General features: G+C 54.8%; 1 protein-coding gene across 1 annotated transcript; it reads left to right on the top strand.

The window, feature by feature from the left end:
- The first annotated feature begins 40275 nt into the window (after positions 1-40275).
- Positions 40276-66599, top strand: CSPG4 (chondroitin sulfate proteoglycan 4). The gene is made up of 10 exons (XM_041489753.1): positions 40276-40626; positions 52941-53104; positions 54107-57685; positions 57984-58463; positions 58842-59018; positions 61895-62093; positions 62252-62386; positions 62539-62693; positions 63510-63693; positions 63893-66599. Exons 1-10 carry the CDS (start codon positions 40536-40538, stop codon positions 65794-65796), a joined length of 7068 nt encoding a protein of 2355 aa, XP_041345687.1. The 5' UTR covers positions 40276-40535; the 3' UTR covers positions 65797-66599.
- The last annotated feature ends 3502 nt before the right edge of the window (positions 66600-70101 follow it).

The following is a 70101-nucleotide window of genomic DNA, read 5'->3' as shown; positions in this document are numbered from 1 at the left end:
GCCCAGATGCCAGGATTGGGTCTAGAATTATGAGATGAGTGAGATAGGAAAGCACACCTGGTAGGAGGATTGTAAAATAATTAATGCATAATGTTAATAATGATTGTCTTATTCCAGCTCTGCTTATTACCACAAGCTTCGCTTGAGTCCACCATGATGTGCTGCATAAAGCAGATATCTCCTGAATCTGATTTCCTGTTTTGAGATGATCTCTAGCTGAGAAATTACCTGCTCTCAAAACTGATTAGAGTCCTCATCAACAGATTCTTCAACCATCCTTTAGGCAGGCCCTAGAATATACAGGGAATTGAGAATAATTTCAAGCAGGAGGTAAAATCTGGAGTTGGTGGCTCAGCTGTGTGCCATTTCCAGTGAAAATCCAGACCAACCAGTGATGGCAGCAGATTCCCAGCCCTAATTCAGGTGCCCTGAGCTGCCCTGCTCCAATCAGTGAAGGTTTTGCTCTGTGGCATCTTCCAAGCTGGTAGACACCATTTGCTGCCTGTCATTCATTACCGCTTCCACCCTGAGCACTTTGGGGGCTGTCCCAAGTGCCAGGTGCTTGCCAGCCCCTGAACAGAGGCAGACCAGTGTCAGCAGGCCCTGCCTGCAGGACCAGTGTTCCCTGCCGTGGGACACTGGGACCTCTGAAGTTGCCAGCTGTGCACCATGCACCCAGTCACTCTGGATGGAGCCTGGCATGCCAGGACCCCGCTGGCTCCCCACCCTAGATCCCTGCAGTTGCAGGCAGCTGGCTTTCTGCTCCCTTCACATGGTGGTCCAGCTCCATTTGGAAAAGCAATGAGGTATTTTTCCTCCTCTGCTTCCCATGGTTAAAAACTGTCTCCTAATTTCCAGTCTACATTAGCCAGTTTAAGCCTATTTGTTCTTGCGCCACAACAGTCTTTTCACTTAAATGGTTCCTTTCTGTACCTGGTGTTTACAGGCTTGATATATTTATGGATAGTAATCATATTCCTGTTTTGCCTTTCTTTGCTGGGCTAAACAAGCTAAGTGCTTTCAGCTTCATCTTACAAGACAGGCTCTCCATACTGCCCCATGCTAATAGCCCTTCTCTGCACCACTCTCAGCATGAATTCATCTCGCTGCAAGATGGGCCATCATGGCTGTGTGCACCTCCCAGTGCTTGGCACAGCCACCAGTGCCCACCCTGCCTACACTGGTGCCACCCCAAAGCAGGCAACCACAGTTCCAGACATGGTGGTGCTGCATATCTGCTGGCCTTGCCCCACCAGACTGTCACCTGGATGAGGTGACAGTGGCAGGAGACACTGCCTTCTGCCTCAGGCTGGCAGCAGAAAGGCCAGGTGTTCCTGCACACTGAGGAGAGCTGGTTTCTCCCCTCTCTGCCACACTGCATTGGTGCACGAGTGGAGCTCTCCCACAGGGGGTTATAAACTTCCATAGCCTTAAATGAAACTCACAGAGGACGCACAGACTCATCCCACTAAACGTGAGAGAGAGATGGTATCACCATGCTCTGATGGTCACTAATAACTTTACCTCTCCTGTGCTATTCTCAGCAGAGATAAACTTCCAGTGTCTGATGAGCCAGAACAGAAATATCCAATGGCTTTCTGTTCTTTTCTATTTTTGCTGCAAGCTGGTTAACCCTGAAATCCAATTACTGCTCATTATTCAGTGGAACTTGCCTCTTATCAAATGGACACACTGCAGGGCTGCTATGCTGACTCCCAGTGCTAATGGAGCCACAAATTACTCCTGCCACGCTCGTGGACCCATAGGTGTGAGCCCAGGGGTACAGCGTCAGCACTCCACACACATCCAGAGCTCCAGGATGCTCACTCCTGCATCCCTTCCTGGGGCAGGCAGCCCATTGCTGCTGAGCACACCGGCCGTGGGATAATGCAACCACACACTCCCCAGAGCTGCACTTTGCTCCCAAGGTTGGTGAGGCATAGTCTTGCTGGAGTCACCCTGCCCAGCCACCCATGGGTGCCAATGGCCAGTCCCGATCCCCAGCACAGCTGAGCAGGCAGCAAGCAGCCTTTAAGCTCCAGGGGTTACAAGCACAGTGTGAAATGCCAGAGGCTGATCCAGGCACGCCTGCCTCGGATTAGCCTGGGAGGCTCAGAGTGCGGGAGTCTGGCTCCCTGCATTAGCACGGGAAGCGGGCGCGCAGCCAAGCCCAAACGCCGCCTAATTCGCATTCGGTGCTGAATTCAGCAGGTGGGGAAAGGGAAAAAAAAAAAAAGGCTTTGCAGTTTTCTTTGCTGATTAAAGTCATGGCACAGCAAGTTTCACCTACGTTCGTTATCAAGCGGGGAGGGAAGGGGATGTTCCCAGTAGCAGCTGCTGTGGTGCTCCCCATGCTCCCCCAGCACGGAAGAGGCAGCAGGCATAGATCAAACCTCCTGCCTGTGACCTGTGCTCCCTGGGCTGGATGCAGCCCCAGGGCCTGCATCAGTCTTCCTCTCTCTGGCATGGTCTCAGGACAGTTTTTCTGGTCAGCCTATCTTAAATAGGCTCCACAGTAGTCTCTTTTTCTTTCAGATGGTTGGTCAGTCCTAAAAGACAGTTTAAGCAGAGACTGGTGATGAGAATGGCTGGGGATACTCCCACTGAGGCATCCTGATGCCAGCCACACTTTCTGGCACTCGCAGCTGCATCACTGGGTTGCTGGTGAGCCCTTACAAGCCTTGCCTGCTGCTCCCTCTCTCCCCACTTCTCCCTGCCTGCAATATCCACCCTCAAGTTTCTCTTCGACCGGACCAGTGAGCAATCCGGTGGGGATCCAGACCAGCCATGGGCACAGAGCAGCATCACAGCCTCATTACAGTGACACAAAGCCCTGGACCAGCGGTCACTTGTTCATTCTCACCGCAGAGCTGCTGCTGTCGGCTCTTCCCTGCCTTCCCTGGCTGCAGCAGTCTTTTCTTCATTGTGCTGGCCTCCCATGCCCTTCAGAGAGGTGCTCATGTGAAGTGCCATCCACTCACACCCAAGGTTTTGTGGCTGCTGGAGGATGGGAGGAGGGTGATGGATCCTTGGGCAGGATCATCCCCAGCCAAATTTCATTCCTCCACCCAGTCCTCTGCTTCCACTTCCTGTTGCCTTGTCAGCTCCAATTGTCCTTATTACAGCTGATTAATTCCCTGCACCACCCTCCCAGTTGGTTAAAGGAATTAGCACCCTGGGAATGATACCAGGGATACCCAGCAGTGGTCTCCCCTCCATTGAAGGGAACTCATCCACACCTGCTGAGCATCCACAAAAACAAAAGCCTTCAAGGTGGCAATCTGAGCTCCTGTGGGACACAGCAGCTCCTCTTGGTCTGTGTCTGGTTCACACTCTCCAGCCCTGGCTTAGCTTCCTTTTGCTCCAGCCGAAGGCAGAGCATCCCAGGGATCTGCTGGAGGCGGAAGGAGACAAAGAAACCAATGCAACCCAGTAAGTGAAAGATTAAACATAATGCCAAGTAAATTAATATACAAGAATTGAAGGCAGGTTTTAAATTAACTCATTATACAGCCTGGTTTTCCAGCCCATTTATTTATCCCATAGGTCCTGCAGCTTCATATGGAAAATGGCTTCTGCTTGACTGCTATCAGAGCCCAAACGCAGCACGATGTGGCTGCGCAGCGGCCGCCCGAGGCTGGCAGGCGACACCTGAGCGTGCCCACAGAGATGTGCGGGGACGGGTAATTGCACATGCAAAACGTTCAGCTGTGACAGCAAACAGGACAATTGAGCAGAGAAATGGGAATCCATTTCCATGCACAATTACCTGGGGAAGGCTAAACCATGGCTCCGGGAGGCAACAGAGATAGGACCCCCCCCCTTCTCCCCCTCCCAGAGCCACCTCCTCTCGGTGCCTGCCTGTTTCCCTGGGGAGCAGGGCACTTCCATCCTCCCAGGAACCGGGGGACGCTGTGCCGAGCTGGATGAGCCCGGTGCTTATTACTGGGTTAGTCTGATTCTGGAGCAGACGGCTTACTGAACAAGCGGTTCTTTGGGGTGGATTTTCTGGGAAAAGGGGCAGGGAAGGAAGTGAATAGTCTGAGCCCCTTTGTTTGGAAAGTGGCTGCGATCAGGCAAGGCTTTTCTACAGTGTCTCTCTTATTCAGGAATTGCTGTTCCCAGGTCTTACTGATGAGCTGGAGCTGACTCTTAATAGGGGAGAATAAATAAAAGGGCAAGGGGAAAAAAGAAAAAGCCCAGACCTCATTCTCTTCCCAGTGACTCCTCTTGAGCTGGCAAACAAAAGCCAAGCTGCGTGGCAGGATGCTCAGATCTCTGGAGATGGTTGGTGCTGGAGGCAGATGCAGGTTTCCTGGGGCCTCTGTGGGCCAGGGGCAAGGTCTGGTGCTGGCTCTGCCACGGGGAACAGCAGGGGCCAGGCCAGCAGCCAGCTGGCAGCCTAGCTTTGTGCCCACTCCTGCCTGCTGGCTTTACTGCACTACAATTCCCAGCAGCCTGCAGGAATTGTATGCCTTTGCCTTGGAAAGCAGCATCTGAGCAGGTCACGATAATGCACTTGAGGGGCAGCAGGCTCAGCGCTGACTGACGGAGGTGGATGCAGGCAGTGGCACAACACCAGGGGTTTTTAAGGGCAGGAACAGGGCTTGGGGACACAGTTCTTTCCCAGCAGCACTGCAGTGGGCAGGGCAGGACAGAGGGCAGGGTGACAGGATCACCCCTTGCACACTCCCACCTCCTCCCAGGATGAGAGTGATGCTTTGTTTCACCCTCCAGCAAGAAGGACATGCTGCTCTACTGCCTGGACAGGGAGAGGAGATGGTCCCAGATGACCCAGAAAAGGTTTATTCTGGTCCACTCTGGGGGGCCACCTCTGTGTCCAGGCTGAAGCAAACCCATCTCTCCAAGCACTCTGAGAGCTTTTGAGTCCTGGATTCACATGGGAAATCCTGGAAGGAGGCAGCCCCCAAGCCCCCTCTGCACGTGCCTCTAATTATCACACCTTCAGCTCCAGGAGCACCAGTCCTACTTTCCCCCATTCATAATTCAGCCTGACACAGCCCAGCAAAAATCAATTCACTCTTATAAGAAAGTGCCAAGGCAAATTATTTCCCAAAGCCTTCGACAGGGCTTTCTTCTCTCCCAACAACTGTATCTTTGGTGTTGAGTCCTAAATTACAGATTAACCCTTTAAGCTCTTCCAGTTTGCCAGGGAGCACAGCCAGTCAGGTAACTAATGAAGCCCTCAGCAAGAGCACCTTGTCACCTTGTTGGCCCATCCATTAGAGGATGGGCCCATCTAGCTGTTAGCCCATCCATTTGTCCTTCCCTAATTCATCCCTCCAGACATGCTATCAGCTGTACAACCCTTGCCATATGACCTTGGCAGGGAAGCAAGTGAAGCAAGGACTACTTCAATTCCTAGAGAGGCTGTTCAGGCACATGGGTTTCTGGAGATCCCTGTCTGGCCTTCCCCACGGCAGTTTGTGGCCATCAGAATTTTTTTTTTCCTTTTCACAATGTCCTGGTAAAGTCACCATAAGGGAAAACCCAGCTTGGCACCCCCACTGCCTTGAAAGCCACATGCCAGTGGCAGAGTCCTGTCCTGATGTGCCCTGCAGCACCCCAGGTGACATCCCTGGGAGTACCCACTAGCTCCTGAGCAGACATGGCAAGAAAATACCAGAATGCTAAAAAGCCTTCAAATCTGCTCAATGAAAAGGCTTTCCCCAGCCTTGGACCACAAAGGTTAGAAATCAGAGGGAGACCATGAAAGAGCAAATCTAATAAAGGGAGTTTGTTAATCAGAGCCAAGAGAAAGGGGTGAGAGAATGGATCAGAGTTGTAAACTGGCTGAAAATCAGTCCCTTCGTTATCACAAACACATCATTGGAACTTAATAGTATTTGACATCTCATTAATTTAAACCAGGAGTCTGGGGAATAGAAAGAGAAAAAGAAAGAACATTATTAATTTTAAAGACCTCCTCCTGTAAGGGCTCACATTGAAAAAGAAAAGAAAAATGTCAGAGGAAAATTGTTTCTTTATGTTTTTCCTCACTTTCCTGCCCTGTATTTTTTCCTACAGCTTGGAAGAGGTTGATAGGCATGGAGAACTCTGGTCGAGGCTTCCCATGCCTTCCCCAGCCCCAAGGGGGTAAGGTGCAAAGGCCAGCTCAGCTCTGGGCTACCATGGAGTGGGATATAGGGTGCACGTGGCATAGCCAGGTGTCCCTAGAGTCACCTGGCTACAAACCAGCAAGAGCCATGTGCTGTGAGTAATTCATGGACAGGCTCACACAGCCTCGGGATGCTGCCCAACAGCGTCCGTCTGTCCTGCATCCTCATCCTCTCCTCTGCTGGGAGAGGAGATGGCTATGACTGAAATAGCCATCCCCAAATCCAACAGCATCCTCAGAGGCTGCGGTGAGGGGGATATCTGCTCCAAGCTCCCCTGCCAACCAGGAGCGGAAGGCAGAGCTGCCAAAAATAAAACGATTCAGGACACTGTCTCTATTGTAAGGGCAGATGGAAGGCACTGGGGCTGCGCTTGAAAAGGCAGATCTAAAAGGATGGAATTAAAGAGACTTTGGAGAAAGAGAGGCTTTCTGCTAAAGCCGATGTGCTGCTCTGCAGATAAGGCTCCACAGGTGGAGTGGCAGGAACTCTTTGGATCTAATTGGGAGAGGGAAAAACCAACCTCAACTGTCCCCAGATGCCTTTGGCAGCAGGAAGGTGGCTTCCCTTGCTCTTCCAGCTCCCACTGCCAACTTTTTAAAAAGCACTTCTGCATCTTGCCCTGGTATTTCAAGAGAATTCAATAATCTTAGGCAATTATTTCAAAGGATTTTTGGAATTGTCCTATTTTTTCCCCTTTCAGTGTGGCTGCACATCACAATGCCCGAGAAGGCCCGGCTGCCTGCGGGGTGGCCAATTTAGCTCCATGGATTTTGACTGCTTTCTCAAGTCCCACTATTGATTTTCTGCTGGGTCCAACTGAGAATTCAGCTTATTATAAAAATCACAACTGGGGCAGAGCAATGTAGCCGGTGCTGCCTCTAGATGAGGCTTCCACCTTCCCTGAGAGTGGGTCCTGCTGCCCTGCGGGTCCTGTGCTTGTAGGGCTGATGGGGTGATGTGGCCTGTTGATAAAGGAGAGACATTTCCCTGCCTTCCCCAGCGATGCCCAGGGTTTGCTCTGTGCTGACAAATACCTGTTTCCTGTCTCATGCCCTGTTTAACAGCATTCACTCTCGCCTGTTTCCTGCACAGACAGTTTTAAGTCCTCAATTTTTCTCTTCAGCCGAGGACTTCATTTGCTGCCAATGAAGCTGGTGGTTTCAAGAGCTGGGCCAGGTGACTTGCCTTAAGGCAGATGTTCAGTGTTACTCAGCCAGCCGAAAATGGGGAAATAATAGGAAAAACAATGACTTCCATGCTGAGCTGCTTGTACTGGCTCCCAACCTCACCATCTCATGCCCAGAGGACGCCCTTGTGCCACCATCTCCCCCCAGCTAACTGAGTTTTACTCCTCATTGCTATTCAACATGCCCTGGAAGGGGTAAGGAGGCATCAGAAATGCTGAAGTCACCCCACAATGGCTTTGGCTTTTGTTCCCTGTTATTGCTGCCTCATGACAGAGGAGGACAGGAACACAGAGGGGATATTTATGGGCCCTACCAGCAGTGGGCTTGGCTCTGGGCTGTGTTTAAAGCATCTCTGTGTTTTCCCAGCTTTAACCACCTCCCAGATATTTACAGCATTTGACAGCTGGAGACAGAGTCAGGCTAAAGTACTCATCTGCTTCCATGAACGGCCTTGCACCTCAGGGGAAAATTGCTAGGGGATACTGGAGGAGAGGGGAGGGCAGCTCCTGGATGGAAACATGGACATTTCTCTACCACAGCAGGTCTCCCTCCCCAAATTCCCCAGGTGAGCATGGCCAGGAGGAGCTGGAGAGGGACGTATTATACCAGTGTGAGGGACCCCCTGGTCCCTCACTTCATGCACAGGGGCTAGGCTGGCTGGGGTTTAGCAGGTTCCCTCTTGCCTTCCCTCTGCTTCCCATCCCAGCTACAGATCTGCCTCATTTTTCTCTCCCACACCCCCTTTATCTCCTGTTTATTTTTCTTCACTGCTTTTGCATCCTATTCATCTGCCGTTCTTTCCATCTCATCTCCCCCATCCTGAAAGGCTTGTCAGGAGAAGAAAGAGCAAGCCCAGCTTCTTCCAGCTCTATTTGCCAAATAAGGCCTAGAGTCAGGTTTTATTTAACAAAAGGAAAATGAACTGAATGCAAGTAGGCCAGAAGAAGTGCCTGTGGATAAAAAGGATGACGGCAAAGAGAAGGATGAACGCAGCAGAGGCAGAGCATCCCCTTGGGGTTCTGGACACAAGCTTATTGCCAGAGCCCAGGTCCAGTGCTGGGGCAGCTGCCGGCCACTGCCTCGGCTGTTGTGCTCGTTAGTGGTGCTAAAACTGCATGACAAATACAGGAGTGTCACAGGAGGTTGAGGAGCCAGTCAGGTGGCTAATGAGCTGGGTTAGGGCGTCGTTATTTGAAGCCAAAGCAGTGTTTTCTTTCCCCCCATTGGCTATAATGCAATTAGAGAGGCAGCAGCTATTGGGAGCAGCAGCAGCAGATGTGGGGGAGCGAGGAGGGGGAGAAAAGCTGTGGAAACCCCTCCTCCTCCACGCCATGGTGAGGGAAGCACAGCCTTAAAAGAAACTGCAAGTCGAGCTAGAGGATGTCTTATCAGGCTCCCAAGGACATGGAGCATCAAAGCCCCCAATCAACCTGAGGACAAATTCAGCTCAGCCCTGACCTGCAGCGCATCTGTCCAGACTCTGTCCCTAAATCTCATCTCTCCTGGTGCTTCCCTTCCCAGCCAGGGGCGTCTCTTGGTGCTGGGGATCCATCTGCCCTCAGGCAGCACTGGGCACGGAGGAAGCTTTGCCTTGCCTGATGGCAAACCCTTCTCCATGCCCTGCGGGCTGCAAGGCATCCCCCACCTCCCTCCAGCCTTCCTCGGTGATGCTGGAAGAGGGCAGGGCTGGGGGCCCTTACAGCACTCATGGGGCTCCTTCAAGGGATCCAGGGGGGATATAAGGCCATGTCCTCTCAGTCTGCACCCCCTCCTTCAAGCCCAGGCTTTCAGGGTTCTTTCTGCACACAATTCACTCAAGCAGGCTCAAGGCAGCTGAATCAAAAGCAACTCAAAATACATTTTTGCAGCCTTTCTGGAAAAATAGCCTTTAAAGAGGGGCCTGGCCCCGTGCCCAGGGAAGTTAACTTCAATTGACTCGGCTGCATTTCGCTCCAGGCCCTCTCTGATTTTTCTGGAGCGCCTTGTAATATCAAAGTGCTACTGTGAAGAAATTAAATCCACTGCACTTAGCACCAGTGTAAGCTCTTTCCTCCATGCCACACTCTTATACAAGCACCAGAGTATCTTTACCGTCACCTACCTCAGTCTGCATCCCTGCAAACACACATCCCACAGCATCTGCAGGATCAGGTACACAGCTCTCCTTCCAGGAATTTGCTGGTTATTCACACCCACGGCTCCTGGCTGCACATCACTCGCCAGCCTTGCTCCCGAGATGGCAGGAAAAGAGACCCACAGCAGAAACACTACTGCATAGAGCTTGTTGGTGGGGTTTAGGGTTTTCCTTGTGTGTGTTTCTCTCCTGGAATTTTGTCCCATCAGTCACTAAGAAACCAAAAACGACCAGTTTTAAGAGAGACAAAAGAAGGACCCTTCACCATCTGCTGGGGTGCCTCAGGGGCTCCCGGCTCTGCATTCCCGCTCCGCTGCTCCTGGCTCTGCATTCCCGCTCTGCTGCTCCCGGCGCTGCTGCCGCTGCTCCCGGCTCTGCATTCCCGCTCCGCTGCTCCCGGCGCTGCTGCTGCTCCCGGCTCTGCATTCCAGCTCTGCTGCTCCCGGCGCTGCTGCTGCTCCCGGCGCTGCTGCCGCTGCTCCCGGCTCTGCATTCCCACTCTGCCGCTCCCGGCTCTGCATTCCCGCTCCGCTGCTCCTGGCGCTGCTGCCGCTCCCGGCTCTGCGTTCCAGCTCCGCTGCTCCCGGCACTGCTGCTCCCAGCTCTGCTGCTCCCGGCTCTGCATTCCAGCTTCCCCATTCCTAAAGCCAGCTCGGCCCAAAACCCCCTTCGATTCCAAGTTATAATAATTCAGAGGGAGGGGGGTCATATTCTCTATTCTAAGGGAGGCTCCCACCTGTCTTTCAAACCAAGACACTTGTACATTATATATTTTATATTTAGTCCCCATGTGTATCATACTGCAATGGGAGCCTTTGCACTTCCTTTAACTTAAACCCTAATTTACCCAAATTAGCAGGACTTGGATGCAGAGGCTGCTGAATTCCTGTGGCTTGTTGCCATTCCCACTCTTATTTGCTGTTCCTGGCCATTGCCAACTAACTGGCCCCTTTGGCTTGATTTTCTGGGGGAAAATACAAGCCCAGACACCTCATAAGAAGACTGATGCAGCTTTCAGATAGTTGGAGCAGTGGGGCTGGGGGATGTCCCTGGCTGGGGGGTCTGGGATGCTCTTGGGGAGTGGATACTGACCCACTGGAGGCGCAGCGCCCAAAGCCTCCCATCAAGGAAGGGGCTGCATGACCAACAGCCTGTGCTCCCAGGGGAACATGGTGTTTCCTTTTCCACAGCTGGAGAAGCTGCCTGGCCAACTCTCTGCCTTGCCTGAAATGTAGCACTTCTTAAAACAAAGGCATTTGGCCTTAAATCCCCTTTTACGTCTCCTCGAGACCAGCTTTGCTCTGGGAGCTGGGTGTGCTCAGCAGCAAACCCACGTACAAGGAAAGCACATCAGCTCCTGGTGGGAAAGTGAATTATTGAAGCCAAGGGAAGCTATGACGAAGCAATCAGGGTGGACTGCCGTATGCTCCCAGTGAATTATTCAAAGCCTGGTTTAAAGCAATTCCTGAAATAAAGATGACAGAGGAATGGGGGTGAAGAAAAAAGACACTGTAAAGGGCCACTGTGGTGCCTCCCTAGGTGTGGGGACCGGGCCGTCCCCTCCACTGGGTGCTGCTGCCTGATAGAGATGGGCACACACACAAAAATACACCCTGGATGTATCTTTTAATGCTCTTTTATCCTAAAGTCAGACAATTTAGTCTGGATGGGCTGGTTTAACCCCACTGGCAGGAGAGCCAGGCAAAGAAAAGTCCCTGCTTCAGAGGACATCCTGTGAATTTATTTGATTTCAACAGACCTGAAAGCAGAAGAGCTAGAAGAGACGTGCGGTGCAGGGAATGGGGAAAACCAGGCTGAACTGCCTCGAAGGCTCCTAAAGAAAGCCAAACCACAAAGGAAAACAAGAAGGAAAGAGAAAATACTTTATTACATCTGTTTGAAGTGAGGAAGATACAGGAATGAGCAAACACTGAACTGTTTTGCTTGTGCTCACAAATGAACACACCACTGAGCCTAATGGGAGTTTAGATTAAAAGTTTTAACAAAAAATAACAACCACCTCCACAAATAGACTTTTATAAGGTCAATAATAGATGCAGGGGAGTAAAAACCACTGCCAGTGTTTCACCTCCTTCTGCAGGGATCCTTCTCCCAGCCTGAGCCCCTGTCTTCAGGTGTCCTCCTCTAATTCCTGCCTTTATTCTCTCAGTGATTGTGTTTCTTGCTGAGGATGGCTGGGGAATAATCCTCTGGCATCCTGTTTTGGCTGCCTTTACTAGGCAGGGCTTTACAAGTAGTTTGGCTCCCATGAGCCAAGGCCACCTTTGGGGAGCAGCAGGGCTGGGGACAGGGAGCAGAGACAGCCTGGGTGACAATAGCATGCTCCACAGGGAAAGGCACTTTCCCATGGGGTTTCCCATCACTCTTGTGGTTTCTCCAGCAATGCAGGGCTGCAGTCTGCCTTGGCATTGGCCAGGGGATCGCTCCCCAACACCCTGGAGGGTTCTGATACGCACTGACACCCCCTTTGCTAGTAGGAAAACGTCCGTTCCACATGCAGCCTGGCGCTTTACCCACCTATTTCTGCTGGCCATCAGATGCACATGCCCCATGACTCATTTTTGGAGGTGTCAGGTACTTTCAGCAACAACCAGCTTCAAGGACATTGGGGATTTGCAGCACCCTTGAAAAATTAGGCAACTTCTGCACGCCTAAATAGATGCTTAATGACAGACACTTGTGGGTGAGCTGTTGGCAGCAGCCCAGGGCCGCGGTGAATCAGACAGCGCCAGGATGGGTGATGGGTTTATCCCTGGAAGCTCTTCCCGCTGCGCCCTGCATGGGACAGTGTGTCCCAGCATGACAGGTTCTGCAGTTGAGACGACCCTGATGTAGTAGAAAGTCTTTTTTTTTCCCAGCCCTGCAACCAAAGGAGAAGTTGAGATCCATCGGTTCTGCTTTTCAAGGTTGTTTATTTTTCCTTATCCAAAGCATTCTTTCCCAGTGCAGCTGAGGTCTGTCCAGGCCAGGTTGCGCCACACTGCCCATCCTTGGGGGGGGGGGGGGGGTTAATTTTTTTTTTACAGGTATCACCTATGTTAGACAGTCTGTCTCTACTCTAAACCAATCCAAAAGTGTCGCATCACAGCAGAAAATGGAGGACAAGAAGAAGGAGACGAAGGACAGAACACACCCAAATCCCTCCATCTTGCCTCTTTAACCCCCATTCTAAAATCCCAAAATTCTACTTTTTTACCCTGTGACAAAATAAGTATTACTTTGTTCAAGCATCTTCATACAAAGCTGGTAATTTTTTCCATGGGTTAAAATGGAAAGCAGAGGTGTCTTTGACTCCGTGCCAAGTTCTCTGAGCCCCTTGCCAGAGCCTCGAGCCATCCAGGGCAGCCAGAGGAATGTCCTGGGTTCCGACACTGGCACCAGCCCCTCCGCACCCCACCTGTCCCAGCAGCGAGGAGGGGCTCTTCCAGACCACATCCCACGCTCCCCAGAGTGGGATCACACAAAGAGTGGGATCACACAGCGCCATCCTGCCGAGGGGTGCTCAGGTGGAGCGGCGGACCCGCTCCCCAGCCCGAGGAGCGGTGCTGGCCGCCCCGTGGGTCGTGCCGGGGAGCGGATCCTCTCCAGCGGCAGACCCGGGCCACCGGGTGACTGAGAAACATCGTTGGCCTCTCCAGTGCTCTCAGTCCCCCTTCTTCCCCGCTGATTGCAATCAACACCTCATTCATACGCTTCTGTTTACCAATTTTCCGGGAGGTATCATGCTAATGAAGGGAGCCAGGCAATCAAGCAGCCTCCCAGAAGTGGGGAAAAGAAGGAGGAAGAAAGAAAGGGCTGCTGCCGGGAAAAAAGAGGGGAATGGGCCAGGCAAGGCTGGGAGAAGGGAGGGGAGAACCAAATGGGGTTCAGTCTGCCCCACTACCAGCCCTGCATCCCCTCCTGGTGCAGCTGTGAGGACAGAGATGCCGTTACCTGTGGGGCAACATCTGCAGCATCCTCAGCAGAGGTGCTGAGGTAGCTGGGTACCACACTGAGGAAGATGAGGATGCTGGCCACAGCTCTGCAAGGAAAGTTTACAGCTTCTGGAAAGTTCAGCTCAACCTCTGGAGTGCACATGCTGAGCCCGGGCTCACGGGCTGTGCTCTGCAATAATATTTGCCCCAGGAATTACAGAAGTGCTGTACAAACAAGGGCTCCATGCAGGTAATAGAGTTCAAATTGAGTGCCAGGTCCTTCAGGACACCCTCTTGGCTGCCTGGAGGTGGCATCACCAATGCCTGTGCTGGGTTTACCACTCCTGCTTACCTGGTAAAATGGTGAGATAGGTAGGACAGTTAGCTCCCTTCTCTTTAAGATGCAGAATAAGGGGTATGATCCTCTGCCCAAAAATCCTACTCTGGCAGTGAGCCTGAAACCCCCTCGACCAAGGGGGTGCCCAGGCTGCATCTTCATCCAGCACAGAGGCTGGAGACCAGGAGATCCATGCAGGCACAGCTGGCAGCAGCAGGATGGTTTGGGGCTGGATAGAGAGGCCAGAGGAGTGACAGGCAGGGCTGTGTCCCCTCCATGTCCCCATGCCTTCAGCTGTCTGATTCATGCAGGCCAGGCGTGACAGCCGTGCCAGACACAGCAGCTCTGAGCTGGCAGCACCTGGAGCCCTTTCCCCACTCCCAGTGTGCTCACCCATCAGTCAGCAGGGAGGACAGGCACAGGCAGGGCAGGACTGGCCCCCCCAGAGCCACCCAGAAGCAGGGTGTCCCTGTCCCACGAGGTTCGATGCTGAGAGGGGCTGGGAGGTGTTGAGATTACCCTCAGGGTGTCTCACCACAACAACACAGCAGCCATAAAGGATTGTCCAGCAGGGTTTGCAGACCCCAAACTGCCCATAGCATGCTCTTTACAGCCTGGTCTTGTCCCTTGGCGAGGCTGACTGCCCTGGGGCGGGGTCCAGCCCCGGCCTCGCCGCAGATGGGGACAGCCTCTCCATCACCTCCCACTGCTTGCTGGAGCGAAGCTGCCACGCTTCAGCTGCCCATTCCCTGCCTGCTGGCTCCCTTCTGCCAGGACTACACGTTTAGGGAGGATTTTTGAAGCAAGGTCCTATTTTTCAGAGCAGAGAGCTCCTTGGGGCAGGATTTCCAGCAGTGGTGGACTGGGATCCCACGTGGGGAAGAGGGACCCGAGAGCGGTGCGGAGGCCGTGCAGCTGAGGACATCGTGCCAGGAAGCCAAGCAGAAAGGATGGCTTACAGGTGGCAATCGGGCAACAAATAACACCGTGGAAGACAGACGTGATTCCAGCCAGATGGAGAAACAGCAACAAACAATCTGTCTCCAGCAGAGGGGCCCCGACAGCCCCAGCCACCACAGAGAGGGGAGCACCCTTGAGGGTTTGAGCACGGGCTTTGCCTGGCACCCAGCTGGGTTTGGAGCCCACCAGGACTTGGACACGTCCCCTCCCTGCTCTAAATCCCGGGGCACCACCCCTTTTCCCGCAGGAGCTGGGGTGTGAGGCGTTGGGAGCTGCCTGTACCCCCCCTTGCCTGCTGAGCCCCAGGCGCAGCTGATTGATGAATGGGCTCTCGACATGATTGATCTCATTGACAGTGTGAAACATGGTGATTACCTGGTGCTGGCAGATTTTCCTAAGTGTAGCTCACGCAGGTACAGGACGTTTGTGCCATTATCATTATTAACTCCATTGTTAATGACTAATCTGTGCAAAGATTTGGCCTGGCCTCTTTGAAACACAGGAGGCGGCTGCTGTGTTCATGCTGGAGAGGGACCCTCCAAGAGGAAAGGGGATTTTTATCCATTTAATATTATTTTTAATGGTTTTTTTTTTCTTTTCAGAGTCTATTTATGGAGGTGAGCATCCCCCAGGCATTCCTCCTTGCTCCCTTGTCCCTTCAGCCCTGGGGGCTCAACATTTCTAGGTGGTGATGACAAGGTGTTTCAGGAGCTCTCCCCATCCATTCCCATTAAAATCCACCGCAGGTCTCAGCTTTCCCTGAGAGAAAAAAAAGTCCAAACCTCTTTTTAAAATGTTTTCTTCCCAAATATCTACCATTTGCCAAACCTAAATTTCAGCCCAGAAACTTAACCACAATAAATGAGCCTTTTGCTTGCAGACCCCCCTGGAGCACAGTCGGCATTTCCTCCTTTGAAGGCAGCAGTCAGCTGAGACCTAATCAACGTCTTTCCAAAGAGGGAAGAAAAAAATATAAATAAACCCTGCACCAGGGCGTTGTAGCTGATGCTCAAGTCAGGGGATCATTTAGGGGATGATTTATTGAATAGCAAACAGGTAAAAAGGGAGATTGGGCTAAGGGGGGACAAGCACAACAAAACAGGAGGGATTTAGCAACAAGGTAAAAATAGCCTAAAAATACGGCAAATGAGGAAATAGCGACAGTTGCCATCCCCACAAGGATGAGTTAAAATCCTGGCTGGTGTAACTCAGCAGAGAGCCCGGGAAGCCAATGGAGCTGCAGTAATTTACAATAACTGCTAGTTTGGCTCAATTTAAATAGCTCCACTTTATGAATACCAGGAATACGTGTGCGAAAGAGGAGAGGAGAGTTGGGAAGGTTTTATTTACACTGCAGCTTAGAAGCTGCTTAAACTGATTTGGAAGCAGGTGAATAATTAATTGCATCTTTAAGGAATCGAGCTGTTAATAATACTCCCCACAGTGGCAGTTTATAAATGTTCCTGTCAGGGTAGAACATGGAGCATCGCAGAGGGAAGGTGGTGAGGGGAGGAAAAGCCTCGAGGAAACTCTTCCCCCCACTCCCCTGCCTGCAAAATGAATTAAAGTTGCCATTTTTTCTGCCATCCAGCTGTTTCTGACACCTGGATGTCAAATCAATATTATAATGACAGCACCACAGCCAAAAAATATTTTTTAAAAAGGAAATTTTTTAAAAAGTCCTATTACTACATGGAAAATATTTGTATTGCCTCCCACTCTCCAGGGTACAGCCTGTTAATTGGGCACAAAGGGTAGGATCTGCCTGGAGCCTGCAGAACCCATTAGGGAAGCATGTGGTAATGTTATGAAGGAATTGGGTAAACAGGTTCTGCGAGGGGAAGAGGGTCCTGAGCAGTGCAGGGGTTGGTCCCTCCTGCTTCTGGACAGCCCAGGACCTCCTGTTGCATCCTTCCCTCCCTCCTGTTCATCCATCCATCCATCCATCCATCCATCCATCCATCCATCCCTGTCACCAGGAGGTGCTTGCAGAAGGAGGATGGATGAGCAAACAGGTGCCTTCACACCACTTTGCCCCGTTATTCTCCCCCAGCCAAGAGAATCCAAAGCTGGACCAACCAGCACAGCCAGAGCTACAGGGATTAAATGAGCAAAAACCTCCAAAGCCAGGAGTTCTAGGAGGAATCTAAATGCTTATGCTTCAGCACAGGAATAAACCTGCATTAAGGAGTTGGGAAGGAAAAACTGGGAGAAAAGTTGTTTCCCTCAGGGAATCTTAGGCTGGGAGAAGGATTTGGCAATGAAAAATGGTGCAAGCAGCCACAGCAGGGCAGGTGCTGGACAGGGACATCACCAACCATCAGCAGCCCCTCCATTCCCACCCAGGATGGGAGCAAGAATACAGAAGGTTTTGCTCCTGCTCTCTTTTGGTGTTTTCTTGCCTCTTTATTCCAGCTAGGGACAAACCCATCACTCACCTCTCCAATCGTTCCAGCCACATCCCAGGACCTGTGGGCAGGGTAGGGGGTAGCAAGGGAGCTCCCTTGCTGATGCTCCCAGCCCACCTCTGAGGTGGAAAATCAGCACCTGCAGAGCCCTGCCTCATTTTCCATGATTAATCAGTTTGCTTGAGAGCAGCAGGACTCCCACCCTCATCCATCCCCCCCGACAGCCACGTGTGAAGCCTGACGTTAATCAGATAAATTCCTTTGCAGTAGCACCAACCATTTTTCTAAAGCACAGTCTCCCTGGAGCTACTAATAATTACTCCAGATCCAGACATTAAAGCACCACCAAAAAAAATGTTTTTAATTAAAAAATTAATTTTTCTGACAGACCCACTGATGCTAAACTTGGAACGGCACAGTATCCATCAGGAGGGAAAGGAGAGGGATGGCAATGACCTGCTCACAAGGCTCTGCTGGGAAAGGGCAAGGGAGAAGAGTTGCATCCCTCGGGGCTTTGGAGAAGCTATCCCATCTCCAAACGCCCTGTGATGTCCCTGCTCTGCACAAGACATCTCAAATGGGGCAGAGTTAAGGTGATGCCCAGCTCAGTGATTGCAATCCCCGTTGCATCTTTCCCACAAAACACCTCTGTGCTGCTGGCAGGAGGAGCCAGGAAAGAACTGCATTTCCAAGTGCCGTCTCCCCAAGCCTCTGGGAATGACATCCCACTGGCAGGACACCCTCAGCTTCACCAGGGTACAGGAAGAGCCCTACAGAATCATCTCCTTCCCTGAATGCACCTGAGCCAGGCTGGATTCGTTATCCCTGGGCTGGGAGGGGAAAGGAGGCGAGAGAATGAAAATAAAACATGTCATCCATGGAAAAAACATCCACTACCTCAAAGGGTTTTTGATAGGGAGAAAAAGGTTCAGATCCCCTCAGGCCCAGTTTGGGAAGCCAAACTAAGATGCAGCCACAGTAATACAATGCTAAAAAAATGCTGGGATGATGCTCCAGCAAGATTCATCCCAATTCCTGGGGTTACAGCCCCAAATTTTTCTGACTAACCACAGGAATGCTGGAGCTCTCCTTCCCTCTGGCTGCCTCTCATCCAGGGGGCTGAGGCTCAGACTGTAATGAACATCTTTCCTTGCCCTTCCCAGCACCAAGGTTTGCAGAAGAGGGTCATGAACGTGCCTGTCCTGCAGGGTCTGGGCTCTTTCACACCAGCCTGGCAGCGCAACGCGGCCAGCAGCGCGCCACTAACAAAAGAGGCTTTGTTGCAGCAGGATGAAAGGCAGGATGGATCGAGGCAGGGGCTGGATTAATTGGATATGGCAAAATACCTAAATATATACATGGAGGGAGAAGCAGCAAGGTGCTCCTGCAGGACTGAGTTCAGGAAAAGCCAAACTGATGCGCTTAGATAAAGCCGCTGAGAGCGGATTCCTCAGCTGCAAGTGGTGCTGCCAACCTTCTGCAAAAGAGATAAGGGCAAAGAAGTCCCCAAAACTGCTTAAAATATCCCCTGTACCTTCGCAAAGGACCCCTAGGCATCATGGCAGGGGAAGAATACCTCCAGGGATGAGCCTGGGCTCAGGCAGGGCCTTCCCTCCTCCTGGCCTAAGAACCCTCTAATGAATTCAATGAAGTCAGTGCAGGAGATCTGGGGAACACAAAAGGTTGAATGAATTTGAGTTGCTTAACCCAGAGAAGAGAGTGTCAAGGGCAAAACTGAGTCTGCAAATGTAGTTGGCTGCAAAGTGGGAGAGAGAAAGCTGTTCCCTGCATTCAATGTGAGAAGCAGAGGAAGGGACAGGTTAGATGTTAGCAATTCTCTTTCCAGCAGTACTGGGGAGGATCTGGGCAGCCCAGGTCCCATCAAAGGGCAGTTTTTATGGAGGAAAGCTGCAATTTTTGCAGCTCCCAAGGCAGGTGGATTGCTGGTATGTTGTGGGTAATTACACCAGTACATCTTCCCACAGCATCCCACACCCAAACACAGCAGCTTGGCCTCTGTCAGAGCAGGGACTGGAAGAGGAATATGATTTGATTTCCCATCAGCTCACCAAACAGGTGAGAAAATAACCTGCAGAGCCACTGCCCTTCACATACAGCGAGCAGAGATTAACAGGGATTTATCTCAGCACTCCCCCTGATGAGCAGCCCTCTCTCTGGGCTGGAGGGATGCTGGGTGCAAGGGAAAAGGGAGGAAGGCAAACACCTGTGGGACCTTGAGAACCTGTTTTTCACCTCTCACTGAGGATAATTCAGTCGCTAGAGCTCTTTTGGAGATCTCAAACCCATCTCTGCCTTCCTATGTCTCACTTCTGCCTTATTATGGTGCATTTTCCTCTTTTTCCCTCAAAAAAAAAAAAAAGCAAAAAAAAAAAACCACCCCAACCAGCTTTTCTGTGACGAAGCAAGAATGTTTCTGCTCACCTGAAAGCCTTCCAAATCAATCCATAACTTACCTGTAATAATCCCACACTTCAGAAAATGGCTTCAAATCACATCTATTTGGGGGAGACAGTAATTTAGGCTGGCTTCCCCCAGGAATTTCTCCTCTGGAGGCACATGGCTCAGTCCTGGGAGTAGCAGGTTGATGGAGCAGGTACATAAACACCCCTGGATAGAAGCCTGGCCCTGTGTCTTACCCACCTCACAGCTGCCTCTGCCTCTCCTGGCTGCAGCCCTTCTGATTTCCAGACCTCCATCACTTCTCAACACATTTTTTTTTCCCCTGGATTCTTGAAATTAAATGCTGCTAATTTATTTTGCAGAAAACTCTGCAACCTGCTGGTACGTCTCTGCCAGCTGTGACCTCACCCCTCCCCAGTGATTGGATTTTGGAGTTAATTAATAGAACCAGTTCATTAATTAATTGCAACTAACTTGTGCGGTGAACTGGACCCATCTCTCATGTTCCCAGGCTGCCCAGGAACCGCTCCAGATTCCAGCTCAGGAAGCACTTACTATGTTTTCATTTCAGCTGAGTGCTTTGGATGATCACTTCCCGCTGTTCCAGCTGTTAGCAAACAGCAAACCTTAAATTGCCCCCTGCTCAGCTCCTGCATCCCGCCCCCCAAAACAAAGGGGGAGCCCTGAAAACAGCATCCCCAAAGCTTCTACAGCCAAGGATAACACTGAACATCTACATCCTATTGTAGACAGGAGCTGGCAGCAAGTGAATGCTCCAGCGAAATCTCTAAATGCTGCACATATATTTTGGGTTTATTTGCTGGGCTTACCACTGAATCTTATTTGCTGGCGTGGTTTGGGTTGTTTTTTTTTTTTTCCCTTTCCTTCTTTCTCCCTGGGAGAACTTAATAAATCTTTGAAATCATCAAAAAGAAATGCAGCTTCAACACTTAGAGAGCACGGTTAAGTTACTTCCTGGCAATATAAACTAAGGCTGTAAAGTCAAATATTTCCATGCCATAACACAAGGTAAAAATGAGGGTTTGGGAACAGAAGGAGCAGGAACAGCCCAACCTCAGTTCTGCCCTCACCCAGGGCTGGACAAACCTGGAAGGCTCACAGCTGGCTGGAGGTGGTGACAGGGATGCCACTGTCCCCCCCCAGCTTTTGCCATCGTTCCCCTCCTGCCACATGCAGAATTTCAGCTGTTCTCCTTTTGGGAGCTGCTTTTGCACGACCCCACTGCAAGGAGGGGCTGCTGTGACCAATCTCACCTGCAGCAGGGACAGAGTGAGTGACCCTGGGGTGCCACCTCCTCCCCCTCTCTCTCTCGTTGCACCTCTCAACAATGCTTTGTGCTGGCAGAGATGGGAGAACCCCTCTGGAGCCCAAGGGAGGAGCCTGGTGGCACTCACCAGCTGCAGGACCAGGATGGAGACAGGCAGGACCAGGGATGGATGCAGGCAGCATTTCCATGGCAACACAACAAAAAAGCAGCACGGCCGCAGCTCCAAGAGGAGAAGGGGGTCAGGAGAAACTTTGTTGTCATGGAGGGCACAGGGACACAAGCACTCTGGCACCCGGGAGGAGCTGACATTCCCACTCCAGGATGTGTCACCCAGCAGCACCTCGGGGTGCTGTGGGGACCCCAGCTGCAGGCCCTGCTGCTGGGGTTCCTCACCCTTTCCTGGTGCCAGGGAGCTGGGGGTAATTGTGATGCAGAGAGCTGAGGCTGTACCGTGCCCTTGATTTACTCTCTCCAGCCTCCTGCTTTCTAAATCTCTCTTTATTAGTATCACCACACAGCAGAGTGCAATTAGCAGTATATTAGCAATAAAAAAGCAGCCAGAGCCAGAAGTACTGCAGGTTATGGCTTTAAATCCTGCCTCTGACGGGGTGGCTGTGGACATGCACCCTCCCTGTGACCCCAGCCTGGGCTGCCCTGCCACCCGTACCCCCAGAGCAGGGGAACCCCAGCACCCTCTGACAGCTCATCCCCCCTCTCCAGAGCTTTTACGGGTGCTGCAGCAGAGCTGACACTAAGCCTGGCCACATTTAACCATTTATATTGATTACCCTGTCAGCTCATTTGAATAATTAAAACCAGATGGAGTCCTTTTAAGCATTTAAGGGAACAGCACCGGGAGCACCCCCAGAGCTGTGTGGTTTTGGCAGATGGGTGCAGGGGGAACTGGGCGGCTTTTGCTGTCAAACCTTCCTCTGGGTGACATCTGCCACCCTGTGTGGTACCTCCCGTGCCCCTGCTGTCAGGGATGGGGTGGTGGAATCGGCACAGTTCCCACCCCCAGGCAGATTGGTGGGAATAATTGCTCTTGTACACTGCTACCGTTCCTTATATAAACAGCATTAAAGCTGCCAGCCAGCCACAAGCCTGATTAACAGCAGCAAATAAATGAAGCCAGTGCCAACAGCCCAACGTTCCAGCGTGTGTAGGGAAGAGGGGCCCAGCATCCAGCCCCACCTTGGCATCCTGACCCCCAGCTCCTGTTCCAAACCTCACCCACCTGCAAAGCTCTTACACCAGGCCTCTTGCCAGGGACCTCTGGCTTCTTAAAATGGATGGGTGATGCCAGCTCAACTCTGGTTACTTGTTATTCCATCGTCTTTTCAAAGGGAGTAAAATATTCCTGGCGTGGTGCTGGTTATGCACTCCTGCCATCATGCAGGGATGAGTTATCTTTACAGAAAGAAGCATGGATTAATACGTCAAATGAAAATGAACTATCGGCAGAATGAGATGAAAATGCAATGGCCAGTGACAGGGAGAAAAAGAAGAGAAAAAAGAAAGCCAGGCTTCTTGGGAGGACAGGAACATTAAAGGCTGAGGAATTGATCAGCATTGGTGAAGTTGGATGGAGCTCAAACACCCTGCACAGGGCAGGGACCTTTTCCTGCTGCCCAGAGCAGAGCTCCACAGCCTCACCGTGCCTGGGGTTCGTCCTGGAGACCTGGCCCCACCATCCCCACCTCTGCCCCGAGGTAAAGGGCATTTCCCAGGGGCAGGAGAGCAGCTCTCCTCTTGCAGCACACCACCCCGACCCTGGATCTGCTCAAAGCCTCATGCTCCAGGCTGCTTTGAAGCTTCTGGAGCAGCTGCAGAAGGTGACCCTGTCCGTGGGTGTCCGTCCCACCATCAGACACGTGTCCCCTCTTCCCCAGAACTGCCCGTGCCCTGCTCCCTGCTCTTGGCTGCCCCTCTGCCCCTCGCTGCACCATCCAGCCCTGCCATGATTTCCCAACCACCAGAGATAAATACCACTCCAAAATATTTATCCAAGTAGGAATGGGTGTGCTCCAGGAGTACGTCACAGACACCTCACAATTTACAGGTGTTTATTGTCCGGGATGAGCAGTTGAGCCGAGCTGGTTTTATTTAGACATACTTCCAGTACCTGGAAATAGCTATTTATATGTCCCAGTGTTTTGACATGGTTAGGTGCCTGGATTTTGATGGATCAAACCATGAGCAGCAGGCTGGCAGGTCTCTGTTTCCTTTCCTCCCTGCAGATTCCCATGCTCAGGCATCAGGGTGGGAATGGGGAGCCCCTCTGCTGGGCAAAGTCCAGCAGCCTCCCTTACTCTCCAGCTCCTCAGCATGGAGAAGAGGCCAGAAAGATCCCTCTTCCTGCCTGCTGCTTGCTGCCTCTGTCAGAGATAAGAATTAATTACATTTCCCTGCCTTTGTAACTGCCTGGGGAATTTTTCAGCTCCCTCCACCACGAGGTCCACCTGATTTAAGGGGGGAACAGGGATATACTCGGTTTCACATGTGCTAATATTGCAGATGGGATATCACCCCTGAGCACTGAACACACTGCAACAGGAATATTTGCAGAGCTGCTTCTCCATTCCTCAATCCCTGGGGTGCCACAGCCCCCTCCAGCAGCACTGACCATAAATCCCACAGGCCTCCACCACCTCAGTCAGGCTCGTGGCCAGGCAGGAGCTTGCACAGCAGAATAAGGGATGGTTCCCTCCAAAAGCCCATCAGTAATTTGGCTTCCCCTGCTCTCTGGGACTTCCAGAGCTGATGGGACCCTTCCAGAGCCACAGAGGTTGGGTCACCCGCACCACAAGGCCAGCAAAAAGAAAGAGAGGCTGCTGCCAGCCAGAGGAAGAGGACCAGACTGTCCCATCCCCATGGGACAGCTGATGCCACTCAGGGCCACCCTGCTCAAGGGCTTCAGCCCTGGAGACCCGGCGTGCCTGGGCAGGCAGCATCCCCCGGCTCGGCACAGGCCACCCGTGCCCTCGGCCCTGTCCTTGCCTGCCCAGGGGTGGCAGGGCTGTAAATGCTTTTGGTGGAGGGGCCTGCCATGAATCACTCTGGATTTACAGCTGAGCTGCAGGAAAGGGAATTATATAACTCTCAGGAGACAGGCTGGTGTGGAATGAACATCCATCAAGCACAAATTCCGGGTTATTTACCACTGCTGGATGTTGCCAAGAGAAACACCCCCTGGGCTGGAGAGCCTGTGGATGGATTCAGCCATGGGGGACTGCTCAGCAGATGGAAAGTTTCTGTCCTCCTTGTCAGAGGAAACTGGGATGTTTAGTGCCCCCTCTGCCCGTGGGATAAGCCCAGTGCCCGGCAGAGGATGGGTTTCAGCTCAGCACAGCCCCATCTAGATCAAGGATCCTGGAGCCAGAAGAGTCTGGCAGCAGTGCCAAGCAACCCTTTTTATGAGCAGCACTTAATTATTCACCCTTTTAAAACGTTTTGCATCATAAACCTGGAATGGAGCAGAGGAAGGTGATTACTGTGCCACTCGCTCTCCCCTGCTGGAGCCAGGGCTGTGTGCTGGGAACGGTGCCACAGCCTGGGGATCCCACCTGAGCCAGCACCCAGCCGTGGTGACACCTGCAGGGTCATTTTCACTGAATTAAGACCCGTACAGGGAGATTTAGGGAGGTGAGATGTACCTCAGGGAGGTGTCACAGATCATCAAATCCTTGTGTCCTCAACACCAACAGCCTTAAATCAAAGCAAGGTAAGGGGGCAGGAGATACTCCCCAAAGCACAGCCTGGGTGGCCACAGGGGTCCCTGTGATATACAGAAGCCATCTTTGCAGACACAGGCTGTATTTTGTTCTCCCTAGGTCCTGGCCATGCCAGGCTGTTGATCCCACCTTTTGGGAACATCGCTTTTCTGCTTGGCTGGTTTAGGAGCAGAGCAGTGGGATGGCCCAAGAGCTAAACTAAGCCCTTTTTACATAAATAACCCTCTAATTGTGCCCTGTTATATCCCTTGAACTTAAGGAAAGTCCTTCCTTAGCTAGAGGAGGATTTGAACTTTACTTTTAAGATAGGACTTGCAAATCCCAGGAAACCTGAGCACCCTGGTCTAGTGGAAGGTGTCCCTGCAGGGGGATTGGAACTGGGTGATCTTTAAAGCCCCTTCCAACCCAAGCCATTCTGAAATTCTATGATGTGAGCCATCACAATGAGCTTCCCAGTCTCTTCAGCCCTTGCAGAAAGAAAAACAGATTCGATCTGCCCAAATGCTGGCTTTTTAGGAGGGATTTTGGATCCTCTCCCAACCTGGGAACTTTATATCAGTTCCTTGCCGTTTTCCTTAAATTGGCAGTAAAAATTGAGGGAGACTAAAAGTCTGTGATTTGTACTTTGCACATGGGGAGCGGAACAATCTTTTGTTCATTTACTGTGACAACTGCAGCTCAGATTTAATTATTTACGATAATGTTCCAAGGCGCATCAGGGAACGTTCTCTGAGTTCATAAAAAATAACAACGCCTTGGTGCTGAGTGGCACCTAGCTACAGGCTCTGCCACTGCACTGGGGGAGGCACGTGCAGCTCCAGGAAGGGAGCAGAATCCTCTTGTCACGCCTCATCTGTCCTGTGGCTGGGCTGCTCTGCCAAGCACAGCCCCCCTGAGCCATCCAAGCCATTCCCATGTCACACTCCCCACCCAGGGGCCAGGGCAGGATCATTCCACCAGCACCCTGAGCTGCTGCAGCCTCTGCACCAGCAGAGGCTCCTCTCCAACAGCCCCAGCTCCCCTGGCTGTGTGCGTGGGTGTGTTTTTATTCCCCTCTCCTGAAATACAGACTGGAAACCCTCATTCCCTCCTGAAGCTGCTGGCAGTCCCTGGTTCATGTTTTCTCTTTGTCCTTGTCTAAACACCCACTGCCCCACCTCAGTCTGTCTTCCAGCACTTTTTACCATGTCCTTCCCCATTAGTCACAGGAATCAGGGGAGACAGTTGGTATTTCATTATTAAATGTCTCACATCCAATAAATAGATCATTATTCTCCTCTGATTAGCAGCTCCACTTCCATCAGTTCAGAATAGTTATGGGTTTTTTCCCTTCCCATCTTCAAGCAGTAGCACAGTTTTTCTTAAGATCTGTTATAATCAAAGGATTAGAGCTCTGGAAATGTCCTCTGCATACACAGGAAGGTTTTTTCCTGCTCTCCCTCTCTCAGAGCGAGCGTGCTTTGAAACTGTGGCTCCACGATACTGCCTGTACCTGACCTGGTTTAATTTTAGTCTTGCCCAAATCTGCCACCAGCTCATTTAGCTGCAGCACTGAAAGCTCTCTATGGAGTTGGCCACAGGTCAGCTCACATACTTTTATTACAATTGCAGAGTCCAAGCATATCCTGCAGCTCTGACCTGGCTCCTGGGTGTTGGACTCCTTCCCTCTCAGGGCTGCAAACTCCCTCTCCTGCAGCCAACCAGCACCACTGGGATGGGAGACAGGAGCTGCACCTCGGGCACAGCTCCTCCCTTCTCACACTGCAGCTGTCAACATCAGGCTTCACATCATATCCACAGCTTCAAAGGCTGCAGAGAAAATCAGAGGTGGTTGCTGTTTTGGGACATTTCCAGAATTTCTGACACGGCAAGTGGTGCCCCGGAAAGCGCTGACCCAGCTGCCCAGTTACAGCCATGATGGGCCAAGCAAGACTTAAGAGCACAAAAATTCCAATGAATATTCATTTCAAAACTTGCTCAAATATTCCCAAGGTAAATGTGGCTCTGTATTAATTTCACTCTGCACACTGAGCACATTGTTATTGCAAACAGAAAGCCGCACAACCAGATAAAAATAGGTTTGGAGCTCTCTCACCAGGGCAGGAAGATTTTCGGACCCCCAGGATGGCAGTGCCCTGCAGCTCTCCCTCCTCATGTGCTGAAGGACCACCTTCCCCTGGGCACAGCTCAGCCAGGACTGGAGCAGCAGGTCCCACCAGGCTCAGAGGAGAGGGCAATTCCCTTTCAGCTGGCATTTTTCCAGCGGTGTGGAAAAAGCCCACTCTGAAGAGAGCACGTAAATGCTCTCGCAGGACATTCAGCTCAACCAGCTATGCTGACCTCAGAGGCAGGGCTGCTGCTGAGTCTCACAGGTCACAGGAACAGGGCAGCACAATTAGCCAGTGAAGCCCAGAGCAGTGAATCCCGGTGGGAGGCAGATCTTCCCCCAATAAACCAAACCACTCGAGCTTCTCCTTCAGTCCCAGCTCCTCCTTCACCAAATCTCTGGCTTTTCAACACCCAAGGCCTCTCCTGCAGCAAACCCTGGTTTGTCCCACTCTGCTGATGCCCCTTCCATCCATTCCCATTCCTCACACCCTGCAGCTCTTCCCAGGCCATAATTGGGATGATTTGCAGACATGTCTGTCCTTGAGCTCATCTTTCCATCCCCTCCAAAACACAAGAGCCACTCCTATGGATGCATCCATCATCCCTGTGTGCTGCTCTGGCACTGATATCCCTGTGTGTGAGGAGCTCTGCATTGCCTGGGAGATGACAAGTTTGCATCTCTAACAGCTCCCCCAGTATTTGTACCTGGCTCCATCCCCGCCTGGCTGGATCTCCTGTTCCTGGAGGTCTCCAGTTGCTGTGTGAGGTGTGGGCTCAGCTGCCGATCACAAATCACTCTGCCACTGCCAGGCCCTCCAAGCGCCACCTTGGGACCACCTCGCTCGGTGACATCCCAGAGAGCTCCGCACAGCCCCAGGCATGGGGATGAGGATGGGAGGGAGGGGCACAGCACTGCGGGGACCTTCGTGTTGATGTTTTTTTCTCTTTCCTGAACGGGTTGAGCTTTATTTGCAGCATCAGCCTCATTACAAGGTTGAGACAGCAGGAGGATGGCAAAGCTCACGTACAGCCAGCAGCAGCCAAAGATTTCTTTGTTACGGAGCATCTTAAAAACTTTTTAGCCAATAGCATATTGCTAAAGCTTACAGACAGTGGCTTTAACCAATTATTAAAAGTATACATGCACCTGCTTTATTGCATTTGTGAGGTGCCCCAACAAAGGAAGGAATGGTGAATCTGACTCCATGTTCTCAGAAGGCTCATTTATTATTTTATTATCTATATTATATTAAAGAATACTAAACAATACAGAAAGGATATTTACACAATGCTAAAAAGATAACAATGAAACTCGTGACTCTCTCCAGAGTCCTGACACAGCCTGGCCCTGCTTGGCCAATGAGTGACAATAACTCACAGCAGAATCCAATGGAACAATCACCTGTGGGTAAACAATCTCCAAACACATTCCAAAGGAGCACAACACAGAGAAGCAAATGAGATAAGAATTGTTTTCCTTTTCCTCTGAGGCTTCTCAGCTTCCCAGGAGAAAAATCCTGGGCAAAGGGATTTTTCAGAAAATATGAATGTGACACTGCTTCACACAATGCTTGCTGGTCTTCTTTCTGTTAATACACAATACTAATTATTAAGAATGAAATCTTCTCTCTTAAAACTGAGATTATGAGTGTGTAGTTTAAATAGAAGTGTGTAATACCACATAGTAGAAAACTTAGAGTCTAAAGTTTTAGAATACAGTAAATATATAAATCTAAGATAGAAGTTTTAAGGCAGTGACTAGTCCTTCTTCACCTTCTTCTTCATGAGTTTAAGTAGTGTTTTATAATTCAACAGAAAACTCCACATTACAAAACATGAAAGATTAGTTATTGAGTTAAAAGTGAAAGGAATTTAAATACAATTTCTTAATTAGTTTAGCCTTAAAAAACTTATAAAAATATAATTGACCATTTTATACTTTATTAGTGAAATACTACAAAAATTCACAGCTTATAAGTCTGTGATATAAATAAAAAATAATAAGCACCTAAATCTAAACACAAAACATCAACATCTCAAATACTTCAATCCCAACCTTAAAAAAATAAAAGAGAACCAGCATTTAGTGGTGCCCCAGTGCAAACCTCTGCCTTCTCCTCTCAGTGCTGGAAACCAATCCCTTCCACAGTCAGGGCCAGCTGCTTCCTGGCTGCTTGGCCCTTCTTCATTCCCATAAATCACAGCTCCTCACTTTCCACCTGTAAATCTGGGGAGCAGCACCTTGTGCTCCATGGGTTAAAAGACACCATGAACTATTTGGGACGGTGCTTGGGCCCCTCCATCCCGTGCAGAGGGTAGAGGTGGCTACCCTGGCTCTTCCCACATCCCACGAGCACCAGGATGAAGCAGCACAAAAGGAACAATGCCCAGCCTGGAGGGATTTGGGGAGGGGCCAGGACTGAGCTGTCTCCAGCCCTCCCTCCACCCTGGTGAGGATGCTGCAGCTCTTTCCTCATCCCACTCCTTGTTTAGTGGCTTGTTCTGCTCCGGGCTCAGAGGGTATTTCAGCCATCTCAGTGCTTCTAATCTCTTTGGGAACATTGCTGAGAAACACAATTTCAAGCCTCCCAAGATGTGACATGACTTGTAATTTGAGGCAGAGGTGAGAGCCTAGCACCCAAGGGACACAAAACAAACTGCCTCTGCAGGATTCTGCTCCCGGCCCTCCTCCCCGTGCTGCTCCCCTTCCCAAGCTGAGCCCCAAAACCCCCAGCTGGGGTCTCTGGGCAGCCCCCTCTGGCAGGAGGGGGCCTCTGGTTTAGCACACCAGGAGGGCAAACAGAGGCTGGGAAGCACCTGGGTGAGGAGCAGGAGCTGTGGGGCACAGGGGGGGTGTGCAAGCAGTGAGGGGATGGAGGGCAGCCAGCCCAGCTCGGGGAAGCCGTCTGGGAGCAGCTCCTGCAGAGCAGGAGGCCGAGTGGCACATCCTGGAGTGCCAGCTGCTGGCACCAGCCCCTCCAGGAGCCCCCAGCACCCAGAGCAGGATCCCTCTGCAGGCACCCAGGGAGCCTCACACCCTGCTGCAACCCCAAACCCCACCTGCTGATCCCCCTCCTTTTGCCAAACGCGCTCCCACAGCTCCACCGGGATTCTCTCTCCATGAGAAGAGCTGCTGGATCAGATCAAGGCCCCAGCTCTCAGCCACAGTCTCCAGCTGAGCATCTCGTGGGAGCACTCCCCAAGCTAGGGCAGGGGCTGCCCACACCAGCTCCAGGTGGTTCTGGTACATTCCACCCCAAGTCCCAGCGCTCCGGTGGGTGATGCTGAAACAAAGGAGAAACAATCCTGCCAGCCAGCTGGCTTTCACACTGCTGGGGCCAAAACAAGGTGAGGCAGAGCAGTGGAAACAAATCAGACCTTGAATCTCAGCACCAGGAAAAGCCAGTAGAGCATCCCAAATTTCACTCTTTAAAAAACCAAAAGGAGATTTATTATTGATTTTACTAGAGGACACAGGGATTTTGCAGATCCATGGATCTGCAAAACCCTCAACCCCCCATGAGGGCCTGGCTGGCAAAGGCAGGGAAAGGAAATGAGTGGGATGGAGCTGGCCATGCTGGCACATGTGCCTTTGTTTCACATCAGAGGAGGAGATAATAACCACCTGTGATCCTGTAAATTTTGATTTACACTCCAGCATCCCAAGCAATGCTCTGTTCATGGCTCAGGTGTTAATTGGGAGATTCCTCCTCATTTGTGAATGTAGCAGCTCCCCAGCTTCTTGGCTGGGTGATGGTTTCATTATCATTTCCTATATGTTAGCTTTAAATCCCCAATAATCCCACACGACTGGAGCCCATTCCAAGTGAGCAGTGAAATCCAATTTAGGATCCTATTCTCTCGGACTGTGTAACCAGAGCCTGCTTCGTGCAGGCACAAAAATCCAATTCAGCTTCTTTGCCTCTCAACAGCTGCCCCCATGAGACTTTCCCAGATGAAAAAAGCACAAACACAAAACCCCACAAGCCAGACTTGGAGGTCTGAGCCCCTCTGGGAACACAGGCTCTGGGGGAAGGGGCTGTGGGGCTGCTCCTGCATCCCTGCCCTGCCCCCAGAGCTCCTGCAGGAGCTGTACCTGATCATCCTCCTGATGTTCTCTCACATCATCCCCCAGCTGCCCTCACCATCCATCCTCAGCTCCATCCCCAAGCACTTTCCAGGTAATCCTTCCCCCTTACAGCCTATTTCCAATGCAGTTTAGTCCTCTCAGGCTTCTCATTTAATTTCCATTAATCCCCATTAACAACATTCACAAGTCACTCCAGTGTAGGATATTTAAAGATTGCCCAAATTCAGAGACTTACCTTGTGTCAGTACCAGGCTGAGGACGTTCCCTACATCCCAGGGCTGGGAATCAGTGAGAGCACACCCAAAACCAGAATTTGGGCAAGACACTTTTCAATAGGACTGAATTTCCAGTTTCCTGAATCGTGTTTTCAGGTTCCTGGATTTCAGACATTTTCTTGCTAGAAATGATAGGAAAGGCTTTTTTCACCCAAAAGGGCTGCTGTCCTCACTGCAAAGACAGAGGTGGCCAGGAAGGGCTGCAAGGAAAGAACGGGAGCCAAACCCACCCCAGCAGAATTCCTGACTGGATTCGGTCATCAGGCTTTGCTTCACTCTTTTGTCTTTAGATGTTGCACAGCAAACTCACATTTCCTAGGTAAAAAGTCTTTTGAACCAACTCTTCAGTGTTTTGGATGCTTACAAATCACAGGAATGGACATTTTGGAGCGTTTCTGGATGCCTGCTTTCAAACTGGGGAGATTTATGGAGCCTGACCTTCCCCACACGCTCTTTGTTTGACAAAGGAGCAGTTTCCAACAAACACAAGCCAAAGCTACTCCAAAAATCCATCCTCACAGCCTCCCTGCTCTCTCCTTCTTTCTTTACAGCTGGCTCAGCCTTTCTTCCTCCTGCCTTACTCTTCCTCCTCCAATTTGAATTCTTCCTCTTGTGGTGAATTCCCCCATGGTCTGGGTTCTCTGGGGATTATCTGCATCCTGATGAAGATTTCCTGATCCTTTCTCCACACCCATCCTGGCAGCCTTGGCTTTCACAGGAAAGTCTTCTGGTATGTACCTGGCCTTTCTAACAAGCTAGAAAATAAAAGTAATGGTTACCCATACAGGAATTAAACTTGATATGCCTCCCTGAGAGTCTGTGGCATGAGCAAGGTCAGCAACAAGGGGGAATTTTCATCCATTTAAGGAGGCAGGATGAGGAGAGGGATGCATGATTTTGTGGAAGCAGGTACAGCTCCTTAACTCAGGGCTCTGATGGGGGTAAGAGAGGCTGGGAGCATGCATGGTGTCAGCTGGAAAGGTTCAGAGGATGTAGGAGTGGGGGGGATGAGGGACATTGACTGGAGAAGGCTGAGGAGGTGATGGAATGGCTGAAGCAAGCCCATGCTATAGGGATGGGGCTCTTCTCTCACCTTAAGCATTTTTGCCCCATTTCCTTCTCCAACTAGTCAGTCTTTGTTGGCTCTTGTCCCATTTCTGTCATTTCTACTTCCCTGTCTCCATCTGCAGTGTGACCCAGGCACACCCGAGTGCACACAGCCTGGGGTTCACCAAGAGCACATCAAGTGGAAACACAACAGAGGACGTTTTGTCTGGTTTTTTCCGGTGAAACAGCTCTATTTGTGCCATGTCAGTGGATGACAGATTTCCAGGGGCTCAGTGAAGCTGCTGGTGGGCTGCAGGATCCTGGCAGGAGGAGAGCGGAGCTGAACTGCCACCCTCCCTGACATTTTTGGTATGCCTGGAGAGCAGCTCTCCCACATCTCATGGGCAGCACCTGAGGCCTCAGCGAGGCTCCAGGCACCTTACTGGGTGCTCCAGTCCCACCAGGACCTCCCCACACACAGCACGTCCATGATCCCACCAGTGTTTGGAGCTCAAAGAGGCTCCAGACACCTCGGGATATTTTTCATGGGTAAATAGACCCTTTTTCCTCCATGTCACGGGCTCAGCTCCAGCCCAGGGTCAATGGAGACAGAAAGTCGTTACCAGCTGATGAATTCATGCAAGGGAATAAGGCATTGGTCTCACTCTGGTTATGAGGAGACAGATGTCCACGTTGCAGCTGCTCCTGTCACACCACTGCTAACCAGCACCTTCCACCCAGGCCAGAAGATTCCCTTCCCACCAAGACAAGTCTAAGTACCCACAAGGGGGTTATTTCTGGAGGAATCTTCTCCACTGCCTTGTGCCTTCACAGCAAAAAGCCAGTGGCTGGTTCCTTCCTTCAGCACATGGCCTGGATCCTCCACATTACCAGTTTTTATTGGGAATCAGCTCTGCCTGGTCAGGAAGGAAATGTTACACAAGCCCTGCCTGGTTTGGGGAGAAAGTTATCCCCAGGACCTTCTCTCTGACTCCTTCCACAGATACTGTATTCACAGGAAAATGCCACATGCTGGGATTCCCAGCTGGCCCTCATCCTCATTCCTGCCATCTAGAAACTGCTGCTCGTCTTTGTGGACTGACAGAGCTCATGGGAACTCCAACATGTCACCCTCCAGAAGGAAAAGGCAATGACCCAAGCAGAAACCACCCTGTAAGCACCTCCCTCTCGTGTTAGTGAGGGTGGACACACAACTGAAGAGGCAGTTTCTGCCCCAAAAGGTCCAGCTTTGACCCCTGGATTTATGGGGCCTTGAAGCACCAGTCCAGGTGCTCTGGGGGAGAGAAGGAAAGGGCACAGAGAGGAGCCAGGCAAGAAGCCAGCAGGTGATGGGCACGGGGAGGCTGCTGCCCCAGAAAGGAAGAGGACAGAACACTGGGGTGGCCTTGAGGACACTCTTTGCTCTGCGGAGGACATGGCCCCACTTTGCCACGCAGGCAGGGGGACAAATCCTGGCAGAAATCAGCCCTTGTTACTATGGTGATTAGTGCTGCCTTGCCAATACAGCCCTGTGCCACCAGCTGGTTGTGGTGGGCGAGCAGACAGGCCAGGGATGGTCCCAGGCACCCAGAGCCCCCCCGATGGGACAGTGCAGAGGAGACTCCTGGCAGAGCCCCCCTTCCAGCCCCCCATGACACAGCCTGGGGGTTCCAGCTGACAAGCATGTTTAATTGAATGTTTCTCTCTTTATGTTTCTCTTTCCAGCAAATAAAACCAGGGCAGGATAAAAATATATGACGCTTAAAGGGGACACTGCCAAGGAATTTTTATCTGTTTTAATTTGCATTTTACTCTTCATTTGTTTGCAGCACTGTGGCTGCAAAATTGCATTTTTAAAAAATTTTTGCCTTTCCTGAGTTTTGTCATGTTTCCAGCTGGAAAATTGTGACTGAGACCCCTTGTCCCACTGCTGTCCCCCAGGCTGCTCCCACCCAGAGAGAGGTGTAGGTAACCCTGCAAACCACAGCAGGGTGATGTGGTTTGTCCCAGCCTTGTTGTTTATTATGGCTTCATTTATACCCTGGCTCCTGGAATTAACAACTGGAAGGAGGATATTAGCCTTTGGATAAAACCCCAATGCTTGAGAGAGCCCAGCTATTCTGGCCTGTAAATTTTGATAGAATTTATTGCTCTCTGCCGCATCAGGACCTGAAGGTGGAAATCCAAGGCTCTGGTTTTCTTCTCAGGACAAACTAATGCCAAGCTAGAAATAGTCCAGCAAGAATTCCCCACAACCTCTACTTAGAGCTCCAGGACAAGCCCAATTTCCCTCCTCCCTGCCCGGGCCCTGCTAATTTCCCCAGCTGCCGTGATAAATGGCTGTGCCGGCGCAGTGACATCTTTCTAATCTGCTCCAAGACAGATGGGTTCCTCTGCTGGGAGAGAAATCCCACGGCTAAACCTGACTGGGAGGGGAATCAGAGCACTGGAAGTTGGAGCAATGTGAAAGGGGGGAGTGCTGGGGTGCTGCCATGGCATCTTTTTCTGCTTATTTATCCACACATTAAATGGGGAGGAATAAGAGCTTTGGGGGCTTCAGGCACCACAGGCTTTGCTGGGGATGGAGAGAGGGAGTATGAGCATCTTCCCTGGCCAGGACAATGTGCCTGGAGCAACCACCACCTTCCCAGGTAAAGAAGACACCTTCATCTTCCGCAGAGAAGCAGGTGAAGCAGCAGCCAAGGCTTTCCAGGGTCAGGGCTTCAAGCTGCTGCTGTTCTGGTGTGCCTGCAAATGTGTCTTTGGGAAGGTGGCACCTGCACACCTTCCCAGGCTGGTTTAGTGACAGCAGACATGGACAACAAGGGGCCAAATACCAGCAAGGTAAGACCCTCCCAAATTAGCACGAGTGCCAGACCAGGAGCAGGGGGATCAGTCCCCAGCGTGTCCCCACCTGCTTAGACCTGGCAGAGACAACGGCCCGAGCTGGCAGTGGGGCCTGCACGGCATCTGGCCGTCCCAACCCTCTCGGAGCATCCCTACCCTGCACTCCGGGAGCATCCATCCATCCATCCATCCATCCCTCCCGCCGCTGGCCGGGCGAGCGCGGAGCGCTGGTGCCACCTCCCGGGCTGCGGCGCTGCCCGCGGCTCCCGAGCCCTGCCCGCGGCTCCCGAGCCCTGCCCGCTGCCGGAGGGTCCCCAGTCCGCGTTCCCTGCGACACCGAGGCCCCCCGGACACACGGTCGCTGTCACACCCAGCCGAGCAGGGCCGCCCCAGCCCTCCTCCTGCAGGCACCACCCGCACCTTCCTCAGCTCCCAGCGCTCTGCCAACCCAGGCTGCCAGAGCCTGCCCTGGGTTTTGGGGGCTTTAGCTCTGGCTTGGTGAGGGAAAGCATTTCTTCAGACACTGTTCTTGTGACATGGAGTGATGGGACAAGGGGGAATGGCTTCAAACCAACAGGGCAGGGTTAGACGGGATATTAGGGAGAAATCCCTCCCTGTGAGTGTGGTCAGACCCTGGCACAGGTGGTCCAGAGAAGTTGTGGCTGCCTCACAAAAAAGTTCAGAATCGCCAGCCTTCCTCCTGCAGGCACCACCCGCACCTTCCTCAGCTCCCAGCGCTCTGCCAACCCAGGCTGCCAGAGCCTGCCCTGGGTTTTGGGGGCTTTAGCTCTGGCTTGGTGAGGAAAAGCATTTCTTCAGACACTGTTCTTGTGACATGGAGTGATGGGACAAGGGGGAATGGCTTCAAACCAACAGGGCAGGGTTAGACGGGATATTAGGGAGAAATCCCTCCCTGTGAGTGTGGTCAGACCCTGGCACAGGTGGTCCAGAGAAGTTGTGGCTGCCTCACAAAAATGTTCAAAATCGGGTGAGACAGGGCTTGGAGCAACCTGGGATATGGAAGGTGTCCCTGCCCATGGCAGGAGCTGGATGACCTTTAAAGTCCCTTCCAACCCTAATCCCTCCACAATTCTACTATCACAAGGTCGCCAAGACCAAGCCCTGCCTGCCACAGCCCAGATAGATCCCGAGACCTCACTGGATACACAGAATCAGCTCGAGCAGCCAGCACAGCTCACCACTGCTCTCTCCAGCCCCTTCCCAAGCCCTCAGAGAATTCCCCACTCACACAGTGGGGCATTAGTTCCTTGAGAACACATCAGTCAATATCTACCTAGTGTTAAAAGCTGGTTACTCTGTCTGACAAGCCCCGGAAAAGATGGTGAGCCTGCTGCCTCCAAATCACAGCTCAGTTCCTCTTCCAGAGCATCCTAAATCCAGGCTAAAAATAAATGGGCTGTATTGATTTCCTTTTTAAAACTAATGCTGGGGAGTGATGTGTTCTGTGCTCAAGGAAGAGCAAAAGGCATTAGTCACAGGGAAGCACAGTCACAGCCCTTCAAACCCTCCACAGGTGTAAATAACACTCACCTCACATCAAACCCCTTCACAGGCTCTGGGGGAGCAGCAGCAGAGCTGTGGGGCTGGTCCAGAGGGCTTGTCCCATGGTCCAGCACAGCTCCAAAGCCCCGGCAGGTGACTTTTCAGGGACTTAAAACCCCATCTCTGTTCAGAGGCTGTGTGTGAGGTATGCAGGTGGCAACAGCTCAAAGCAGCACCAAGTGAAGGGACAGGAGAGGTTTACTCACCGTGCTGGGGACACGGCCTCCTCCCCATCGCAGTCATCTGAGGGGAAGAGACTCCCCCAGACTGGGTGAGGGGTGCAGACCCTCTGCCCATGCCTAGCACCTGCCCAGCACAGCTGTAGGAAAAGGAGCAAAAGCTGAAAGCACCTCAATTTAAGGGCAGCCGGGGTGGAGGGCGTGGTGAGAGCCCAGGTGCAGCTTGTCAGGATAATCAGCACCCCCTGCCCAACTGTTTGCCTCCTTAAATTAACAGCACCACAAGTACGAAGTTTGGTTTGTTGGTGGTTGTGGACATGAAACAGTCTCTGAACTGTGCTTCTCCCATCTAATGCAGAGGCAGGCAGTATTCCCAAATTCCTGGCAGCATTCCCAACTTCCCTGCAGCAACCCCAGCTGCCTGCAGCACCCCCAATGCCCTGCAGCATCCTCTTCCTCTTTGACTTCATCCCGAGACAGGACAGGCACGCCAGAAACACCAAACAACCCCTGTGACATCTTGCTCTACTCCCCTGGGCGAGCCCAGCACATCTGCCCAGCTGTTCCCAACCACAGACACAAGGCTCACGTTGCTTTTGCTCTGAGCACCCAGGGGAGCCCCCTGCTCCTGGGAGAAGGGGTGCACGGCCAAGGCTGCAGAGCTGCCCCCTTGGGCCAGACCCACCCGCCACCCCCGGTCAGGGCATTGCTTCAGCCAGGTCAGATCCCAGGGCTTTGTTTCGTTTCCTTTATAATCCCTCCAGCACATGGGAAGGCAGATGCTGAGAAGCTAAATCCCAGCAGCATTCATGAATGCACTCTCTCCTGCCAGCGCCGGATGGGATATTCCTTCCAGGGGAGGAATGGGATATTCCTTCCAGGCGCTCGCTCCAAGCACGCTCGCCTCTCTCCTCCCTCTGCTTCCCCAGCTCCATCCTCTCACAGCATCAGGGCCCCCAAACCTCCTCCTGTGCTGGTGCTGGGTGGCACAGGGGAGCCTGGCCCTGGCACAAGGCCCAGCCAGGGTGCAGGGTGTAGTTTTGGGGGAAAAGGCAAGCAGAGGAGCTGAGCTCTGCTTTATTGAAGGGTGCACAGGGAGTCTCTTCCCTCCAGTGAATGTTGGCATTCCAGGGAAATAGTTGCCAGGGATGGCTTTGCCCATGCCAAGCAAACACAAGGCCACAGAGCTGTCCAGGGAAAGGGCTCTCCCATGGAAAGGGCTCCCAGCTTGGCCAGCCCACAGGGGGCTTACATGCAGCGGGTGAGGTGGGGTTCCCGTGAGAGATGGGGTGCCTGAGAGGTGCCCACGTGAGCAGGGTGCCCCGCAGGCATGGCAGGGCTCTGGGTGGAGGGCTGCAGCTGTGGACCCCCTCGGCAGCTCTCCACACCTCCCTCTGTACCGGCTGCCCTGGAAACACATCCTAAATAAAGCTGGGCTCGGATAAATAAAAGCGTCCGGAGGCCGGCGGGTCAGCCAGCGCCGAGAGGAGGAGGAGGAGGAGAGGAGCAGTCAGAAGGGATGGGAGCAGTGACTGCCTCAAACACTGGCCCCAGGACTGCAGGGGAAGGAAAGAATTTGATTTTTCTCTTTTTTTTCCCTCCTCCAAGCCCCCCCCAAGCCTCCAGCCCCCCACGGTGGGCACTCACCAAAGGGCAAGGGCACTCCCCACTGCCTGCAAATGCAGCTGGCACTGCACCGGCACTGGCTCCCCGGGCTGGAGCTGCCTTGCGGGGAAGGACGAGGGTGCCCGTGCAGAGCCAGGCTGCCAGCCCTGCCCGGAGGGCAAAGACACCGCTCCTCGCTGGCTCTGCCCCTCTGCCGCTCAGCCAGATGTGGGCTGGGAAAGGGAAAAACAAATCCCCCGCTGCCGCCGGGGCCTGGCTGAGGGCTGGGAAATGTGCTGGCCAGATGTGGGGCACAGGGCTGTGCTGGGGGCTCGGCGAGGGGGGCGGCAGAGGCTGCCTGAGGCAGGACTCGCTGGGGATGTTCCTCTGGAAAACACAGGAACTTTCAAGCAGAAGTTGTGATTTCCTTGTTGGAGAGGGGGAATATAAAAATTTAAATATTTTAAAATTTAAATATTTTGAATATAAAAAATTTAAAAAGCAGTGAAAGTTTTCCTCTGTCCTTGCTGTGGACAGGTTTGTCTTGGATATTTTCCCACCAGCCTCCTGCCTGTGGAATGGACCCTGAGCATCCTTGAGGGGGAGGATACTCAGGTTGCTTGGAACCGTTTCCTTGCTCAAGCCGTGCTTGCTGTCCTCATCCAAGTCTGATGCTCCCCTGGCTAAGGGTGATTCATTCCCAGTGGCCCAGTGAGCAAAACAAACCTGAAGACAGAGAGCCTGAAGTAAAGTCAGGGACGCCTGTTGGTGGGCTGGAGGTGGTCCTGGTGGTTTGGGGATTGTCCTATGAGTTGGAGATGGTCCTGGTAGATGGGAGAGAAGTGATGTGCTCAGCCCATCTGTTGCCCATGACATGATGGGGACAGTAGGAATCAAACTCTACCCTGAAGGCTAAAGCCCTGCATCCCCCTCTTGCTTCACCAGCCCCTAAGAGGGGTGAGGAGAGGGGACTGCTGAGCACAGGCAGAGAGAAAACCCTCCCAGAGTCCTCAGCAGACCCTAAGATAAAGAGCAGGAAAGGGAATACTTTGCAAAATTGAATCTGTACAAATCAGCCAGCCCGGCTAATATGAAACCCCCAGACTAAACAGAATTAGCTAATGAACTTACCGAGCCCCTGGCAATTACTCAGAAAAAGTTACTGAAAAAACAGCGCATCCCAGGTTTATTTAATGTCTTTATTAATGATCTGAAAGCAAAAGTAAACAACAAATTAATTATGTTTGCAGATGACTGTGCACTGGAAGGTGTTGCAAATGCTGCCAAAGACGGCAAAGTCACGCCGAGGCCCTAGAGGGGTTAGAATTAACCCAGCAGGAAACAAGCCACATGTAATCCTTCAGCCAAGCATGGCACGGGTGGAAAATGGCCTGAAATCCAGACATCCATGAGAAAGGAGGGGTGTGCTGCATAAGAGCCAAGGAGGAGGATGGGAGCACCTTGGGATAGGCTGGAAAGATGGGGCATGAGCAAGGAGCAGGGAGCCAGGCTGGGTGCAATGCTGGGTGTCCAAAGGATGGTGGCCTTGTCCTGAATCAGCTTTGCAGCAGGAGGAGAAGCTGGAAAGTTCTTTCCCCAGTGTTGTGCTAACACAGTTGGAGTGCTGCGAGCCCTGAGGGCCAAAGGCCATCCTGACTGCCAGCTGAGAGAGGTGTGAGGTTTGCAGGGCCACTCAGAAATACGGCCAGGGGTGGGTAACAGCAGCTTTGGGACCGAGTCACTGATCTGGGTCTGTGTGGACACGAGGAACTGGCTTTGCTCCCCCCGAAGTGCCAAGGGATGTGCGGAGATTAGCCCAGTTGGTTAGAGCACGGTGCTAATAACACCAGGCTTTGATCCCTGCACGGGCCGCTCACTTAACAGTTGGATTCGATGATCCGTGTGGGTCGCTTCCAACTCAGAGTATTTTGGGACTCTGTGACATCCTGCTCAGCCCGGAGCAGGCGGTGCCTCCGGAGCCGCCCCTCGCACCCCACGTCGGGCTCCGTCCCCGCTCCTCCTCCCCTCGCCGGCGGGAACAAGGCTGCTTTCAGGAGCGGGTGTGGGTGGCGAGGGCCTCTAGTTCTTTAAGAGGGAAAATTGGGGTTGTAATCTGAGCGAATTTCTCCTTTCTGACAGGCGGGAGAAGTTACAGGTCCCTCCCTCGCTCCGCTTTATTAAATATAGTAGTAGCGGGAGCGCTCGGCTGGGAGCAGGCGCCGGCCGAGGCTGTGCCGTCCCGGAGCCCTCGCCGCTGCCGCAGCCCCGGGGACGCGATGGGTGCCCGAGGTGGCATCGCCACCACCGTGCTGCTGCTGCTGCTGGCCGGCCACCCCCAGCCCCTCAGCGCGGGACCCCCGGCCGGAGGTGAGTCCCGTCCCCCAAACTGGGAGTGAAGGGTGGGAAATCCTGCGGGATAATCCTGCTCCTGGGGAGCTGGGGAGGCAGCGGGGAGCGCTGCGGACATGGGCGACCCACGGGTGGTGGCTGTCCCTCCCCGGGGTGCGGGGTCCTGTCCAAGCTGGCGGGAGCACTGTGTTTAGGGGCAGTCTGGGGGAAGCCGAGGCCGGGAGAGGAGCGGCTCGCTGGGCTCTGTGTGCCTCGCCGGGTGCTGTGTGCCCCGCAGGGCTCTGTGTGCCTCACAGGGCTCTGTGTGCCCCGCAGGGCTCTGTGTGCCCCGCAGGGCTCTGTGTGCCTCGCTGGGCTCTGTGTGCCCCGCAGGGCTCTGTGTGCACCTCGCCGGGTGCTGTCCGCGGGGCGCACGGTGTGTGCCGTGTGGGATGCGGCTCGGAGCAGCTTCGGTCGGCGCCAGGGGCAGCCGGCGGGGGAAAAGCACCGTGGCTGCCCCGCCAAGCCCGGCGCCACGGGGAGGGAGCTCGCCAGCCCTCCCTGCCCATGTTTGGCCTTGCCACGGGAGCCGCCTGCGAGGGCAGCCCCTCTTCATGCCGGGCGCGGGGGCGTCTGCGGGGTGTCACCGCCCGGGGCTGTCCGTCCTGCGCGCTGCGGTGGCTGTGGCCCCGGGCGAGGGGTGAGTGGCTCACCTCTTCCACCAGCACAGCCCCACAAGGGTTGTCGCACCACTCCTGGGGTGACAGGGAACCAGCTGGGGCTGAGGGTCCCTCCCGTGGTGGCACAGGGCTGGCGGCCGCCCAGGGTCAGCGCTGGGCACGGTGGGACAGAGGTGCAGGATTTATACCCAGTTTTCCCCATGGAGCAGCCAGGTTTGCACACCCAGCTCTTGTCATAGACGTGTGTCCAGCCTCAGCATCCTGCCAGCCGTCCCACAGCCCTGCTCCCTCCCTGCCTCAGCAGGCTCTGCGGGTCTGGATGGGGTCTGACCCACCGAGCTGTGCCTGGGGTCTGACTGGGCACGGAACTGCATCAGCAGCACCTGCAGCTTTGAGCATGAAGGGCGTTTAGAATGCACTTTCAAGTCCCTAACTCACCCCAAAAATAATATATCATTCAACTGAGCAGTGTCTCTTCCCCAAACTCCCCCCCAGGGACCAGGACTCTGACCAGCAGTGAGGCAGGAGCTTGCTCCCAGCAGTTCCCAAAGGAATTACTGAAAACCTCCAGCCTTTAGCTTCCTAACCATCTTCTGCATCCCAGCCTGGGTCAGTGCAAGGAGGAGGATGATCCCAGAGCCCAGCCTTGTGGCCCTCAGCACCTGCAGGGCTGCTGTTGGTCTCCTGCTGTCCCTGTTCCCTCCCAGAGAGCAGGTGGCCTCTGGGACATGCTCCTTTCATTACCTTAGGCCTTGTTCTTTCTATTTTTTGCCGTGCACCAAAATAGGAGGGCGCCTGGCAAGCTGAGTGGAAAAAAAATCCCTTTTGTTAATGAACAGAGTGGTCTCCTTCCTCCCAGCCCTGACCTTTCCATCCCGGGCTGGGATTTCCCCACATGGATCTGTTACTTGCACGGTGTCCAGGGTGGGTCTGAGGGCTGCCCTGGCAGTCCCAAACTCTTTCAATGGTGAAGGTGCTGGAGAAACCCCCAAAAAACCCCAAAATCCTCATGGCTTTCACTGCCACCCCCAGACTCGCCCCAGGTGTCTCCCCCCATGGCTGTGACATGGCTCTGGGGGTCACTGGGCACCTCCCTGGTCAACATGTGGGGCTGGGGAAGAAAAGGGGGTTTACCCCCATTTTCAGACACTGGCGACTGTTTCTGCACGGGGCTGAAACAGATGTGCCAGCTGTGACCCTGGGGCTGGGCAGTAGCTTCCCAGCAGCCCCCTGCAGCTGAGAACATCCCTGCTGAGCCCAGCAGCTCTCATTCCAGCTGTTCCCTGGCTGCCCACCGTGGGACATCCCATGTCTCCTTCAGGGAGAGCCAGGAGCAGCGTGCTGAGCATGGGGCTGAGGTTTTTGGGGGGGAAGCCTGTGTTTTGTGTTCCCTCCAAGCTCAGGTTCAGGAATCTGGGTCTTCCTGCCCAGCCCAGCATGGGAAGAGTCATCATGCACTTCATCAAATACAGGATTATACCAAAAAGAAAAAACACTCATAAAACTTGTCCTCTTGACATCAGAGTGTGAAGCTTTAGTAAACTGTTTTTTGACAGCCTGGCTCCCCTCCGGTTCCCAGTGAGGTCACCCACAGGCTGGGCTCCCCCTTCCCCAAAATCCCTGGTAGTGGAGGTCTGGAGTGAGGGGAGAAGAGAGAATTGGATGTGTAGACCCCCCATGAGCAGCATTCACCCCGAGATTTCAGCAAGTGGGTGCCAAAAATGTGGCACCCCCCAAAGTTTAGGGGGACCCCAGAGGCAGTGATGGGGTCCTGGCGAGGCAGGTGGGACACTGGCATGTCCAGGATACCTGCCCATGGGTAGGGAGCAGTGTCTGCCCTGGGGTGTCCATCCAGGATCCCTTCTGCTCTCTCCAGGTTCCTCGGAGCCACCTCGGCTCTTCCTTTCCTCCACTTTTGGAAATCTGACTGATTTATTCAAACTTTCTTTTTTATGGTCGCGCCACATGTTTTAAGGTCATAGCTCAAAGCAGCTGGAAAAGTTTCCAGCTGATGGGAAAGAACAGGAAAAATGCTGAAAAGGGGGGAGAACACAAACTGGTATCGTGGGAATCGGGGAGGAATATTCTTGTCTCACTCTTATATTTAGCAACAGAGGGCTGTGGGCAAAAATATAATGAGCACATTCCTGCAGGATTGCAGGACAGGGTTAAGCTCACCCCGAGGAGCTCACGTCAGGTTGAAGGCTGGACAGGAACAGGGCCTGGGAGGCGGGAGCCTGCGTGCCTAAATAAAGCTCCAAGCACAGACTGTTCGCAGCAGGCGTTGGCCCAGCCCAGCCTCGGCTCCCCGGGGCTGCTCCCGTGGCCCATTCCAGGTGCTGGGCTCGCTTTGCCTCCTTTTTGGGAAGGCTGAGTGTGAGCATCACCCCCGGCCTTCAGCTGGGAGTCTCCTAGAAACTCCTGTGCCCTTCCCAGCTCTCACCTGGGCAGCGCCAGCCTCGTTTGCCACCAGCCCCTTCACCACGCTGCATCTCCAAACCCCTGGGGACACAGAGGAGGGAGGGTGTCCACCAGAGCTCCCTCATTCCCAAACCAGCCCTTCCTGAGCTGTCTCCATTGTGCCCTGTGTTCGGTTGGACATTGCCATGCTGCACTGGGATGGGACACCCCTCAGACCTTTCCTGAGGTAAATAGACCAGAAAAAGGGAGGTCACATTTACCAATATAATCTATTGGTAATATATATAATATATATAATATGTATATATATATTTTAAAATATATATTACCAATATAATATATTGACCAATATAGCAGAATATTGTTAGGCATTGGTACATGAGGATAATTTTTAGTCTGTTGTATTGATAGAATGTTAATATATCTTATGAAGCATATCCCAAATACGTTCTGTGAAGTCAAAGAACCTTTCACAAAGCCTTTGCTTTGCAAAGCAGAGCTGAGAGTCAGGGCAGCACTGGGATCTGCAAAGCCAGGCTACAATCCATAGGAGCAGGGCTGCTGTAGCTCCTCCCAGCCCCAGGACAGGGACCGTGCAGGTTTGCTGCCTGATTTGTCACCCACTGCCAGTCCTTTACCCTCAGCACAGACCAAACAGGGCCTCTCAGCTGGCATCAGGGTGGGGTGGGAGATGTTTGTGCCCTGGGCTGTGGATCCAGGAGGGTGATAAATTCCCGTTTTCCATCCCTCTTCCCTGGGTGTGCCGCCCCTCGTGGCTCCGGGCAGTGCCTCTGGGAGCTGCCCTGTGCCCAGGGGCTGCCTTGGCTGCCTGACAGCCCCAAAGCAGCCCTGAGAAGGGCGGGTGCTGCCAAAAACTGCTGGGAGTGGAGAGAGTGATGGGGCAAACAGCGTGGTTTGGAGGTGGCCGGGCCCATCACGTGCCTCCCAGACAAGGAGACAGAGAAGCAACACGGATCCATCACCATGACTCACTGGCTGGGGAAGGAGCTGTGAGTCAGCTCGGGATGGCCCTGTGAATCCCTGCTGCTACTTTTACCCAAGTCTTGGCTTTCTGGAAGTTGTTTTTCCTCTGTGCTGCAGGCGGGCGAGGGATGGGAGGGTTTGGAGTCACCGACTGCTCGTGGTGCCATCCCCAGCTGTGTTGATGGGTGCTCCCCACCCTCGACCATCTCACACCCCTGGCGTGGTGCAGCACTGGCAGAGAGAGGGGCAGGCAGCAGGAATTTCCCATTCCCTTTCCCAGCCTCTGCCTGGGCTTCAAGGTTTTCAGCATCCCATCCCACAGAAATTTCTGAGCCCACCAGGGTCATTTCCTCTGGGAGCTTGGGAGAAGAGAGGGAAGTCTTGGCCCGAGGTGGATGTGGCTGAGAAAGCCCTGCAGCCCTGGGAGGGGATGTGAGCACCGGCTTCCACACCCCCACAGCCCCCCCACAGCCGGGCCTCCCCCCGTGCTACTAATAGAGCAGGGATTTATTTTCTCTATAAACATCACCCCGGCGGGTGCTTCTCATGGATGGAAAAGTCAGGGATAGCAGGAGTGGGGAGGGGGAGGCAGGGAGGGGGACCTCTGGAAGGATGGGGGAAGAGGAGAGGACAGGACAGGAGAGGGCAGAGCTTTCAGCTCTGGAAGGAGCGGGAAAAAGAAAATACTAATTTTCTTTGCAGACAGTTTAGCATGTCAGCCCCAGAGGAGCAAAAAATATCCTCTCTTTCCCCCATCCACACTGCAAACCCCCATCTCTGTCTGTGGAGACACTCTTCTCTGCCCCCCACAGCACTCAGCATCACCAAAAGCTCATCCTGGCCGTGGTCCTTGGTGCCCTTTGGGGTACAGGGTGCTGTGGGTGCTGCCTTACCAGCACAACTAAAGCTGAACCGCCCCAATTTACACATTTTACACCACAATTGCACGTTTTACCATCACCGTTGAAACATTTCCCCATCCCTGAGCGCTGGATGCGCAGTTAAGGCAAGCAGGTATCTTCTGGCAAGGTTTCAACGCTCCCGCTCGTGCTCATTCTTCCCCCACAGTCTGGCTGATAGCTCCCCCCATCCTGGCACGTCAGGAACCATTTGACACCAGCGGGGCTGGGAAACATCAGAGCCCGGCGGCTGGAGCTGGAGCCGGCCCCTGTCGGCGCGGCCGCGGGCTGTTTGTTGACACCAGGCAGGATCTCTCCGGTAACACCGAGCCGTTCCAGGCGTGTCTGTGAGCATCCCCTGGCCCGGCTCCTCCAGTCCCCCCGGCACCTCCTTCCCCTCACTGCGTCTGGGGATGAGCTTGGGAACAGGCACTGGCTCTGCTGGACAGGCAGGGATGGGATTCAGGGATCTGCAGGTGGGATGTGCACCAGGTGCCCCAATCCTCCAAGATCCTCCAGCACGGGGCTGGCTGGGATTGTCCCCTCCTGTGCCACCACGTGCCCTTCCTCAGGTCTGCAAGCCTCTCCTTCGCTGGGTGGGAGGCAGCTGGGGCAGGGAGCACCGTGGCAGCGGGTGCCAGGATGTGCAGGGTGGAGCTGGAAAACCTGCCAGCCTGCGAGACAGGGGAACAGGGCTTGGGAGAGAGAAAAAGACAGAAAAAATAGAACAAAACCCGACTTCGAATGGTTTGGAAACCACGTCCTCTGGGGCTGATACAGTATTTCCAGGCCAACTTCTCCTGGCAGCGGGAGCCTGAGTGAGCCTGAGTCACGCTGCAGGGGACGGCACAAAAGCCCCATTGAGCCTCCTGCTTCCCCAAATCCTCCCACTTTCTCCCCCCGCTTCACTTCCCAGGGCAAACACTCCAAACACTGCTTCCAGCTTGGGTTTATTCCTTCAGTCCCTCCGGAGCCATTGAGCCACACATCGTTAAAAGCTCTTCATCCCTGCTCCTGCTCCTGCCAGGTTTTGGGGGTGCTCACTCCAGGGGCGATCTCCCCAGCTCTTCCTAGAAGCACTGTGACCTTTGTGGGGGGTTTCAGGCTGGCTCCCAGCTCCTTGCCCTCCCCTCCATGGCTCTGCATCTGGCCGAGCAGGAGAGCTCAGGAAATACCATCAGCTTTAGGGCTGTGCTTGAATCATCGTAAAACCATGCTGGATAAGCCATGGAGCTCTGGAGCTCTAGCCAAGCCTCCTGGACCCTGCTTTATGGCCTCCCTGCTGTATCACAGCTCCTAATGCTGCTCCATAAGGACGGGGAAGGCAGGCAGGAGCAGGCACAGGCGCTGGGCAGGGGTTGGGGACTGGCAGGACACGGGAAGGTACAACCAGCCCCCTCCCAGGCAGCACAGAATTAGCAGGGGGCATGTTTTCACATTTTCCCCTGACCCCAGAGTCCGTGGGCTGTAAAAAGGCTGTTTTTCCCCAAAGCTGTCAGGCTGGGGAAGGCGAGCGCAGAGCAGCTGGCCGGGGAACGGGGGAGAGGAACTGAAGGAATAAACACAGGAGGAGGGGTTCAAAGCGGCGTGGTGCAGCCAGAGGCCACCCGGCTGGGATGGGGGCGAAGCAAAGCACCCCTGGCCAGGACTCTCCTCCCACGCCCAAAACAAGGGTGATGGCTCTTCTGGTGGTCAGCAGACCTGGGAAGGTGACCAGACCTGGGAAGGTGAGCAGCCACAGCTTTCCTGGTGGTTTTGTGGGTGCTGCTTTCCAGCAATCTCTGCTGGCCAGCACTCCTGGAAAGCGCTGGCCCCTGGGAGCCCAGCCGTGAGGGAAGGCCAGATGGAGGGGGGGAGGCGAGAACCAGAGCACTCATTCCCATTGCTGGGGCTGGAAAAGCACGCACAGCCCTGGCTCAGGATGTGGGAGCAGCAGTCCCTGGAATCACTGGGATTGGGGATAAAAGAAAAAGTCCTCCTGCGTGCCAGGAGCTATCACAGCAGGGATGGATCTGTGCCCGTGACACCCCATCCCATAAATCTTGAGGCAGAACCCCAGGCTTTCCTGGGGCAGGCACAGGGGGACTGTGGTGTGATCCCAAGGTCCCCGCTGGGTTTGAATGCCCTTGCTGCAGGCTAAACCCAGCTCATCTCCATTGCACTGGGGTTTCTTTGCTGTGGAAACCCAGACAGGTCCTCAGCTCGGGTCTCAGGCATGTCTGAAGGCAGCAGCCCCCCATTTGTCCCCCAGCAAAGCCCCAGCCAAAGCCGAGGGCTACTGTGTTTGCCTTAACCTCCTCTCAGGCTGCTCATTTCCTTCCCTGCCCATAAATAAAACCACACCATAAAACGAAGGGAATGTGGAACATAAGGAAGCCTTTCTCCAAAAGCCCATTGGATCCCTTCCTCCCGTGGCCCCTCCACCCTGTGTGGGGACAGGGGCACAGCCCAGCTACAGCTCCAGGGGGCTACAGGTCCCATCGGGCATCAGAGCCAGGCTGGGGACAAGGAGCCTGAGTCCCCAGGACCACCCACGGCGCTGGTCCTGCCCACCCTGCCTGCACTCAGAGTGGGACGGGAGCCTTGAGCACACACTGCGGGGGGAACAGGAGGGGATCGAGCTGCTGAGCAGCATCCCCAGCTCTGGGCAGCCACCCCCGAGCCCCTCCAGCGTTGTTCACATTGCCCAGCCCCTCTGGTGTTCACATTTTCCTGAACCCCTCTGGTATTTTCATCCCCCGAATCTCCCTGGTGTTCACATCCCCCTGAATCTCTCTGGTGTTCACATCCCCCCGAACCTCCCTGGTGTTCACATCCCCCCGAATCTCCCTGGTGTTCATATCCCCCTGAATCTCCCTGGTGTTCACATCCCCAGCCTCCCTGCCGTTTGCACAGCGGTGGGGGTGCAGCACAATGAGGCTGGACACGGGTGACCTCACTACCTTGAAAGTTACACAAATAAAAAAAAAAAAACACCACCAAACAACTCAGAGGGCCTCAAAACCAGCTCCTGAGGCTGCGGAGAAGGAGTGCAGCAGGCTGCCCTTGGGGCGGCCCGGCAGCACCCCAGCAGCAGCCCGGCACAGGGGCCGCTTGTTGGCACAGGGAGGCGGGCAGGAAGGAGGGCAGCCGGCGGGCTGGGCTGCACCAGCGGCCGCACAAGCCCGGGGCTGTTCGGGCAACAAGGAGCTTTCACTCCCCGGCTGTTTTTCCACCGTTGGAAAAGCGGTGTGGCCGGGATGGGAAGCGGCTGCGAACACAGGGAGCCTTTCAGGGGGGCGCGTGTGTCTGCACGGGGCTCTCCCGGCACCGCTGCGGTCATTAAAGAGCCGCTTTAATGAATTCCAGTCCCTCCCTGCAAACACAGCCGGCCACCGGCCCGGGCCCCCACCTGCCCCACCGCAGCCTGAATGGAGCCTTGTTGAGCATCCAGCCCCTCCCCGGCTCCACACCCCAATCCCCGGGCGGGGTTTGCTCCGCTCCGCTCCTTCCTCCTCAGCCTCAGCGTCCTCCCGTGGCCAGAGCGATGGGGGGCCCTGCAGCCCCTCTGGGGCTCGGCTGCAGCCCGGTGCTGCTCCTCTTGCCCTCCAAAATGCTGTCCTGCGGCAGGGCTGGGGGTGCCCCACGCTGGGGCAGGGCAGCACCCACACACCGGCTCCCGAGCCTCCCACACGCCCAGGACACTGTCCCTGCCCCAGCGCCGGTCCTCTCCGCGCTGAGCTTTCCGAGCGCTTCCCTTCGCCTGGGCCTGGAGTTGGCTCCTTCAGCCTCCTACGTGCTGGGAGGGAGGTGGGAGAATTTTCTGTGCTCAGATGCGTGTCAAAACACAAAGGAGAGCCCGAAACAGCCTCGCTGAGCCCCAAACACTCGGAGGGAGTGCTTGGTGAGATGTCCCACCAGCTCTGCTCCTGCTCCCCCAGTCGGAAAATCGCCGAACACGAAAAAAGCAGCCGCGGGAGAGGCCGGAGCGGCGGCGTTTGCGGCTGGAGGAGCGGGGGAAGAGGGCCAAGGCCGCGGGGCCGGCGCGTGTCCGGCGGCCGGGGCAGGCCCGGCGCAGAGGCCTCGCTGAGGGCCGGCCCCGGGAGCAGCCCCGCGCTCCGGGGCCTCGCTCCCACAGCCCTCCTTACAGCTTCTGGCTCATCTCCTTGTTTTTTTCAATGCAAAAAAAAACCCCAAAAACCCAAACCCAAGTGACACTGCTGCAGTCTGTAATCTGCTGGCTGCTGGCTGCCTGCTCGGAAACTGTGACGGAGGCTCCTCTCGCCTCGTCAATGCCTTTCAATCGGCTTGGCAAGGCACGGATGGTGATTTCCTGTGGGACGCAGCAAGATGGGAATGTCAGTTGTTTTTATCCGGGGTGAATGGGACATCTGGGGTGTCCACTCCAACCCATGGCCAGGATATGGGGACCTCTTGCTCCCCATGACAGGAGAGGAGGGGCCCCCTTGGGCATCTGGATGCACAACACTCCTGTGGTCTGAGCATGGCAGCCTTAAATCACTTGAGATAGGTGCTTTTGGGGCATGGGAACTCATCCTCATGGGATGATCCCAGGAGCTCACCTGAGCCTGCCCAAAGATGGGGATGGGTGCCTGGAAGTCCCTTCTTGCTCCAAGTGATGGACCAGGATGGGGCATCCTGTCCTATGAAGGCCCCTCCAGAGCAAAATACATTTGAAAAGAACCCCAAAAAATCCATGTTTCCTGCATCTTTTCCAAAGTGAAGGGCAAGGAAGAGGGGAGATAGAGGTGAGAAGCTGTAGATCCCTTCTGAAAGTGAAATGTCACAGGCCAAGTGGCTTCACATCCTGGCTGGGCTGATGAGGGAGGAGGAGAGTGGCCCTGAAATAAAGCAGGAATCTGGGAGGACAAACAACAGTAACTGCCTCTGCTGCTGGAGAATAATTCTAGCGCCTCCTGGATCCGGGCAAGGGTCCTTCCTCCTCCCCAACAAGCAGCACCACTCCCCTAGGCATCCGCACCTCTGGGAGCTTTTTATTATTAGTATTTTATGAGAGAAGAAGGAAAACATTTCTGGCAGCTTTGGTAGAGTGCAGAGAGGACAAAATGTGCTGGCTGCAGGAGCTGGTGCCCCCTGGCACACTGGAAAACAAGCTGGTCTTGCTGGAGCAGCCCCAAACCCTCATCCCCAGCACCCACAGTGAGACACTGCCCAGCCCCTGGGCGGGCATGGGAGCTGCTGGTGGTTCCAGCCCAGCCAAGCTTTCCCTCCCCGTGAAAACAACCACTCAGTACCCATCTGAAAAACATTTTTGAATTAGGGGAAGCCACTAAAATGTAGCAAAATCCCAGTGGGAGCTGGAGCATGGAGCACGCACAGGGAAGCTCGTCGGGAGCCAGCACATAATGTCCATGGATGTCTCTGGGGACCACGTGTGCACACACGTGTGCCTGTGGTTGTGCAAGGAGGGACAGGAAAATTCCCTTTTCCACTGTGCCACGTCACTCCTGCTCACCAAGCCCCAGGACAAGGCGGTGCTGAGAGCCCCAGCACCCACCACCCCTGGCCACTGGGCAGGGCTGGTTTTGCTGGGACCATGGGAAGGAGGGAGCAGGTCAGGGAAGGACAGAGCCCTGCAGAGCACAGAACAGCTCCTCTGAGTCACTGGCTGCGCTGAAGAGGACAAGGAAGCCAAAGTGCCCCATGCCAGCAGCAGGCACGAGGGCCAGGGAATGAGCAGGCACCCTGACAGCCTTGCCCTGGGCTGGGTAAAGGGCTTGGTGTTACAGCAAAGGCCAGATATTTCCATGGTGCCATTTCCTCCCTGTCCAGAACGGGTGGGGTGATGGTCCTTGCAACACCCACGTCATCCTCCCAGACCACAGGGGAAAACTGAGGCACTTTCTTCTGCTGCCAGCGGCAGGAAATGATTTTTTGTGGTGTCCTGGACAAGGAGGTCTCCCCATTCCCAAAGGGCTCAGAAGAGCTTCCCCCATGCAGGGCACTGCAGGGCTCAGCTCTGAAGAAAATGGGAAAAGCTAAATCAGAGTGCTCCAACTCTGTGCCTGCCATGCCAGCTTTTGCCATCACCTCTACAGATGGTCCCTTTCCAAATGCCTCAGTGACTGTGGCTGTCCTGCAGGGTTGGGTTTTCACTTGCTGGGTTGGGTTTTCACCTACTGCACCACCCTGTGAGCAAAGCCTGCATTGCCCGTTCCCACCCTGGTCATTCCACTGAAATTTAGGCAAGAGGAAAATGCATCCAGGGAAGCAGTTGTAAGAGCAGATGTGGGTGTTTATACCCAGACCTCACTGTGCAGAAGGTTGGTGTCACCCCAGCATCCAACATCCATCCCTGCCTCCTCCAAAAGAGATTGGGGCTGGAACCCTGAAAGCCAAATTCCTATTCTTGTTCAGCAGGACAGATCTGGGACCCCAAACTTAAGTGTAGGTCAGCAGCTGGGTGGATCTGATATGTGCTCTAGCAAAGCACAGCAGGAAAGCTTCACACATATAAACTCCAGCAGGGTCTGTGACTGCATATGGACTGAAAATGTGCATTTGCCCCCGTCCCTGACATATCCTCCCCAAACGTTTCCAGCTTACAGGGCTGCAGTGTTTATGCTTAAGCACAGAGTTTTGCCACAGGCTGAGCTGGAGCCAAGCAGGATGGGTGGCTGCACGCCCCAGCCACACACATTTAACATGTGTGAGATGCACATGCATGCATTGAGTCAGCTAAAAACTAAAAGCGCTCTAAAATTAAGCCTGGCCGCTCCCTGTGCTCTTAATCCTGCACTCTCCTGCCTCTGCCCTGTGACACAGTCTGTCATTTCATGACCACATGCCATTGAGCTGAGTCCTCCAGGGCTGATGCATACTGGGTGTTGAACGCGTTCCAGCTGCATCTCCAGGCGCCCACTTTGAGCCAAGGTTTCCATCCACTCTCACATCCACCTCTGGATCACTGGCACTCCTGTTTATTCCTTCAGCACGGAGGGGAAACACAATTCCTTTAATCAGAAGGTACTGAGGCCCTGCCAGAGGCTGCCCAGAGAAGCTCTGGCTGCCCCATCCCTGGAAGTGTTCAAGGCCAGATTGGACAGGGCTTGGAGCAACCTGGGCTAGTGGAAAATGTTCCTGACGATAGCAGGGGACTTGGACTAGATGAGCTCTAAGTTTCCTTCCAACCCAAGCCCTTCAACCCAAGGCTTCTTTAGGAAAATCAGAAAAAACAGACTCCCCCAAGGGTCTTTTTAGGCTGCTGGACTCCAGCAGCCTGTCAGATGGCAAACAAGGGAAGGGCTGATGGATGGGCTCAGAAGGCTCCATAATCACAGCACCCACCCGGGCGGGGCTTTGCAGAAGGTGTCCTTCCCTGCCTGACCTTTCTCCCTTCTCTCCCCAGCCTCTTTCTTTGGGGACAGCTTCGTGGAGATGCCGCTGGCGGACGCCTCGCGCACGGTGCGGCTCCACCTGCAGCTGTTCACCAGCCAGGGGAACGGGCTGCTCTTCCTGGCTGCTGGCCAGCCCGACCACCTCCTGCTGCAGCTGCAAGCCGGCCGCCTGCAGGTCAGCACCCATCCTCTCCCCAGGCTGGGGTCTCTGTGCCATGGCTTCATCCAGTGAGAGGATGAAGGGGCAGCCCAGCTGCCAGGACACCTGACAGGGAGCTCCAAGAGAAGAGTGGTCACAGTCTTGGAAGATTTGGTTAAATACAGAGAAACAGGCTCCATCTGGGAAAGTTACTCACCCCCTGCCTGGGTGATGCTGGGGGTGGTCACGGGGACACCCCAACACTGGCACCCCGTGTGCATTGCGTGGTCAGACACGGTGCACAGCACCCTCAGGTGTGAGGAGGTGAGACGAGAGGATCCAGGGAAAGAAGAGATCTCCCTTGTCCCAACTGGAACATGGGAAGCAATCAGGACAGAGCAGTAAAATTCCCTGTTGTGGTTATAGTGTTGGCATCCACCATGAAGGAAACGAGCATGGATCATCTGAGGCACACATCCTGCCTCTCCTGCAGCCTGGGCTGGGCTACCAACCACATCAAACCAAAGCAGAAGAGCAAGCGAGCCACTGGCTAGAGGTGTCTCTAATGCAGGCCACGTGTCTCACCAGCCAACCCTGTACTTAGGCAGGCTCCAGGCTGCTGCCCACGAGGAGCAAAGCCTGCTATTTCCCCTGCCAGTTCCCAGGGAAAGGGCTGGAAGCAGCCCAGGTTGCAAGGATGGAGGGCAGTGGGCAAGACAGAGCAGGGAAGGAGGAGCCAGCATCTGGCAGGGCTGCTCTGTGAGGGGAGAGAAAAAGCCCAGCTGTGGGACTGGGAGATGGAGGATCCCAGCCCTCAGACTGGAGTTTGCTGAGAATGAGTGGAAAAGGAGAGAAATTCAGAGAGCAGGAAAAAGAGGGCAGGCCCATGGGGAGGATGAAGGAGGAGCACCTCCAGAGGTGGAGGAGTGAACCGAGGGACCAAAACCCTTGCAAGCACCTGGGTGTGGGTCCATGCAGGTGCTATTGGAAGGTGGAGAGATCCCACTTGAGCTGAGGATTTTGTGTCTTTCCCTGCAGGCCAGGCTGCAGTTGGGCTTGGAGGAGGTGACCTTGCAGTCCCCAGCAGGGCTGCAGCTCGATAACCTGGCGGTGCACGATGTGGAGCTGCTGGTGGAAGATGGCAGGATGATGCTGACCATCGATGGTCTCTTCAACAGCTCCGCAGACATCGCAGGGCCAGCAAGGGAGCTGGACATCCAGTACGGCCTCTATGCCGGCGGGACAGGCAGGCTGGACCTGCCGTACCTTGCCAAGGCCAGCCCTCCCTTCAGGGGGTGTCTTCACTTGGTGACATTCAATGGCCTGGATGTCCTCTCCCATCTGTCTGCTGATGGCAGCTCCAAGACCTTCCACCATGTCCAGGAAGGGTGCAGCACACAGTTCTCTGCAGAGCCTGAGGAGCCATTCGGGTTCCCGGGGCCACACTCCTACATTGCTTTTCCCACCTGGGACGCAAGGCAGGAAGCGACCATCGAGTTTGTGATAACAACGAGCATCACCCAGGCACCCCTCATCTACCACGCAGGGCTGGAGAATGACTTCTTCTACCTGGAGATCTCCAACGGGCGCCTGCGAGGGTTTGTGGAGAAGGGGAACGGCGTCATCGTCCTGCATAACAACGTCTTCATCAGTGACGAGCAGCAGCACTACGTCAAAGTCCACACGGACATCCACAAGTTTGAGATACTGATTGATTACTATGCTTCATCCACATCCAACCGGGGCATCAACAACTACCTGGACCTTCAGGGAAACCTCTTCATTGGAGGTATGGATGAAAAAGCTTTGCAAAGGCTGAGGGAGCACCATCTTTCTTTCATCTCGTTGTGGACCATGACGAACCACTCGTTTGTTGGCTGCTTGGAGGACCTCCGGATAAACCTGCAGAGGAGGAGCCTGCAGGATGCTGTGATCACAAAGGACATCACAGCAGGCTGTGGGAAGCAGGACCACTACTGGGACTATGAGGAGGTGTATGAGCAGGATGAGGCATCCACTTCCCCACCTCCAAATGGCTTTTCCGGAGCACCGGGCCTGGTGGTGGAACCATGCCGGCCTGACAGCAGCTTCCCACCCGCCTTTGCCAACATCAGCAGGCTGCTGCACGTCAGCCCCCTCATCGTCTCTGAAGGGGGCATGGCCTACCTGGAGTGGAAACACGCCCAGCCTACGGTAGACTTGAGCCTGGCCAGCATCCGTCAGTCCCAAATCCTCTTCAGCATCACCAGTGACCCCAGGCATGGCCAACTGGAGCTGGACATTCCCGGGTCCAGGAGCAGAAGGAAGTTCACCTTGTTAGACATTGTGAATCGGAAAGTCAGGTATATCCACGATGGCTCCGAAGGGCCCATGGACCAGCTGATGCTGGAGGTGACAGTGACCACCCAGCAAGGGGTCCCAGAGTGCCTGCGGCAGGGCCAGGTGTACCTGCTGCCCATCATGATCAACCCTGTCAACGATGCCCCACAGGTGATCTTTCCCCGTGGGAATCACATGACAATCCTGAAGCACACACGGAAACACCTGACCACTGACATCCTGCAGGTCCTGGATGATGACTCGTCCTGTGATGACCTTGAATTCCAGCTGCACAGTCAGCAGATGGAGGAGGGTTACGTGGAGCTAGACTTCCACCCTGGAGTGCCCATTGAAGAGTTCTCCTGCAGGGACCTGGAAGCTGGCAACGTAGTCTATGTGCACCAGGGTGGGACAAACTTACAGCTCACCTTGCAGGTGAGTGATGGCACTGTCCCAAGCCCCATTGCCACCCTGAGGATCCTGGCCATTGATCCTGATATCCGCCTGCTCAATAACACCGGCCTCTCCCTCTCCCAAGGAGGGGCTGCACGCATCACCACAGCCAACCTGTCTGTGGAGACGAATGCCGTGGAACAACGGGTCTCCATCCTGTACGTCCTCACGGAGCCTCTGAAGTATGGTGAGGTTCAGAAGCAAGGGAGCATGGGAGGGGAATGGAAAAAAGTCGAGTCCTTCCACCAACAAGACCTGGAGCAAGGGCGCATCCAGTATTTTAGCACAGACACAGAGCACCGTCTGGAAGACAGCGTGGAGGAGGTGAGATTCAAAGTCCAGGTGGGGCAGAAGGTTTTGCCAAACAACACCTTCCTTGTACGAATTAAAAGAGCCACCATTAAGATGAGGACCATGGCTCCCCTCCAGATGAAGAATAAGCGGCACAGAAATATCACCAGCAAGGAGCTGGAGGCAATGCTGGAAGATCCAAACTCTGCCCCAGTTCCCTTCCACTACATGATCATCCAGGCTCCCAAAAAAGGAAACCTGGAGCTGCTTGGCAACAGGTTGACTGAAGGCTTTGGATTTACTGAAGAGGACCTGCAGGGCAACCACCTGAGCTACAGCGTGACCATCAGGAACTCCCAGCAAGCTGAGGACTTCTTCCAGTTCCGCGTCCACGCTGGTGAGCAGCACTCGCCCGTGTATACTTACAGAATCAGCATTGGTGGGGACCCCGATGCACCAAATTTGACCAACGTGCTCCTGACTGTGCCGGAAGGTGGACAGGCCGTCATCTCCAAGGATCACTTGTTTGTGCAGAGCGTGAACAGCATGGACTACGTCTATGAGGTGATTGAGGGGCCAGCGCATGGGAGGCTCGCCTGGGCTGCATCCCACGGCTGGGCCTCCCGAGAGGAGATCACGGAGTTCACCAATGACGACATCCTCCAGCGCCGGTTGCTGTACCAGCACGATGACTCCGAGACGCTGGAGGATGACATCCCCTTCGTAGCCATCAGGCAGGGCGAGGGCAGCGCCGAGTCTGAGGCCGAGGAGGTGAGGGGCGTTTTCAGGGTCTCCATCCAGCCCGTCAATGACCACAGCCCTGTCCGGGCAGTGAACAGAGTCTTCAACGTGGTGCGCAATGGGCAGCACCTGCTGACCACCGACCACATTGCCTTCACTGACAAGGACTCCGGCTTCTCCGACGCGCAGCTGGTGCTCACCAGGAAGGACATCCTGTTTGGCAGCATTGTGTCTGTTGATGACAGACGCCACCAGGTCTACCGATTCACACAGGATGACTTGAGGAAGAAGAAGATCCTCTTTGTCCATTCTGGGGCTGACCGGGGCTGGATCCAGCTACAGGTCTCGGATGGCCTCCACCAAACCACGGCCCTCCTGGAAGTGCAGGCATCAGACCCCTACATCAGAATAGTCAACAACACTGGTCTGGTCATCCACCAGGGCACCCAAGGGAGCATTGACTCCTCTGTCCTCAGCCTGGAGACCAACATGGACATCAGGTCAGATGAAGAAATAAGGTTCCTAATAACCACCCCCCCAAGGTGGGGCACAGTGCTGAGAGGGGAGCAGCCTGTCATGGCCTTCTCCCAGAGGGACCTGCTGGCAGGAGAGATCTCCTACCACCACAATGGGAGCAGGAACACCCGGGATGAGCTCCAGTTCACTGTAGAAGCAAATGAGGTGGCAGTGGAGGACACACTGGCCATCAGTGTATTCTTGGACACCCATCCCAGCCCCCTGAGCATAGTTAATCACAAGGAGATCTATGTTTTCCAGGGGGAAGCAGCTGGGATCAAGGAAGAGGACTTAATGGTGAGTATCCCCTTCTCTAGTCATTCCCCATGCCTGCATGACTTCCCTGGCCACCAAACCAGGATGGCCACCCATGGGACTCCCATTATACTCCCACCTGCGCAGAGCCAAGGCCTTTGTCAGGTTTTGCCCAGAGGGCAAAGAGAGAGGGCTTCAGGCATGGCCTCAGTTAGGTGGTTCTTGCAGTCCATCCCACAGCAAAGCTTGGAGGGATTGATTGCACAGCAGGTGGGCTGTGGGGCAGCCAGCCTCAGTTACCAGCCCTCCCACTCATGCCTCATCTCCCCCACACTCCCAGGTGACCCATGAAGAGATACCTTCCCAAGACATAATCTACATGGTGAGCAGCCCCCCAGCCTCCGGCTTCCTGGCAATGCTTCAGCACAGCCAGGACATGAATGAGCAGCCCAGCCTGGACCCCATCCAGTCCTTCACCCAGGAGGACATCAACAGTGGCAGAGTCCTCTACCGCCACTCCAAGCCCAACGAGGAGCGTGACCAGTTTGTCCTGGACATCACCGCGCGCAGTGCAGACCCTCTGGAGGGGGTGGTGGTCAGCCTGGTGGTGCTCCCCATCACCGTCCCTTTGGATGTCCACAACATCACAGTGCCAGGAGGTGGCTCTGCTGCTATCTCCTCAAGCATCCTCCGCATTCCCAACGCCTACTACCCAGCTCTCGGCGTGGAGTTCAGGGTGCTGGAGCCCCCCCGGTTTGGCACCCTCCTGAGCAGCCAGCAGCCCGAGCAGGGCGGGCTGCACAGCTTCACCTGGAGTGAGGTATAGCACCCATGGGCACCCACCTGCCCACCAGGCTGCTTTCCCAAGGGTTTGGGGAGAGCCCGGAGTGGTCTCCAGCCCCCAACCCCACTGCAAGGTTGGGGAGGGCTGCAGGAGTCTTCTCCCCATCTGAAGGGATGGAGGCATTTAGGGTGATGGGTTTGCTCTACAGACCCAGATACGGGATAAGGGATACAGGGTGGGGATGCAGGCAGACCATGCTGGGCTCCAGGTCTGCTTCCCACAGAGAACCCACAGGGCTGCCCCTGAGCTAGTGGTGGGTTGCCATCATCGTCCCAGGATGGTTCAGGGTCACCTCCCCTGAGGGGCCTGTGGTCTGTACCCTCCGTGGAGGATCACCTGGCCCTTGCCCCGCAGGTGGAGAACCAGCAGATCCAGTACAGGCAGGATGGTCGCCGATCCCTCACTGACAGTTTCACCATCCTGGCCAACGCCTCCGAGGTATCCCGACAGAGCCATCCCCGGACTCTGTTCATCACCATCCTGCCCCGCAGCACCAAGGCGCCGCGGCTGAAGGTCAACGCCGGTTTGCAGGTGAGGGTGGGAGGCCGCGGGAAGGGGCAGCCAGCCCAGCGTGGGCATCCCCCGCACCCGCCTCGGGGAGCTGGGACTCGGCGGAGCCGGGCTGCCGCCCAGAGGCAGGCCAAGGGGAGCGGGGAAGGGAGGAGCGTTTTCCCGCCGGGTTGAGGCTCTGGAGGAGGCGGGGAGCGAGCTGTGCTCGCCGCCAGCCCGTCCCGCCCCGCCGCTGCTGCGGGGATCGGCCGCGAGGTGGGAGCATCGGCCCGCGCTGCCCGCGGCCAGCGCTGCCACGGCGGCAGCGGCAGCGCCTCCGCAGCCCCTGATCCGGGATCACCCCCGGCAGCTCCCAGAGCAGCTTGCCCGCGTTTCACCATCACGGTGGAATTACTCAACCATCCGGGCAGCTTTCACACCTCTCTTTACATCCATCCCAGAAAACGGCAGAAGGGAAGAGGTCTCACCTGCTGCTGAACTCCCACCTTCTGCTTCCAACCCCTCCCTGTCCCATTCGGGGTCACTAATGCAAAATTCCAGCAAAGAATTTAGTGGAAAACGGAAGCACAATCATCCCTCCCCCACCTCCCTGCACCTACTTTCACTATCCCGCGATTTCCCAGACTGGCAGCTGGAAAGCAATCTACTCCATGAGGAACATCGCACAGTTGCCTTGGGAAGGGTTCTGGGAGCCTGGACTCTGGAGAAGATGCCCAAGGGGAAGGGACTGCCCTGCCTGGCCCCAAAGACTCCCATTTTGAGGGATACCAGCAAAGTTTGGGAGGTACCCCCAGTCCCAGCTCTGTGCCCGCTCAGTTTTTCCCCTCCAGCCCAGAAAGCTTTTGACCAAATCCCTTTTGTAGACCTGCCTCACCTGGGCCAAAATTCAGGGGGAAGTTGACCCCTCAGCTGCTAGGCCCGTGCCAGCCCCTTTTTCCCACTCCAGATATCCAGTGTAAGCATGGCCTTCCCTTCCCCCTAGCCATCATGCTAAGAATAAGGATGAAAAGGCAAAAAAACCTCCTAAAATTAAACTCTGAGGCAGCAATTAGTCTGCTTTTCCATGGGAATCCCTTAGCACCCTGGGAAGAGTGACCACAGCTGCCCAGAGGAGCTCTGGAGCAGGGAAAGGCTTCCTTCCCCCAACGGGAATGACGGGAGAGGCCCGGCCCTGCCGTGTTTGTGCTCTGGTGAGGGATGACTTCAGTGTTTAAAGGTCAGGCCAGGCCCGGGAGAGGGATTGCACAAAGGTTTCCAGGGATGCCGGGGGACAACAGGCTGGGTCTAGACCCCAAAGTGGAGCCCCTTGGGAAGGAGCAGCAGTTTTTGGGCTGGATCTGAAGGAAGGATGGCTGGATGCCACCGAGACAGAGGCTTCACCGCCGCCCTGGAGCACACGGCCACGCTCCCGGCGCTGCTCCGGCACCTCCCCGCCTGCTCTCCCCGGGAGCAGAGGCGACACGGAGGCTGAGCAAACACAAAGAGCCCAGCGGGCGAGCGCAGAGCCAGGCGGAAGGCTTTAATAATTCAGGGAGGACGAGGAGCAGGGAGAAATGGGTCAGCTCCTGCAGTGCGGGCTCTGAGCCGGGAGCAGAGCTGCTCCAGCTGCCCTGACTGTCCCTTCCCAGTGGACAGCGGTGCCCTGGGGCTGCCAGTCCCCCCTGCTTTGCCCACAGGGAGTTTTCTTTGGCTCCAAGCCCCCAGTGTGATTGCAATTCCAACTGCTGTGGGTGCTGGGGAGAGGAAGCAGCCCAAAAAACTCAGTGAAGCTCCTGTCCCGGCTGTGTGTCCAGCAGCACTTCCCCCACCCTGCCTCTCCAAAGCTGTGTTTTCCAGCCTGCCTCTGCCATCCCGTGGGGACTGCTGAGGGATTTAATTTCTCTGTCGGCACCCACACCCACTCAAGCAATGTTTTGGATTAGGCCAGCTGAAAACAGCAGAAAAGAGCTCATCCAGCAGAGCACCTCCTCCAGCGCCTGCCTGGGTGTTGTCCTGCAGATTCCCAAAATGCAGATTTCCTAGATCCCAGCCTCGTGATGCTGTGGGATGCTGCACATCCCACCCCTCCACCCCACACGAGCCGTGGCACGGTTCCATCCATGCACCCCATGATTTCCAGGCATCCTGAGGGCAAAGGGCAGCTCTGGGCTGTGTGGGCAGAACCTGTTTGGCAGCACAACATTCATCCCTGTGGTCTGCCAGGATGGGGATGTGGCACAGGGTCACGAGCAGGGAAAATTGTTGCCTCCAGCTGGAGATGGGAGATGCCAAGGCTTTGGGGTGGCAATGTTCCCACGGGAGGGTCAGCACCACTGGATGGGAGGAAGTGGTCCTGGGAAATTCCTCAGTGGCTCTGAACTCAGCCACATATTTGTCATTCCTGGAGGGTTTGCTGGGACAGCGGGCCTTGCTGCAGCCTTGTGAGGGGGTGGTGGGTGGTGGGACGGGAACTGGGACGGGAGCAGAGCGAGGAGAAACACCCAGCCAGGGAGAGACAGGGATGCCTGTGGTCATTGTGTGCCCAGCAGCAGTTTGTGCACCCCACTAAAACCCCTTCCCTGCAAAGCAAGGTCTTAAGGGCACAGCCCCTGCCACAGTGCTCCAAGTGCCCTTTTCCACTTCCAATAACTGGGGAAACTGAGGCACTCTTGCCCTCCAGCACATGCCATGCAGAGGCGCAGGCCCAGCTGTGTGGCACGTGCTGGCAAACACGGCAGCGCTGACGCAGGGCTGGGAAGAGGCCAGAAGATGGAGGCGTCCCCAGGACACAGACAAGGCACCCTTGTTGGGCTGGGATGTGCTCTGGCACCCAGCAGAGTGGTCTGAGCTGAGATGGGAAAAAGGGGAGAAGTGCCGGGAGTGTGGCAGGGGGATTTCAGCCTCTCCCTATCCCCCAGCTGCGGGAAGGTGCCACGGCTGTTCTCAGCCCCCACATCCTGAGTGCTGAGGATGAGGACTCCCCGGCAGAAGAGGTGACCTACTCCATCCAGCCCCCGGCCAACGGGAAGGTCGTGCTGAGGTCAGCGCCCGGCACTGAGCTCCAGAGGTTCACTCAGGCCCAGATAGACAACGGCCTCATCCTCTTCGTGCACCAAGGTAGGGCAGGACGGAGGTGCCCCAGCCCCCTGCACCACCCCAGGGTGATGGGGACACAGGGGATGCCAACCTCATCCCCGGCCCAAATCCCTGACGGGTTAATGGGGAGCTGCATCTCCTCTGGCCCCCACAAATGCCCAGGTCTGTGCTTTCCACAGGACCCCTGGATGGTGGCTTTGCCTTCGATCTGTGGGATGGTGAGAACCTATCTCCTGGGCACTTCTTCCTCATCAGGGCCCAGAGAGAGCCCATCATCAGCCTGGCCAGGAAGCAGAGCCTCACTGTCTGCCCAGGTGGGTACCAGCACGTTCCCCATCCTCCCAGTTCAAATGGGGCCCCCTTGGGACTCCTGCCCTTGCCCAAGCACTGCTGAGATGCCCCTGGCAGAGGTTGCAGGTGGGTGGCAAGGTGACTGGTTGAAATTCACACTGGATGTGTTTTCCAGGTGCCCTGCAGCCCATCACCAGCCAGAACCTGCAGGCAGTGAGCAACAGCCCCACCAGCTCCACCACTCTGTACTACAGTATCGAGCAAGCCCCACGCCTGGGCAGGCTGACCACCTCACTGGGGGAGGAAATCAGGAACTTCACCCAAGCCCAGGTGAGATTTCAATTCCTTCAGCCCCTCAGAACCCCGAACACAGCCCTTCATCACCCCCCACCACACATGGGGGTCCCAGTCTGAGCCCAGTGCCACCACAGGCACCTGATCCCAGGCAGAAGGCAGCACAAGGCTCCAGCTGTGCCGTGACTTTCCCAGCTCTGCCAGCAGCTGCTAAGAGGGATTAAGAGCTGCTGCCCCAGCCTTGGATTTAGCACTGGGGGAGGCTGAGGGATCTATAATCCCTTTTCCTAGGCCATCTCCGTGCTGCAGAGCCAGCCAGCCTGGCTGCTGCTGAAGGGAAGAGCCAAGCATGATTTTTTCACCCCTGCTCTGAAAAAACCCTTCTCCTATGGGGCCAAATTTTGAAGGGCCCAGCAAGGGTCTTATTTTATTCTATCAGTCAGAGACACATAGGTTTACCCTCCCTGAAAGCTTCTCTGTGCTATGCTCACCCTCGGAGGATGCTGAGCAAGCTCAACCTTCCTCTGAGCCTCAATTCCCCTAATTGCTAGGAGAAACATCATAGAATGATTCGGGTTGGAAGGGGATTAAAGGTCACCTTGTTCCCCCCCACAGACAGGGACACCTTCTAGTAGACCAGGTTGCTCCAAGCCCCGTCCAACCTGGCCTTGAACACTTCCAGGGATGGGCAGCCACAATTTCACATCCTGGTAAAGAAACACCTTGAGCTCTCCATGGTCACTACCGTGCCATGGCTAGTTAAAATCCCCATTTCTTACCTAGGTAGAGCTTGGTTGCTCCATCCCAGAGTCAAGATAGGAGCTGATCAAGGGGGTTTTTTTTAATTTTCAGGTGGACAGCAAGCTGATTTTCTACCAGCATGAGATGCCAGGCAAGCCCTTCTGGCTGGCCCAAGATGCCATCCGCTTCCGTGTGGTCACTCCCACGACCATCTCAGATTCTTTCATCCTCCTCGTCCTGATCTCCTTCGAGGAAAATTGTCCCCAGCGCTTGACTCAGCTTTGGAAAAATGCAGGTAAGGGTAGGATGATGGAGAAGGGTGGGACAAAGCAGCTCTTCAGGAGCACTTGTTTGTCTGAAGAAGCCAAATGTGTTGTTTTCCATGGCTGATACATTACATCAGACATCTAAGACTGCATCCAATTCCTTCTTCTGTCATTGCAACAAACTCTGACCAACTTTCATTAGTTGATTCTTATCCCTTTTCTCGCCAGGTCTGCAGCTCACAAGGGCTCAGCAGGCTGAGATTGACACCTCGGTGTTGGATGCCTCCAACCTCCTGAGCCAAATCCTGGTCCCTGAGAGGGCTGGATATGATGTTGTCTTCCTGGTGACGGAGCCACCAGCTCATGGACAGCTCTTGGTGGCCGGTGTGCCTCTGGAGCAGTCACGGCCGTTTTTCCTGCAGTCAGACCTGGCGGCGAGGCGTTTGGTGTACGCCCATGGTGGGGACAGCGTCTCCAGAGACCACTTCAGTTTCAAGGCGTGGCTCCAGCCCCAGGAACAGCGGTCTGTCCGTCCTCCACAAGATGGGGTGGTCATCTCTGAAGCATTCAATGTAACAGTGACCGGCAGCAACGCATCACCGCGGGTGGTGAAGCGGCAAGAAGTGCTGCAGGTGCTGCCAGGCTCCGTGGTCACCTTGTCACAGGAGTACCTGGATGTGGCAGACCCACTGGTGTCCCCACAGGAGATGGTGTACAGTGTCCTCCAGAGACCCCTGGCTGGCCATGTGGCCAGTGCACAGGACCCCCGGGAGCCCATCAGCCGCTTCACCCAAGCCGATGTCAATGCTGGCCGCGTGGTGTTTGTTGCCACTGGGAGCCATGCTCCAGGTTCCTTAGCCCTGAGGCTCTCCAGTGGCCACCACCCACCCATCCAGACCTCACTGGAGGTCGAGATGCTGCCTGTCCTGAGCACCACTGCCAGCCCAGCACTGCTGGAGGTGCCCCAAGAGCTGAACAGGGCACCCGTGTCCCAGCATCACCTGCTGGGTGCCGCACCACGAGGGGCAGGTAATGTCCTGTACAGGATCACCAGGGACCCCAGGTTTGGACAGGTGCAAGTCAACCAAAAGCCATCACGGGGCTTCTCACAGAAGCAGCTGGATCGCAGGGAGGTGATGTTCACCTTCAGTGACCTCAGGTCGCCTGAGGATGACTTCCAGTTCGTTGCCATTTCGCGGGCAGGAAACAGGACCGGGGTGGTGAACGTGACCGTCCGTGCTGCGGTGAAGACCCGAGCAGACAGCCTGTGGCCCCGAGGCACCACAGCCCTCCTGGACACCAGTGTCCTCGATGCCAGCGAGCTGGCCAACCACACCAAGAGTGTCCCAGTCTTCAAGGTCCGCAGGGCGCCCCGTGCCAGCCGTCTGGTGAGGGTATCCAGGGATCCAGGACAGCCCACGTCCCCGATCGAAACCTTCAGCCAGAGCGAGCTGGAGCAAGGGCTGGTGGGGCTGGAGGTGCTGGATGCTGGGGACACCCAACAACCCCTGCAGAGGGACAGCTTCGACTTCGAGCTGGTGGCTGCCGGCGTGCCACCGGCGCTGGCATCCCTGGAGTACGACATCGAGCCCTACAATGCCTCAAAGTCCTACGGTGTCACCCTGCTGACAGTCCCGCTGGCACCCTCACCCCCAGTGCCCCATGGCACAGCACGGAGCAGCCCCAATGCCAGTGAGCTGGGCATGTCCCCCACTCCCTGGCTGGCCCCCAGTGCCACCACTAGCCCCAGCCCTGGGGCAGGAGGCACCTTCCTCAGCTTCATTGAGGCCAACATGTTCAGCATCATCATCCCCATTTGCCTCATTTTCCTCCTGCTGGCCCTCATCCTGCCCCTTCTCTTCTACCTGCACAAGCGCAACAAGACGGGGAAGCACCACGTCCAGGGCACTCCCACCTCCAAGGCCAAGAACGGGGCTGTGCCAGACCACGAGACCTTCCGGAGGACAGACCCCAGCCAAAGCATCCCCCTAACGACTGTCACCACCCTGGAGGGCAAGGGCACGGGTCCCCCGCCCGCGGGCACGGGCTCTGGGGCACCTCCAGATCCTGAGCTCCTCCAGTACTGCCGGACTTCCAACCCCCCCCTGAAAAACAACCAGTACTGGGTGTGAAGGGCTCAGCTGTGGTGGCACGAGACCACCGGGGTATCCAGCCCCTCCTGCAGCACCACCAGCCACCTCCTCCCGGCTCTCCTCCTCCTCCTCCCTGGGAGCTGGCATCCCACAGATGCAGGAGGGCCCTGGGGATACAGGGGCTGCTGCTCCAGCCCACCTTGTAGCCCCACATCTCCTTTGGGCAGGGGAGGGGGGCACTGCATAAGCAACTGGGGACAGGCAAAACTCCTGAGCATGGCTGGGAATTGCTGACTTTGGGTGCTCCTTTGGGCCACCTGATGGAGGTCACAGTGCTGGGGGGCACCTGTTGACACTGGTCCCCACAGAGCCACCCAGGCTGGCCCAGTGGTGGCTCCTCTGAAGGCAGCACAGTCACCACAGGGGTGCTTTTCACAGCTCTTGGTAAGAGAGGGAGGATGAGGAGCAGCTTGCGCTGAGTCAGGCTGGGGATGAAGCTGCCCAAATTCCCCAGGGCTAGGCGAGACACTGAGACACTGAGACACTGGAGCAGAGGCTCAGAAAATATTCTGTGGCCAATGCCAGGGGAATTTAGGAATCCCTACCCACTTGGAGAAATACCCGCCTCGCTCTTGCTCTACTTGCCGTGTGCTGCACGAAGCCAATTGCACCGAGCCCTGGGGGGGCTGCACAACAGGTAGGACTTGGCAGGGAGGGGTGGCTGGAGCTCACCTGGGCAGTGTGAAACCAGAGAGGAGAGCAGAGAAGCGGAGCCAGCACGGTTTTCCACTGTATACTCCAGTATGGCAGAAGTAAACAGAATAAAGTGCCTTTTCCGAGGTGCATCACTGTTTTCCTAAGCTCTCTCCCTTGCCAGGCCTGTTTTAAGCTGCTGAGCGACATTTGGAGGTAATGGACCATATTCTGGGCTCTTGCTCAAATTTTCCCCAGCCTGAAGTCCTAAAAACTTAAATAGAAACTGTCTGAGGGAGGGCAGAGGAAAAACTGAGCGCTGAGCTCAGGATGGGACCCAACAATAATACCCTGTGCTGCTCCGGCTGGGAATCTCATCACAGGGCACATCCTGCTCACACATGTCTGGGGGAAAGCTAACATGAGCCCCCAGGGACCACGGGGGACCACTTGCACCCCTGTCACCCAAGATAAAATCCAGCACATGATCCCTCCCTAAACAGTGACCCTGTGTGGTCCCACTCCAAGGCTGCAGCAGAGCTGGGGTGTTTGCCTGGATCATGCCAGCAGTTTTCCTGGCTGGGTTTATGGTGCCAGACCTTTGCTGAGCAGTAAATCACACCTGCCCTGCTTCAGCTGGTGCTGGCACATCTCTGGGCACCCAAAGCTATCAGGGTGCAGGAAGGCACCTCATGTCCCCACAGGACAGGGCACGGTGGAAATCTGGGACCTCTGAGCCTGTTTGGCCCAAGGGGGAGGCTGATGGATGCTCCCCACCTCTAAAACCTTCCTCCTACCTCATCTAGAGGGAAAAAGGAGGTTTCCTTCTGCTCAGAGGCAAATTACACCCTCTCCCCTCTGTGAAACGGGGTCAGGGTGACCGTGCTGCCCACGCCATCACTGGGAGATTGCCAGGGCCGTGCTGCTCCCAAGGGTTGGGACAACTTCTGCCATTGACTCCAGATCACAGCCCTGCACCTCCCTGTCTCACTCAAACACACATTTTTATTCTCTTCACTATTTACATACCCCCAGTGAGGGATGGGGGCTGCATCCACCTCCATCCACCAAGGGCTGTGTTTTCCTTCCCAGCGATTCTCGCCTCGTGCCCAGGGATTAAACAGAAGGAACGTGGCCTATTTTGTAAGGAACACTGAAAGAGAACCAGGTTATTTTTAAGGCTTGTGGTTGTATTCCTGCTGCTGGGAAACATCCCCTTCCTGAGGTCAGGGGAGGACAGGCAGTAACCTGGAAAAGGGACAACATCTCTCCGGGGCCAAGCTCTGCTGGCAGGGTTTAAATCCTCAGAACTGAAGGATTGGGTTATTCCAGGTTTGCAGGATCAGATGCAGCTTCAGTGCTGCCACCCCCCTACCTAAGGAAGGGCTGAGGGCCCAGGAGGGCTCCTGGCTGGACATGAAACACAATCCACAGCCCAGTCAGTCTCAGAAGTTTATTGGCCAGGTCCTTCCCTGGCACCCTTCCCTGCCAAGCTGGCCATAAAGCTGGCAGAGGTTGAGGGAAGATCATGGCATGGTTTGGGTTGGAAGGGGCCTTAAAGGTCATCTTGTTCCACCCTCCTTCCATGGGCAGGGACACCTTCCACTATCCCAGGTTACTCCAAGCCTCATTTAACCCAGCCTGAACATTTCCAGGGATGGGGCAGCCACAGTTTCCCTGGGCACCCTGTGCCAGGGCCTCAGCACCCTTGCAGGGAACAATTTCTTCCCAATATCCCATCTATCCCTGCCCTCTGGCAGTGGGAAGCCATTCACCCCCTGTCCTGTCACTCCAGGCCCTTGTCCAAAGTCCTTCTCCAGGTCTCTTGGAGCCCGTTTTGGCCTTTGGAAGGGCTCTAAGATCTCCCTGGAGCCTTCTCTCTCCAGGTGAACACCCCCAGGTCTCCCAGCCTGTCCTCAGAGAGCATCTTGGGAAGAAGGAAGGGGGCCATAACCCCAGGGCCATCCCACCTGTGACAGGCTGGATCCAACACCTCTCCTGGGTGAGTAACACCAGCAGCTGGTCTCAGGTCGGGTTTCAGCAGGAGCTGGAGGCGCTGGGGCTCACAGGTGGGGATGGACACAGAGCAGGAGGGGAGGCTGTCACGGCTCGGGTGACTGAACCAGTTTCCAGGCACCTATTCAAATGCAAACAGAGAATCCAGCCGGGGCAGGATGGATCCTTTGGCTTTGAAACCCCTCCGGGAAGCTTTAGCCATGCAAATGCAGGGGTTCAACAAAGGTGGGACTTCATTCCCAGGGAAGCATCACGTGCCTCCAAAATCCCCCCTGCTCTGAACCACAACAGCTGCAGGACCTTGGAACAGCATTGTCCACACTTCTGGGAGTGAGCACAGGAGCCCCCTGAGCTCAGGCAGGCAACCCCACTCTGTTTTGGGGAGGTACGGTCCCAGGGCTCCAGCCTCTCTGTCCCAACGCCAAAACCTCCCTGGCAGCTCTCACCAGCCCCAGGAGATGCTCTGGATTTCACCAGGAGCCAGGAGCAGCATCCTGGTGTCCCCTCAGGGGGCACAGGCCACGCTGCCTGAGGGCAGGCGATGAGGAGCAGTCTCCTGGGAGGGCAGGAGGACACCAAGGCAGGTGAAGGGCGGTCAGGTCCTCCTAGGAGCTGTCCTGCATGGAAAGCTCAGAGCCAGAGCCGAGGCTGACAGCTGCCTAGTGTGACGAGGCTCAGCACCTCCACTGGGCTCCGAGCCAAGCCCAGTGCCCCGGGATGCCGGGAGCCCTCCCTCCCTGCTACGTGCCTGTCTGATTGAGGCCAGTCATGCCCACAGCCTGCAGAACAGGCTCAGCTGGCAGCAAGCCCGGCAGGACGGGATGGAGCCCGGGGGAAGAGCTGGAACGTCACCCTGGGAGCACCTCAAACAAACCCACACAGGGCCGGGGCTGGCCCCGGGAACCTGGCATCTGTCCCACCACCTGCCCACGTGGGATAAAGCACACGGATTTACGCTGCAGGGCCAGAGGAGATTCCCAGGTCCTAGGGAAAGTGTGGAGTGGTGAGGACCTTGCCACCAGAAAGCATCCCCGTGCCTGCCACGGCTCTCCAGCCCAGCTGCGATTTAAATTTCAGACAAATTGAGCCTGACCTCTGTTTCCACACCCAGCAACTGCAAGGCAGACAGACAATGACGGAGGGATAACCACATCCCAGAGCCTGGGCTCCCCACCCCTCCTGCACAAACAACACACCCAGACACACAGCTCCCTGGCAGTGCAGGACCGACCTCCCCATGCTCAGCACCTTCCCAGGGACTGGAGAGAGGGAATCTGGGCTGGCACAGAGAGCTGGGACAGGGTCTGACCTGAGCATCACCCTGGCTGAGCCTAGCAGGGGGAACCTGGAGGTTCACATTCATGGGAGGAGCTGGGTTGGGTCACACCCCCATTAGAGCTGGTTTCCAGCTTGTTCCCTAAAACAGACACCACTGATCCCCCACAACTTCCCTGGGCTGGGAGCAGGAGGGAGCTTCATTTATATCCACAGTCAAGGGAATTACAGGGGTGCTCAAGGGAACCAGCTGGTGCTTGTATCTTTGCCTGGAGGAGCCAACTCAGGGTCACGCTTCGGAAATATTTGAGAAGCACAGCAATTAAAAGATTGGAGCTGGCAGGCTGAGCTGTCTCCCTC

The sequence above is a fragment of the Pyrgilauda ruficollis genome, unplaced genomic scaffold (genome assembly GCF_017590135.1).
Source record: "Pyrgilauda ruficollis isolate IOZ18807 unplaced genomic scaffold, ASM1759013v1 scaffold96, whole genome shotgun sequence".
Taxonomy (NCBI): domain Eukaryota; kingdom Metazoa; phylum Chordata; class Aves; order Passeriformes; family Passeridae; genus Pyrgilauda; species Pyrgilauda ruficollis.
The sequence above is the reverse complement of the archived record's forward strand: the minus strand, read 5'-3'. Positions and strand labels throughout refer to the sequence as shown.

What these genes read in the sequence shown, in the direction of transcription:
- CSPG4 (XM_041489753.1), top strand. Translation starts at nt 40,536, where the DNA reads ATGGGTGCCCGAGGTGGCATCGCCACCACCGTGCTGCTGCTGCTGCTG. An exon ending in GAGCCTCACTGTCTGCCCAG is followed by an intron (nt 62,387 to 62,538) that starts GTGGGTACCAGC and finishes TGTGTTTTCCAG; the next exon opens with GTGCCCTGCAGCCCATCACC. An exon ending in TCAGCTTTGGAAAAATGCAG is followed by an intron (nt 63,694 to 63,892) that starts GTAAGGGTAGGA and finishes TTTTCTCGCCAG; the next exon opens with GTCTGCAGCTCACAAGGGCT.